Source organism: Triticum aestivum, chromosome 4A (genome assembly GCF_018294505.1).
Source record: "Triticum aestivum cultivar Chinese Spring chromosome 4A, IWGSC CS RefSeq v2.1, whole genome shotgun sequence".
In the NCBI taxonomy this organism is placed as follows: domain Eukaryota; kingdom Viridiplantae; phylum Streptophyta; class Magnoliopsida; order Poales; family Poaceae; genus Triticum; species Triticum aestivum.
The window spans coordinates 85,924,222-85,996,310 of record NC_057803.1 but is presented as its reverse complement, the minus strand read 5'-3'; the positions used below and the strand labels follow the sequence as shown (position 1 = coordinate 85,996,310).

Genomic DNA, 72,089 nt, shown 5'->3' with positions numbered 1-72,089 from the left:
CTTCAAAATCCGAGAATGACGAGGAGAAACAACACCAAGAATTGTTGAGATACTCCGAGAGAATGAAAAGCAAAGAGGTAGAGCCAACAATGAAAAGAATTTGAAAACGATCTTGGAGAAGGCATTTGACTGATGATAACTCATTCTTACGTCAAACTTCAAAAAGAATTTAGGATAGCTCCGGGAAAATAAGAAGAGTCAGGTAAGATCCTAGAAAAAGACCTGTGGGTTAGGGCCCACTGAAAAGATACACCGTTGAAATGATTTACAAGATAGATTGCGCCGGTTGAATTAAATGGCTTGAATGAGATAACATCCTCGAAAGATCTTGACCGAAAGCAGAGTAGAGACATGAATCTTCGTAATATCTTGAGCACTACGGAACAAAAGAATAGCAAGAAGTGGACGGTTAAGAGGTGCACTGGCATGAGAAGGTATTTGAAACGAGGAAAAAGGGGTATGATCAACAAAGCTTGACTTGGATCCACCGGAGAAGAAAAGAATGAATAATGGTGAACTAGAAGAACACCTTCAAGGGAACCACTGGGTAAGAATAATGATAGAAAAGAATGGAGAGACTTCGCATCAATAAGATGGATACTTGATTAAGAAATCTTAGTCCTCGAATAAAAAGGGAGGGTGGGCGGGAAAACAAAGGCGGCTTGGAGACGAATGAAACAAACACCGTTGAGAAGACTTGAGTTGATCTTGCGGATGTTGAAATGATCGGATTCACTTGAAGAGAAACACGCCGGTTGAAAAGGATTGACATGACACTCTCGATTATCATGAAGGATTTGTATTCACATCGGAGTATGAGAACACCGTTTAGGAAAGGTATGGAATCAACACTTGACTTTGAAGCAACTCGAATACCACAACTCAAAACAACACAAAGGATTGGCTTGCAAAATAAGCCGGAACAAACATATGATAGAGATTTCGTCCGAAGTTTTCGTGGTGGGGCCTACAGGGGCTCGATCGTACAACACCATCATGTACAAGGCAGTGCACATGACATACGAAGCGTCCCCGAGTCGCCATAGCCAAGGACTCTTTAAGACACAACAAGACCACTGTAAAACCAATCGTGGATAGGCGGACCACTAGACGTCGAACCCCAATTTCATATCATACATCTGTCGGAAAGATATCCTAAGAGCTACTTGAATTCCCACTTATAAACTCCCGAAATTTTCCGGTTATGCAATTAGGTGTTGGGGATACAGGGGAAGCATAATATCTCACCCAAAACTAGCAAATCCTACATCCAGCTGTATCCATCCTTCAACACATAACCAAGAAACCTTCGGAAATCGTCTAACTCAACCTTCGAAAAGCATCTGTTATACAAGTTATGGCAATACTCCCGAACTCCCGCCCCGGTACTGGGTGGCGTTGAGGTTATCTCACCAACAACTGCATAAAAGAGACTTTCGATGTCGGCGAAACTAATCTCAGGTATTCCAGAACTGCAACGATAAATTTGTGACGGCAACACCTCGAAGCTCAACTCCCTGGGACACTGCCACAACCCCTAAATGTCAGGAGGCACCAAGAACAATGTTCTCGTCACAAATCGATCGGAACGATTCCAAGATACCCGCGTGATCCTAATTTTTTTTAGTGAAATTTGAGAAGAGAAGAGTCAAAACTCTACGTCAGGATGCCTTACCAGAGCGATGAAGGGACTGGGGAGTAAAAAGAATTCCTAACTCTCTGATATATATAATTCCTAAATGACTCAAAACATTTTTCTAGACTCAACTCGTCCGCTAATTCGATCAAGCAATGGGGCTCCTCAGGTCGGGGAAGGCTCTGATACCAACTTGTAACGCCCTCAATGCGGCTATACCTCCCACGTGTCGAAGCACGACTTAGAGGCATAACCGCATTGAAAGCAATGTCGCAAGTGAGGTAATCTTCACACAACCCATGTAATACATAAGGGAAAGAGATACATAGTTGGCTTACAATCGCCACTTCACACAATTACATGAATAAAGCATTACAACATCCAAATACAATCAAGGTCCGACTACGGAAACAATGTTGGAAATATGCCCTAGAGGCAATAATAAATTAGTTATTATTATATTTCCTTGTTCATGATAATCATTTATTATCCATGCTAGAATTGTATTGATAGGAAACTCAGATACATGTGTGGATACATAGACAACACCATGTCCCTAGTAAGCCTCTAGTTGACTAGCTCGTTGATCAATAGATGGTTATGGTTTCCTGACCATGGACATTGAATGTCATTGATAACGGGATCACATCATTAGAAGAATGATGTGATGGACAAGACCCAATCCTAAGCCTAGCACAAGATCATGTAGTTCGTATGCCAAAGCTTTTCTAATGTCAAGTATCATTTCCTTAGACCATGAGATTGTGCAACTCCCGGATACCGTAGGAGTGCTTTGGGTGTGCCAAACGTCACAACGTAACTGGGTGGCTATAAAGGTACACTACAGGTATCTCTGAAAGTGTCTATTGGGTTGGCACGAATCGATACTGGGATTTGTCACTCCGTGTAAACGGAGAGGTATCTCTGGGCCCACTCGGTAGGACATCATCATAATGTGCACAATGTGACCAAGGAGTTGATCACGGGATGATGTGTTATGAAACGAGTAAAGATACTTGCCGATAACGAGATTGAACAAGGTATCGGGATACCGACGATCTAATCTCGGGCAAGTATCGTACCGCTAGACAAAGGGAATTGTATACGGGATTGATTAAGTCCTTGACATCGTGGTTCATCCGATGAGATCATCGTGGAACATGTGGGAGCCAACATGGGTATCCAGATCCCGCTGATGGTTATTGACCGGAGAGTCATCTCGGTCATGTCTGCATGTCTCCCGAACCCGTAGGGTCTACACACTTAAGGTTCGGTGACGCTAGGGTTATAGAGATATTAGTATGCGGTAACCCGAAAGTTGTTCGGAGTCCCGGATGAGATCCCGGACGTCACGAGGAGTTCCGGAATGGTCCGGAGGTAAAGATTTATATATGGTAAATCTTGTTTTGGTCGCCGGAAAAGTTTCGCGCATTATCGGTATTGTACCGGGAGTGCCGAAAGGGGTCCGGGGGTCCACCAAGGGGGTCCACCTGCCCCGGGGGGCCACATGGGCTGTAGGGGTGTGCGCGTTGGCCTATATGGGCCAAGGGCACCAGCCCCAAGAGGCCCATGCGCCAAGAGATAAGGGAAAGGAAGAGTCCTAAAGGGGGAAGGCACCTCCTAGGTGCCTTGGGGAGGATGGACTCCTCCCTGGCCGCACCCTTCCTTGGAGGAAGGGCCAAGGCTGCGCCCCCCCCCTCTCTCCCTTGGCCCTATATATAGTGGGGGGAAGGGAGGGCAGCCTCACCCAAGCCGTGGCACCTCCCTCTCCCTCCCATGACACATCTCCCTCCTCCCGCAGCGCTTGGCGAAGCCCTGTTGGAATCCCGCTACTTCCACCACCACGTCGTCGTGCTGCTGGATCTCCATCAACCTCTCCTTCCCCCTTGTTGGATCAAGAAGGAGGAGACGTCGCTGCTCCGTACGTGTGTTGAACGCGGAGGTGCCGTCCGTTCGGCACTAGGATCATCGATGATTTGGATCACGACGAGTACGACTCCATCAACCCCGTTCTCTTGAACGCTTCCGCGCGCGATCTACAAGGGTATGTAGATCCACTCCTCCCTCATTGCTAGATGACTCCATAGATTGATCTTGGTGATACGTAGAAAATTTTGAATTATTGCTACGTTCCCCAACAGTGGCATCATGAGCTAGGTCTATGCGTAGTTACTATGCACGAGTAGAACACAAAGTAGTTGTGGGCGTTGATTTTGTTCAATATGCTTACCGTTACTAGTCCAATCTTGATTCGGTGGCATTGTGGGATGAAGCGGCCCGGACCGACCTTACACGTACTCTTACGTGAGACTGGTTCCACCGACTGACATGCACTAGTTGCATAAGGTGGCTAGCGGGTGTCTGTCTCTCCCACTTTAGTCGGATCGGATTTGATGAAAAGGGTCCTTATGAAGGTTAAATAGCAATTGGCATATCACGTTGTGGTTTTTGCGTAGGTAAGAAACGTTCTTGCTAGAAACCCATAGCAGCCACGTAAAACATGCAAACAACAATTAGAGGACGTCTAACTTGTTTTTGCAGGGTATGCTATGTGATGTGATATGGCCAAGAAGAATGTGATGAATGATATGTGATGTATGAGATTGATCATGTTCTTGTAATAGGAATCACGACTTGCATGTCGATGAGTATGACAACCGGCAGGAGCCATAGGAGTTGTCTTTATTTATTATATGACCTGCGTGTCATTGAACAACGCCATGTAATTACTTTACTTTATTGCTAACCGTTAGCTGTAGTAGTAGAAGTAATAGTTGGCGAGACAACTTCATGAAGACACGATGATGGAGATCATGATGATGGAGATCATGGTGTCATGCCGGTGATGATGATGATCATGGAGCCCCGAAGATGGAGATCAAAAGGAGCAAAGTGATGATGGCCATATCATGTCACTATTTGATTGCATGTGATGTTTATCATGTTTATACATCTTATTTGCTTAGAACGACGGTAGTAAATAAGATGATCCCTCATTAAAATTTCAAGAAAGTGTTCCCCCTAACTGTGCACCGTTGCGAAAGTTCGTCGTTTCGAAGCACCACATGATGATCGAGTGTGATAGATTCTTACGTTAGAATACAACGGGTGTTGACGAGCCTAGCATGTATAGACATGGCCTCGGAACACATGCAAAACACTTAGGTTGACTTGACGAGCCTAGCATGTACAGACATGGCCTCGGAACACAAGAGACCGAAAGGTCGAGCATGAGTCGTATGGTAGATACGATCAACATGAAGATGTTCATCGATGTTGACTAGTCCGTCTCACGTGATGATCGGACACGGCCTAGTTGACTCGGATCATGTAATCACTTAGATGACTAGAGGGATGTCTATCTGAGTGGGAGTTCATAAGATGAACTTAATTATCCTGAACATAGTCAAAAGGTCTTCGCAAATTATGTCGTAGCTCGCGCTTCAGTTCTACTGTTTAGTTATGTTCCTAGAGAAAATTTAGTTGAAAGTTGATAGTAGCAATTATGCGGACTAGGTCCGTAAACTGAGGATTGTCCTCATTGCTTCATAGAAGGCTTATCTCCTTAATGCACCGCTCAGTGTGCTGAACCTCGAACGTTGTCTGTGGATGTTGCGAACATCTGACATACACATTTTGATAACTACGTGATAGTTCAGTTAAACAGTTTAGAGTTGAGGCACCGAAGACGTTTTGAAACGTCGCGAAACATATGAGATGTTTTGAGGTCTGAAATTGGGATTTCAGGCTCGTGCCCACGTCAAGAGGTATAAGACCTCCGACGATTTTCTTAGCCTACAAACTAAGGGAGAAAAGCTCAATTGTTGAGTTTGTGCTCAGATTGTCTGAGTACAACAATCATTTGAATCGAGTGGGAGTTGATCTTCCAGATGAGAAAGTGATGTTTCTCCGAAGTCATTACCACCAAGCTGCTAGAGCTTCGTGATGAACTATAATATATCAGGGACATATATGATGATCCTTGAGATATTCGCGATGTTTGACACCACAAAAGTAGAAATCAAGGAGCATCAATTGTTGATGGTTGGTGAAACCACTAGTTTCAAGAAGGGCAAGGGCACGAAGGGATACTTCATGAAACGGCAATTCAGTTGCTGCCCTAGTGAAGAAACCCAAGGTTGAACCCAAACCCGAGACTAAGTGCTTCTGTAATAAGGGGAACAGCCACTGGAGCAGAATTACCCTAGATACTTGGTAGATGAGAAGGCTGGCAAGGTCGATAGAAGTATATTGGATATACATTGTGTTGATGTGTACTTTACTAGTACTCCTAGTAGCACCAGGGTATTAGATACCGGTTCGGTTGCTAAGTGTTAGTAACTCAAAATAAAAGCTACGGAATAAACGGAGACTAGCTAAAGGTGAGCTGACGATATGTGTTGGAAGTGTTTCCAATGTTGATATGATCAAGCATCGCACGCTCCCTCTACCATCGAGATTGGTGTTTGCGTTGAGCATAGACATGATTGGATTATGTCTATCGCAATACGGTTATTCATTTAAGGAGAATAATGGTTACTCTGTTTATTTGAATAATACCTTCAATGGTCTTGCACCTAAAATGAATGGTTCATTGAAGCTCGATCATAGTGATACACATGTTCATGCCAAAAGATATAAGATAGTAATGATAGTACCACCTACTTGTGGCACTACCACTTAAGTCATATCGGTATAAAACGCATGAAGAGGCTCCATGTTGATGGATCTTTGGACTCACTCATTTTTGAAAAATTTGAGACATGCGAACCATGTCTATTGGTGTATATGCATGAAGAAACTCCATGCAAATGGACCGTTTTGACTCACTTGATTTTGAATCACTTGAGACATGCAAATCATACCACATGGGCAAGATGACTGAAAGCCTCTTTTTCAGTAAAATGGAACTAGAAAGCAACTTGTTGGAAGTAATACATTTTGATGTGTGCAGTCCAATGAGTGCTGAGGCATGTAGTGGATATCGTTATGTTCTTACTTCACAGATGATTTGAGTAGATGTTGGGTATATTTACTTGATGAATCATGAGTCTGAATTATTGAAAGGTTCAAGTAATTTCAGGGTGAAGTTGAAAGATCGTCGTGACAAGAGGATAAAATATCTATGATATGATCATAGAGATGAATATCTGAATTACGAGTTTGGCATAGAATTAAGACATTGTGGAAATTGTTTCACAACTAATACAGCCTGGAACACCATAGTGTGATGGTGTGTCCGAACATCATAACTGCACCCTATTGGATATGATGCATACCATGATGTCTCTTATCGAATTACCACGATAGTTTATGGGTTAGGCATTAGAGACAACCACATTCACTTTAAAAGGGGCACCACGTAATTCCGATGAGATGACACTGTATGAACTATGGTTTAGAGAAACCTAAGCTGTCATTTCTTAAAAATTTGGGGCTGCGACGCTTATGCGAAAAAGTTTCAGGCTGATAAGCTCGAACCCAAAGCGGATAAATGCATCTTCATAGGACACCCAAAACAGTTGGGTATACCTCCTGTCTCAGAACCGAAAGCAATAAGGGATTGTTTCTAGAATCGGGTCATTTCTCGAGGAAAAGTTTCTCTCGAAAGAATTGAGTGGGAGGATGGTGGAGACTTGATGAGGTTGTTGAACCGTCTCTTCAACTAGTGTGTGGCAGGGCACAGGAAGTTGTTCCTGTGGCGCCTACATCAATTGAAGTGGAAGCTTATGATAGTGATCATGAAACTTCAGATCAAGTCACTACCAAACCTCGTGGGATGACAAGGATGCGTACTACTTCAGAGTGGTACGTGATCCTGTCTTGGAAGTCATGTTGCTAGACAACAATGAACCTACGAGCCATGGAGAAGCGATGGTGGGCCCGGATTCCGATAAATGGCTCGAGGCCATAAAATCCGAGAGAGGATCCATGTATGAAAACAAAGTGTAGACTTTGGCAGAACGGCTCGATGGTCATAAGGCTATTGAGTACAGATGGATTTTAAAAGGAAGACAGACAATGATGGTAAGTGTCACCATTGAGAAAGCTCGACTTGTCGTTAAGATGTTTCCCGACAAGTTCAAGGAGTTGACTACGATGAGACTTTCTCACACGTAGCGATGCTAAAAGTCTGTTGGAATTATATTAGCGATTACTGCATTATTTATGAAATCTTGCAGATAGGATGTCAAAAACATTGTTTCCTCGACGATTTTCTTGAGGAAAGGTTGTATGTGATAAAACCGGAAGGTTTTGTCAATCCTGAAAGATGCTAATAAGTATGCAAAGCTCCAGCAATCCTTCTAAGGACTGGAGTAAGCATCTCGGAGTTGGAATGTATGCTTTGATGATGATCAAAGATTTTGGGTTTATACAAAGTTTATGAGAAACTTGTATTTCCAAATAAGTGAGTGGGAGCACTATAGAATTTCCGATGAGTATGTGTTGTTAACATGTTGTTGATCGGAAATGATGTAGAATTTCTAGAAAGCATGCAGAGTTATTTGAAAAGTGTTTTTCAATGGAAAACCTGGATTAAGCTACTTGAATGTTGAGCATCAAGATCTATAAGGATAGATCAAAACGCTTAATAGTACTTTCAAATGAATACATACCGTGACAAGATTTTTAAGGAGTTCAAAATGGATCGGCAAAGAAGGAGTTCTTGGCTGTGTTATAAGGTGTGAACATTGAGTAAGACTCGAAACCTGACCGCGGCAGAATAGAGAGAAAGGACGAAGGTCGTCCCCTATGTTTTAGACATAGGCTCTAAAGTATGCTATGCTGTGTACCGCACCTGAAGTGTGCCTTGCCATGAGTCAGTCAAGGGGTACAAGAGTGATCCAAGAATGGATCACAGGATAGCGGTCAAAGTTATCCTTAGTGACTAGTGGACTAAGGAATTTTCTCGATTATGGAGGTGATAAAAGAGTTCGTCGTAAAGGGTTACGCCGATGCAAACTTTGACACTAATCCAGATTATTCTGAGTAGAAAACTGTATTTGTATAGTAGAACAGTTATTTGGAATAGCTCCAAATAGAACGTGGTAGCTGCATCAGGAGATGACATAGAGATTTGTAAAGCACACACGGATCTGAAAGGTTCGGACCCGTTGACTATAACCTCTCTCACAAGCATAACATGATCAAACCCAGAACTCTTTGGGTGTTAGTCACATGGGGATGTGACCTTGAGTGTTAATCACATATCGATGTGAACTGGATTATTGACTCTAGTGCAAGTGGGAGACTGTTGGAAATATGCCCTAGAGGCAATAATAAATTAGTTATTATTATATTTCCTTGTTCATGATAATCGTTTATTATCCATGCTAGAATTGTATTGATAGGAAACTCAGATACATGTGTGGATACATAGACAACACCATGTCCCTAGTAAGCCTCTAGTTGACTAGCTCGTTGATCAATAGATGGTTATGGTTTCCTGACCATGGACATTGAATGTCATTGATAACGGGATCACATCATTAGAAGAATGATGTGATGGACAAGACCCAATCCTAAGCCTAGCACAAGATCATGTAGTTCGTATGCTAAAGCTTTTCTAATGTCAAGTATCATTTCCTTAGACCATGAGATTGTGCAACTCCCGGATACCGTAGGAGTGCTTTGGGTGTGCCAAACGTCACAACGTAACTGGGTGGCTATAAAGGTACACTACAGGTATCTCTGAAAGTGTCTGTTGGGTTGGCACGAATCGAGACTGGGATTTGTCACTCCATGTAAACGGAGAGGTATCTCTGGGCCCACTCGGTAGGACATCATCATAATGTGCACAATGTGATCAAGGAGTTGATCACGAGATGATGTGTTATGAAACGAGTAAAGATACTTGCCGGTAACGAGATTGAACAAGGTATCGGGATACCGACGATCGAATCTCGGGCAAGTATCGTACCGCTAGACAAAGGGAATTGTATACGGGATTGATTAAGTCCTTGACATCGTGGTTCATCCGATGAGATCATCGTGGAACATGTGGGAGCCAACATGGGTATCCAGATCCCGCTGATGGTTATTGACCGGAGAGTCATCTCGGTCATGTCTGCATGTCTCCCGAACCCGTAGGGTCTACACACTTAAGGTTCGGTGACGCTAGGGTTATAGAGATATTAGTATGCGGTAACCCGAAAGTTGTTCGGAGTCCCGGAATGGTCCGGAGGTAAAGATTTATATATGGGAAGTCTTGTTTTGGTCGCCGGAAAAGTTTCGCGCATTATCGGTATTGTACCGGGAGTGCCGAAAGGGGTCCGGGGGTCCACCAAGGGGGTCCACCTGCCCCGGGGGGCCACATGGGCTGTAGGGGTGTGCGCCTTGGCCTATATGGGCCAAGGGCACCAGCCCCAAAAGGCCCATGCGCCAAGAGATAAGGGAAAGGAAGAGTCATAAAGGGGGAAGGCACCTCCTAGGTGCCTTGGGGAGGATGGACTCCTCCCTGGCCACACCCTTCCTTGGAGGAAGGGCCAAGGCTGCCCCCCCCCTCTCTCCCTTGGCCCTATATATAGTGGGGGGGAGGGAGGGCAGCCTCACCCAAGCCCTGGCGCCTTCTTCTCCCTCCCATGACACATCTCCCTCCTCCCGCAGCGCTTGGCGAAGCCCTGTTGGAATCCCGCTACTTCCACCACCACGCCGTCGTGCTGCTGGATCTCCATCAACCTCTTCTTCCCCTTGCTGGATCAAGAAGGAGGAGACGTCGCTGCTCCGTACGTGTGTTGAACGCGGAGGTGCCGTCCGTTCGGCGCTTGGATCATCGGTGATTTGGATCACAACGAGTACGACTCCATCAACCCCGTTCTCTTGAACGCTTCCGCGCGCGATCTACAAGGGTATGTAGATCCACTCCTCCCTCGTTGCTAGATGACTCCATAGATTGATCTTGGTGATATGTAGAAAATTTTGAATTATTGCTACGTTCCCCAACAACCAAAATAAAAGAAGAACCCCAAATGCGACAAGGTCCCCGATCGACCCCAACTGGGCTCCACTACTGATCAACTAGAACGAAACAACACAAAGGACAAGATCTTCATCGAGCTCCTCCTGAGCTTGGTTGCGTCATCTGCACGGACTCATCGGCACCTGCAAGCTGGTTTTGGAAGTATCTGTGAGTCACGGGGACTCAGCAATCTCACACCCTGGCGATCAAGACTATTTAAGCTTATAGGTAGGGTAAAGGTATGATGGTGGAGCTGCAGCAAGCGACTAGCATATATGGTGGCTAACATATTCGCAAAAGAGAGCGAGAAGAGAAAGCAAAAGCACGGTCAAACAACTATGATCAAGAAGTGATCCTAGAACAATCTACGTCAAGCATTACTCCAACACCGTGTTCACTTCCCGGACTCCGCCGAGAAGAGACCATCACGGTTACACACGCGGTTGACGTATTTTAATTAAGGTCAACTTCAGGTTTTCTACAACCAGACATTAACAAATTCCCATCTGCCCATAACCACGGGCACAGCTTTCGAAAGTTCAAATCCCTGCAGGGGTGTCCCAACTTAGCCCATCACAAGCTCTCACGGTCAATGAAGGATAAACCTTCTCCCGAGACATTCCGATCAGACTCGGCATCCCGGTTCTACAAGACAACTTCGACAAAGATAAAACAAGTCCAGCAACACCGCCCGAATGTGCCGACAAATCCCGATAGGAGCTGCACATATCTCGTTCTCAGGGCACACTCAGATGAGCTCTCCATACAACTAAAACCAAACCTCGAGTTTCCCTGAGGGGGCGCTGCACAAGACTCTAGTTGGACCAACACTCGGAGGAGCACTGGCCCGGGGGGGGGTAAAATAATAATGACCCTCAGGAGCGCGACTCCCAAGGGAAAAGAAAAGGCTAGGTGGCGAATGGTAAAACCAATGTTGGGCATTGCTGGAAGAGTCTTATTCAAGGCGAACTGTCAAGGGGTTCCCATTATTACCCAACCACGTAAGGAACGTAAAATCCGGGAACATAACACCGATATGACAGAAACTAGGGCGGCAAGAGTGGAACAAAACACCAGGCATAAGGCCGAGCCTTCCACCCTTTACCAAGTATATAGATGCATTAATTAAATAAGATATATTGTGATATCCCAACAAGTAAACATGTTCCAAACAAGGAACAACATCTTCATGTTCCAACAAGGAACAAACTTCAATCTTCACCTGCAACTAACAACGCTATAAGAGGGGCTGAGCAAAGCGGTAACATAGCCAAACAACAGTTTGCTAAGACAAGGTGGGTTAGAGGCTTGGTTCAACAATATGAGAGGCATGATAAGCAAGTGGTAGGTATCGCAGCATAGGCATAGCAAAACAGCGAACAACTAGCAAGCAAAGATAGAAGTGATTTCAATGGTATGGTCATCTTGCCTGAGATCCCGCAAGGAAGAAGAACGAGTCCATGAAGAAGACAAACGGACATAGTCGAACGGATCCTCACAAACGTGACGTTAATGGAACTAACCCGAAGAAGCAACACCGAAAAGAAGCAAACAACATGGTAAACAACCAACACAAGCATGGCATGATGCACAACCAAGTATGATGCATGCCCGGTTTAAAGAAGCATGGCATTGCAAAGTGCAACAAACAGCACTACAAATTAAGTGGAGCTCAATATGCAACGGGTTGCACATTGACGGAACACCACATCAATTATTTAGTTCTCTCTCGGTTATGTACTCACCAATATTAAATGTTGTTAAGCATGTTAAGAGATGATACATAACAAAACTATACCATCTAAACAATTTAAATGGGGCCGGGTATAATAAACAACAAACCCGGTAAAACCCCATATGCCTTAGTAATTTAAAGCAACAACAATTTAAACATTTTAATTATTGTTATCATGATGCAGATGACATGAACAAGTTTTATGCAATTTTTATTAAAAGTTGACAAGAGCATTATGAAGCATTTGTCATCGTGGCGGAAATGAAAAGGGGTGCCACGGCAATGATAACGAAACGGTGCCACGACAACGTCCCGGTTTCCGGTAACTCGGTTGAGATGCGGGTGCAAAAGGAAAAGTGACGGTGGCGTGTCATGCAAGGATGGTGGGGTGCTCCCGGATACCGGGTCCCCACGGGTTAGCGGCAAAGAGGAGGACCGAGCAAGTGACAACTCGGACACGGTGCAGACAACGGGTGCATCTCAAACATCGCAAGCATTCGTTCACTGACGTCGTCTCGGGGTTATACCTTCGGAGCGTGCAAAGGGGACAACTCTCATTCGTAGAGGGAAGTAGGCATTCTCGCGACGGCGGTAGTGGAAGTAGTCGTTCTCGCTTCGTAGATGTTCACACTCCGTAGGTGTTCGGGGTCAACAAGGAACTTGTCGTCCACGGGTCTTCGAGGGTTGACGGTACATGTTCTGCAAACGTTCGAGCGACGGTAGTGGTACACATTCACGGAGTAGGTCGTACACGTCGACGGTCTTATCGGAACCTCGTCAACGTTCGCGATCCACCTTGGCGATCCGAAGGGGTACTTGGCGTCATGGTACTTGGGTCTTCGGACTTGCCGGACTCGGTTCTTGCGACGGTAGTTGTACAAGGTCGTCGTGGGAGGTAGTGGTACTCGCAAACTTGTGGGATCCACAACGGCGGTTGTGGAACCTCACGGATTCGTGGTCTTCGGGCGGTCCCGGTCTTGACGGTGGGGTACTTGACGCATCCCGGATATGTAGTCGTACACGGTGTTACATGTAGCCGAACTTGAGGTGGTCTTGGCGTCGGACTTGCGGCGTTGGACAGAACCATGGCGAGGTTCAACAGCTACCCCACGTCCATGATGAAAAACGGAGCTCGGGCAGAGAGTCGAAGCAGCTAGCAGGGACGTGTGTGGAGCAACAACATAACACCAGCAAAGGCCATGGCGACATGGAGCCTTGGGCGCCATCGGGGTGGAAGGATGCGGTTCCTGCCAAGCTCTGGAGAGGCCGGCCATGGAGGCAGGAAGGTGACGACACTGGGGATCGATGCTGGGGCTCCGGCGAACTCCAGCAACGCAGACGACGAAGGGAGCGAGCGGCGCGAGGCTCCTGCTGGGCGCTCGAGGTGGCGCAGGCACGCTGGAGCCACCGGACAAGATGCAGGTCACCGGAAGGTTCAGCAGGGGCGCGATGGCCATGGAGGTGGGGCGCAACACGGCGGCAGAGCGGCGGCGGCTGCAGGGCGCCGGCGGCGGGGCGCCATGGCCGCTTGAAGAGGAAGGAGGGCGGCGCGGGTTGGTAGAGGAGGGCGGCTCGCGTCCTCGGGGTTCCCTGCTCGCGAGCACAAGGGCGCAGGAGGATGGTCGGGGTGCGCGAGGGCATCGGGTGCAGGCGGGAGATCGAGAGGAGAGGGAGGGGATCGTGGGAGAAGGGTGGCTGCGGAAGGGAAGCGAGGAGGAGATGGGATCGGGAGAGGAGTCGGGCAGCGGTCTCCCTGGCGGCGCTGGGAGAGATCGAGAGGGAGAGGGATGGGCATCGAGGGAACGGGCTCAGGAAGGCTAGGGTTAGGAAAGGATACTGGGCCTTAGGAAAATGGGCCGAAGCGGTGGAGGGCGCTGGTTGCGGGCCTGGTAGAGCTGGCAGGGACGCTGGGCTCTTCACTCCCTCTCTCATCTCTTAAACTCTCCTTTTCCATTTAAAAACAAAACAGAATAGAGAAAGAAAAGAAAGAGGAGGAAGGGGTGGAATCTGGGCATGGGGATAATATTCCCGGACTCGCAAAAATGTGTATGATCCAAAAAAAATGGAGTGGCCATTTTTCAAAGTTTAAAATTCACACTCATTTGATTTGAATTCAAATGGTTCGAATAGAAAGTGAGGGTTAGGAAGGTCCAAAAATGTTCGGATTTTTGGTGGAGCTCCGGAAAATGATGAGAGAATATATGGCAAGGTTTGATGAGCAACTCGAAGCAGAAAAGACTTGAGAGTTACATTGCAAGTGCGTCACGGTAACTCCACAAGAATGGAAATATTTATAATAGCTCCCTAATATCGGGAGGATATGTTATAAAGAGAATCACCATGTGAATTCCCTCGATTTAAATGGACCGAAAATCCATGCAATTTATTTAGTGAGATGCAAAAGACTTATGACATGATGACATGATGCAAAGCACAAATAAAAGGGCGGGCACAAAAGAAACACACGGCGAAACTCGGAACACATGGAAGTCTTCTCGAGCATCGGTCTCGGGGCGTCATAGAAGGGGGATGTAAAGAGCTTCAAAACGAGCTAAAGAACGACAAAAACGGACTCCGGATGAATTAGTTATGGACAAAACGGTGAAACGGGGATGGCTGAGATGTCAGGGGCCGGAAATCCGGAACTTGATGTCCAGAAACACGTGCAAATTGCGCTCCAGGAGCCGGATGTCCGGCTTGGGGCCCGGATGTCCGGCCAGGTGGCCCGGATGCCTGGCCTGAGGCCTCGATGTCCGGCCCGACGATTCCAGATCGGGATTTGGACTTCGAAACTCGATTTGGGGGTGGAAATAGATGATTTTAGGGGCAAAATTGCGGAGATTTCGTGGATGGAAAGTGTGGAAACTTGGGGATATGTTAGATCCACTTGAAACCAAGCAAATCCATGGATCAAATCCAACAAAACTTCATCAAACCAACAAATCACAAAAAAAATTGGGGCTATTTTTGGTGGAGATTTTCGAATTTGGGGAAGAAATAACAAAATTAGGCTAGAAAACAGAGAGGGGAGGCTCCGAAATCGTGATAAACGTGGCTCATGATACCAAGATGATGTAGGTTGGAACCCTAATCGGCCGATCTTTCACGAAAGGAGCGGATCCCGCGAAGAACACGAGGAACACGAGGGGGGAAAGAGGGAAACACAAGGGGAAACACAAGAGGAAACACTAAACCAACACGAATAAGACACACATGTGCTAGATCCTAGAGTACATAAGGAAAGATACACAATCCACGGACAACTAAGGATGATACAAGGGTAGCCGGTCTTCTCCATGAGGAGGTCTTGAGTTCTTCCCTAAAAGGGGTCTTGAATCTGCTTGGGGGATCTTCTCCGGTGGAGGCTCGAATCTCCGAGGAGAAGGTATCCAAGTGGATGAGCAAAGCTCTCACACAAAATATGAGCTAATCCTTTGCTAACCCTAAAACGTAGGTGGAGGGGGAGTATATATAGTCTAAGGGTCGAAGGGGTACATGGGCCTTGGCCCAGATGCACTGCACGTAGGCAGGGGAGGCCGGACGTCTGTGTTGGAAATATGCCCTAGAGGCAATAATAAAAGCATTATTATTATATTTCCTTGTTCATGATAATTATCTTTATTCATGCTATAATTGTCTTATCCGGAAATCGTAATACATGTGTGAATGATAGACACCAACATGCCTCTAGTGAGCCTCTAGTTGACTAGCTCGTTGATCAACAGATAGTCATGGTTTCCTGACTATGGACATTGGATGTCATTGATAACGAGATCACATCATTAGGAGAATGATGTGATGGACAAGACCCAATCCTAAACATAGCATAAGATCGTATAGTTCGTTTGCTAGAGTTTTCCAATGTCAAGTATCTTTTCCTTAGACCATGAGATCGTGTAACTCCCGGATACCGTAGGAGTGCTTTGGGTGTGCCAAACGTCACAACGTAACTGGGTGACTATAAAGGTATACTACGGGTATCTCCGAAAGTGTCTGTTGGGTTGACATGGATCAAGACTGGGATTTGTCACTCTGTATGACGGAGAGGTATCACTGGGCCCACTCAGTAATGCATCATCATAATGAGCTCAAAGTGACCAAGTGTCTGGTCACGGGATCATGCATTACGGTACGAGTAAAGTGACTTGCCGGTAACGACATTGAACGAGGTATTGGGATACCAACGATCAGATCTCGGGCAAGTAACATACCGATTGACAAAGGGAATTGTATACGGGGTTGCTTGAATCCTCGACATCGTGGTTCATCCGACGAGATCATCGAGGAGCATGTGGGAGCCAACATGGGTATCGAGATCCCGCTGTTGGTTATTGGCCGGAGAGCGATCTCGGTCATGTCTACATGTCTCCCGAACCCGTAGGGTCTACACACTTAAGGTTCGGTGACGCTAGGGTTGTAGGGATATGTATATGCAGTAACCCGAATGTTGTTCGGAGTCCCGGATGAGATCCCGGACGTCACGAGGAGTTCCAGAATGGTCCGGAGGTAAAGAATTATATATAGGAAGTGCTATTTCGGGCATCGGGACAAGTTTCGGGGTCACCGGTATTGTACCGGGACCACCGAAAGGGTCCTGGGGGTCCACCGGGTGGGGCCACCTATCCCGGAGGGCCCCATGGGCTGAAGTGGGAAGGGACCCAGCCCAAAGTGGGCTGGGGCGCCACTTCCCCCTAGGGCCCATGCGCCTAGGGTGGGGGAAACCCTAAAGGAAGAGTCCTAGGAGGGGAAGGCACCTCCTAGGTGCCTTGGGGAGGAGGGATTCCTCCCCTTGGCCGCACTCCTAGGGCCGGCGCCCCCCACCCCTTGGCCCTTCTATATATAGTGGGGAGATGGAGGACTTCTTACCTTGATCTTTGGTGCCTCCCTCTCCCTCTCCAACACATCCTCCTCCTCCATAGTGCTTGGCGAAGCCCTGCCGGAGTACTGCAGCTCCATCATCACCACGCCGTCGTGCTGCTGCTGGAGCCATCTTCCTCAAACTCTCCTCCCCCCTTGCTGGATCAAGAAGGAGGAGACGTGGCTGTTCCGTATGTGTGTTGAACGCGGAGGTGCCGTCCATTTGGTGCTAGGATCTTCGGTGATTCGAATCACGACGAGTACGACTCCCTCATCCCCGTTCTTTGAATGCTTCCGCTTGCGATCTACAAGGTACGTAGATGCATCTAATCACTCATTGCTAGATGAACTCCTAGATGGATCTTGGTGAAACCGTACAAATTTTTTTGTTTTCTGCAACGTTCCCCAATAGTGCATCATGAGCTAGGTCTATGCGTAGTTCTCTTGCACGAGTAGAACACAATTTGTTGTGGGCATTGATGTTGTCAACTTTCTTGCCGCTACTAGTCTTATCTTGCTTCAACGGTATTGTGGGATGAAGCGGCCCGGACCAACCTTACACGTACGCTTACGTGAGACCGGTTCCACCGACTAACATGCACAAGTTGCATAAGGTGGCTGGCGGGTGTCTGTCTCTCCTACTTTAGTTGGAGCGGATTCGATGAAAAGGGTCCTTATGAAGGGTAAATAGAAGTTGACAAATCACGTTGTGGCTTTCACGTAGGTAAGAAAACGTTCTTGCTAGAACCCTACTTCAGCCACGTAAAACTTGCAACAACAATTAGAGGACGTCTAACTTGTTTTTGCAGCAAGTGCTTTGTGATATGATATGGCCAAAGTTGTGATGAATGATGAATGATCTATATGTGATGTATGAGATGTTCATGCTATTGTAATAGGAATCACGACTTGCATGTCGATGAGTATGACAACCGGCAGGAGCCATAGGAGCTGTCTATATTTTTTTGTATGACCTGCGTGTCATTGAGAAACGCCATGTAAATTACTTTCCTTTATTGCTAAACGCGTTAGCCATAGTAGTAGAAGTAATAGTTGGCGAGCAACTTCATGGAGATACAATGATGGAGATCATGATGATGGAGATCATGGTTTCATGCCGGTGACAAGATGATCATGGAGCCCCAAGATGGAGATCAAAGGAGCTATGTGATATTGGCCATATCATGTCACTGTTATTATTTGATTGCATGTGATGTTTATCATGTTTTGCATCTTGTTTACTTAGAACAACGGTAGTGAATAAGATGATCCCTCATAATAATTTCAAGAAAGTGTTCCCCCTAACCGTGCACCGTTGCGACAGTTCGTTGTTTCGAAGCACCACGTGATGATCGGGTGTGATAGATTCTAACGTTCACATACAACGGGTGTAAGACAGATTTACACATGCAAAACACTTAGGTTGACTTGACGAGCCTAGCATGTGTATAGACATGGCCTCGGAACACAGAAGACCGAAAGGTCGAGCATGAGTCGTATAGAAGATACGATCAACATGAAGATGTTCACCGATGTTGACTAGTCCGTCTCACGTGATGATCGGACACGGCCTAGTTAAATCGGATCATGTTATACTTAGATGACTAGAAGAGGGATGTCTATCTAAGTGGGAGTTCATTGAATAATTTGATTAGATGAACTTAATTATCATGAACTTAGTCTAAATTTTTTACAATATGTCTTGTAGATCAAATGGCCAACGTAGTCCTCAACTTCAACACGTTCCTAGAGAAAACCAAGCTGAAAGACGATGGCAGCAACTATACGGACTGGGTCCGGAACCTGAGGATCATCCTCATAGCTGCCAAGAAAGATTATGTCCTACAAGCACCGCTGGGTGACGCACCTGTTCTCCCTGCAGAACAAGACATTATGAACGCTTGGCAGGCACGTACCGATGACTACTCCCTCGTTCAGTGCGGCATGCTTTACAGCTTAGAGCCGGGGCTCCAAAAGCGTTTTGAGAGACATGGAGCATATGAGATGTTCGAAGAGCTGAAAATGGTTTTTCAAGCTCATGCCCGGGTCGAGATATATGAAGTCTCCGACAAATTCTTCAGATGTAAGATGGAGGAAAACAGTTCTGTCAGTGAGCACATACTCACTATGTCTGGGTTACATAACCGCTTGACTCAGCTGGGAGTTAATCTCCCGGACGACGCGGTCATTGACAGAATCCTTCAGTCACTTCCACCGAGCTACAAGAGCTTTGTGATGAACTTCAATATGCAGGGGATGGAAAAGACATTCCTGAAGTATTTGCAATGCTGAAATCAGCAGAGGTAGAAGTCAAAAAGGAACATCAAGTGTTGATGGTGAATAAAACCACTAAGTTCAAGAAGGGCAAGGGTAAGAAAGCCTTCAAGAAAGACGGCAAGGGAGTTGTCGCGCCCGGCAAGCAAGCTGCCAGGAAGAAGCCAAAGAATGGACCCAAGCCCGAGACTCAGTGCTTTTATTGCAAGGAAAGTGGTCACTGGAAGCGGAACTGCGCCAAATACTTAGCGGACAAGAAGGCCGGCAAAACGAAAGGTATATGTGATATACATGTAATTGATGTGTACCTTACCAGTACTCGTAGTAGCTCCTGGGTATTTGATACCGGTGCAGTTGCTCACATCTGTAACTCAAAGCAGGAGCTACGGAATAAGCGGAGACTGGCGAAGGACGAGGTGACGATGCGCGTTGGGAATGGTTCCAAGGTCGATGTGATCGCCGTCGGCACGCTACCTCTACATCTACGGGATTAGTTTTGAACCTCAATAATTGTTATTTAGTGCCAAGTTTGAGCATGAACATTGTATCAGGATCTCGTTTAATACGAGATGGCTACTCATTTAAATCCGAGAATAATGGTTGTTCTATTTATATGAGAGATATGTTTTATGGTCATGCTCCGATGGTGAATGGTTTATTCTTAATGAATCTCGAACGTAATGCTACACATATTCATAGTGTGAGTACCAAAAGAAGTAAGGTTGATAATGATAGTCCCACATACTTGTGGCACTGCCGCCTTGGTCACATAGGTGTCAAACGCATGAAGAAGCTCCATGCTGATGGACTTTTAGAGTCTCTTGATTACGAATCATTTGACACGTGCGAACCATGCCTTATGGGTAAAATGACCAAGACTCCGTTCTCAGGAACAATGGAGCGAGCAACCAACTTATTGGAAATCATACATACTAATGTGTGCGGTCCAATGAGTGTTGAGGATCGGGGTGGCTATCGTTATGTTCTCACCCTCACTGATGACTTGAGTAGATATGGGTATGTCTACTTAATGAAACACAAGTCTGAGACCTTTGAAAAGTTCAAGGAATTTCAGAGTGAGGTTGAAAATCAACGTGACAGGAAAATCAAGTTCCTGCGATCAGATCGTGGAGAAGAATACTTGAGTCATGAGTTTGGCACACACTTAAGAAAATGTGGAATAGTTTCACAACTAACGCCGCCTGGAACACCTCAGCGTAATGGTGTGTCCGAACGTCGTAATTGCACTCTATTAGATATGGTGCGATCTATGATGTCTCTTACCGATTTACCACTATCTTTTTGGGGCTATGCTTTAGAGACTGCCGCATTCACTTTAAATAGGGCTCCGTCGAAATCCGTTGAGACGACACCATTTGAATTATGGTTTGGGAAGAAACCTAAGCTGTCGTTTCTAAAAGTTTGGGGGTGCGATGCTTATGTCAGGAAACTTCAACCTGAAAAGCTCGAACCCAAATCGGAAAAATGCGTCTTCATAGGATACCCTAAAGAAACTGTTGGGTATACCTTCTACCTCAGATCCGAAGGCAAGATCTTTGTTGCCAAGAATGGGTCCTTTCTAGAGAAAGAGTTTCTCTCGAAAGAAGTAAGTGGGAGGAAAGTAGAACTTGATGAAGTATTACCTCTTGAACCGGAAAATGGCGCAACTCAAGAAAATGTTCCTGAGGTGCCTGCACCGACTAGAGAGGAAGTTAATGATGATGATCAAGATACTTCTGATCAAGCTCCTACTGAAATTCGAAGGTCCACAAGGACACGTTCCGCACCAGAGTGGTACGGCAACCCTGTCTTGGAAATCATGTTGTTAGACAACGGTGAACCTTCAAACTATGAAGAAGCAATGGAGGGCCCGGATTCTGACAAATGGCTAGAAGCCATGAAATCCGAGATAGGATCCATGTATGAAAACGAAGTATGGACTTTGACTGACTTGCCCGTTGAGCGGCGAGCCATAGAAAATAAATGGATCTTTAAGAAGAAGACAGACGCAGATGGTAATGTGACCATCTATAAAGCTCGGCTTGTCGCTAAGGGTTATCGACAAGTTCAAGGGGTTGACTACGATGAGACTTTCTCACCAGTAGCGAAGCTGAAGTCCGTCCGAATCATGTTAGCAATTGCCGCATTCTATGATTATGAGATATGGCAAATGGACGTCAAAACGACATTTCTTAATGGTTTCCTTAAGGAAGAATTGTATATGATGCAGCTTGAAGGTTTTGTCGATCCTAAGAATGCTGACAAGGTGTGCAAGCTCCAACACTCGATTTATGGGCTGGTGCAAGCATCTCGGAGTTGGAACATTCGCTTTGATGAGATGATCAAAGCGTTTGGGTTTACGCAGACTTATGGAGAAGCCTGCATTTACAAGAAAGTGAGTGGGAGCTCTGTAGCATTTCTCATATTATATGTAGATGACATACTTTTGATGGGAAATGATATAGAACTCTTGGACAACATTAAGGCCTACTTGAATAAGAGTTTTTCAATGAAGGACCTTGGAGAAGCTGCTTATATATTAGGCATCAAGATCTATAGAGACAGATCAAGACGCCTCATAGGTCTTTCACAAAGCACATACCTTGATAAGATATTGAAGAAGTTCAATATGGATCAGTCTAAGAAGGGGTTCTTGCCTGTGTTACAAGGTGTGAAATTGAGCTCAGCTCAATGTCCGACCACGGCAGAAGATATAGAAGAGATGAGTGTCATCCCCTATGCCTCAGCCATAGGTTCTATTATGTATGCCATGCTGTGTACCAGACCTGATGTAAACCTTGCCGTAAGTTTGGTAGGAAGGTACCAAAGTAATCCCGGCAAGGAACACTGGACAATGGTCAAGAATATCCTGAAGTACCTGAAAAGGACTAAGGAAATGTTTCTCGTTTATGGAGGTGACGAAGAGCTTGTCGTAAAAGGTTACGTCGACGCTAGCTTCGACACAGATCTGGATGACTCTAAAGTCACAAACCGGATACGTGTATATTTTGAATGGTGGGGCAGTAAGCTGGTGCAGTTGTAAGCAGAGCGTCGTGGCGGGATCTACATATGAAGCGGAATACATGGCAGCCTCGGAGGTAGGCATGAAGCAATTTGGGTGAAGGAGTTCATCACTAACCTAGGAGTCATACCCAATGCGTCGGGGCCGATCAAGCTCTTCTGTGACAACACTGGAGCTATTGCACTTGCCAAGGAGCCCAGGTTTCACAAGAAGACAAGGCACATCAAGCGTCGCTTCAACTCCATTCGTTAAAATGTTCAAGATGGAGACATAGATATTTGTAAAGTACATACGGACCTGAATGTAGTAGATCCGTTGACTAAACCTCTCCCTAGAGCAAAACATGATCAACACCAGAATTCCATGGGTGTTCGATTCATCACAATGTAACTAGATTATTGACTCTAGTGCAAGTGGGAGACTGTTGGAAATATGCCCTAGAGGCAATAATAAAAGCATTATTATTATATTTCCTTGTTCATGATAATTGTCTTTATTCATGCTATAATTGTGTTATCCGGAAATTGTAATACATGTGTGAATGATAGACACCAGCATGTCCCTAGTGAGCCTCTAGTTGACTAGCTCGTTGATCAACAGATAGTCATGGTTTCCTGACTATGGACATTGGATGTCATTGATAACGAGATCACATCATTAGGAGAATGATGTGATGGACAAGACCCAATCCTAAACATAGCATAAGATCTTATAGTTCGTTTGCTAGAGTTTTCCAATGTCAAGTATCTTTTCCTTAGACCATGAGATCGTGTAACTCCCGGATACCGTAGGAGTGCTTTGGGTGTGCCAAACGTCACAACGTAACTAGGTGACTATAAAGGTATACTACGGGTATCTCCGAAAGTGTCTGTTGGGTTGACATGGATCAAGACTGGGATTTGTCACTCCGTATGACGGAGAGGTATCACTGGGCCCACTCGGTAATGCATCATCATAATGAGCTCAAAGTGACCAAGTGTCTGGTCACGGGATCATGCATTACGGTACGAGTAAAGTGACTTGCCGGTAACGAGATTGAACGAGGTATTGGGATACCGACGATCAGATCTCGGGCAAGTAACATACCGATTGACAAAGGGAATTGTATACGGGGTTGCTTGAATCCTCGACATCGTGGTTCATCCGATGAGATCATCGAGGAGCATGTGGGAGCCAACATGGGTATCCAGATCCCGCTGTTGGTTATTGGCCGGAGAGCGATCTCGGTCATGTCTACATGTCCCCCGAACCCGTAGGGTCTACACACTTAAGGTTCGGTGACGCTAGGGTTGTAGGGATATGTATATGCAGTAACCCGAATGTTGTTCGGAGTCCCGGATGAGATCTCGGACGTCACGAGGAGTTCCGGAATGGTCCGGAGGTAAAGAATTATATATAGGAAGTGCTATTTCGGGCATCGGGACAAGTTTCGGGGTCACCGGTATTGTACCGGGACCACGAGAAGGGTCCCGGGGGTCCACCGGGTGGGGCCACCTATCCCGGAGGGACCCATGGGCTGAAGTGGGAAGGGACCCAGCCCAAAGTGGGCTGGGGCGCCACTTCCCCCTAGGGCCCATGCGCCTAGGGTGGGGGAAACCCTAAAGGAAGAGTCCTAGGAGGGGAAGGCACCTCCTAGGTGCCTTGGGGAGGAGGGATTCCTCCCCTTGGCCGCACCCCCCTAGGAGATTGGATCTCCTAGGGCCGGCGCCCCCTCCCCCCCTTGGCCCTTCTATATATAGTGGGGAGATGGAGGACTTCTTACCTTGATCTTTGGTGCCTCCCTCTCCCTCTCCAACACATCCTCCTCCTCCATAGTGCTTGGCGAAGCCCTGCCGGAGTACTGCAGCTCCATCATCACCACGCTGTCGTGCTGCTGTTGGAGCCATCTTCCTCAAACTCTCCTCCCCCTTGCTGGATCAAGAAGGAGGAGACGTGGCTGTTCCGTACGTGTGTTGAACGCGGAGGTGTCGTCCGTTCGATGCTAGGATCTTCGGTGATTCGAATCACGACGAGTACGACTCCCTCATCCCCGTTCTTTGAACGCTTCCGCTCGCGATCTACAAGGTACGTAGATGCATCTAATCACTCGTTGCTAGATGAACTCCTAGATGGATCTTGGTGAAACCGTAGGAAATTTTTTGTTTTCTGCAACGTTCCCCAACAGTCCGGCCGACGGGCCGGATGTTCGGGGCTTCACAGTGAGTCGGATGTCTGGGATGGCAGGCCGGATGTCTGGGCTGGAGGAGCTCACTTTGTTGCTCTCTGTTTGGAGGATGCCGGATTTCCGGGGGCGAGGCCGGATGTCTGGGACTTGGCGAGGCGCCGGATGCCCGGGGTTGACGTTGGATGTTCGGGGCCTGTAGCACTTGGCGGTTGGGCGGCTGTTGCTGTAGTGGTCGTCTCCAGCGGCCGGATGTCCGGGCCTGGGGCCGGATGTCCGGGTCCCTGGAGCTGCCTTCTTCTCCTTTCAGCGTTTCTCGTCATCCGTGGACTTGGCAGTTTGTCTGACTTCACGTGCAACTTCGGGAGGGTACTCTTGATACCTAATCATGCATAACATTCCAGACTTAGGTAGTAGCCATGCCTCGAGAGGATCAAATGGGATATCACTAAGGAAAGAAGTCACCTTGTTCTCGAGAGCTCTAGCTCGTGCTCGTGTCATGGGGATGATCGTAGGATGCTCCGCATCATATTAGATAATGGGTTGTGAGAGTGACAGAAGTTTAAACCCTAGTTTATGCACTATTCCATAAGGGACTGATTTGGATCCAAAAGTTTAATGCTATGGTTAGAATTTATTCTTAATACTTTTCTCGTAGTTGCGGATGCTTGCGAGGGGGTTAATCATAAGTAGGATGTTTGTTCAAGTAAGAACAACACCTAAACACCGGTCCACCCACATATCAAATTATCAAAGTATGAACACAAATCGAACCAACATGATGAAAGTGACTAGATGAAATTCCTGTGTACCCTCAATAACGCTTTGCTTATCATTAGAGACCATTTGGCATGTCCTTTGCCTCAAAAGGATTGGGCTACCTTGCTACACTTTTGTTACTACTATCGTTACTTGCTCGTTACAAATTATCTTGCTATCAAACTACTCGTTACTTATAATTTCAGTGCTTCCAGAGAATACCTTGCTGAAAACCACTTGTCATTTCCTTCAGCTCCTCGTTTGGTTCGACACTCTTACTTATCGAAAGGACTATGATTGATCCCATATACTTGTTGTCATCAAGCATCAAGGTCTAGAGCATCCAAGAGGAATTATGGATCGTGGCCAAGTTTGTGAAGGTTTGGAAGTCACCTTGAAGACTTACCACGAGTGATTGGGCGAAGTCCGTGTGACCTTAGCTCAAGGAGAATACAGTAAGGACTGTGTGTCCTGGGACTGCGTGTCCATTGGTTTAAATACCAAGCCGCTCCAACCAGACGAACAACTGTCACAATAGTTGGAACTGGTCTACCAAATCACTGTCTTCACCGAGCTACTGGTTTTATTTCCTCAACTCTTTAAATTCCTCGCTTACTTATTGTTGAACTTGATCGTTACTGTTTGAAGACTTTGACTGAAGAATTTCTCAATTTTCTCAATCCTATTTCTTCAGTCACCTTGTCTTCTGCTTGCTTATCCTGTTTACACGCTACTTGTGCTCTGTGCTTGTTTTTATCTCATCACGATGAATGTGTTACTGCCATGTTATGCTTGCACCGGAGTACTTTTTCCGCTGCTTGTATTTCGTCACTTAGCAAATTCCTCAAGTAGTAATTCCTTAGTGACGATTTTGTAAAAATTTCCTATTCATCCCCTCTAGTCGATATAATGCATTTTCATTACCTATCTTTGTTGTGGCGAGTGTAGGCCAACTTAAATGCTCATATTCTCATCTATGCTTGTATGGTATTTTGTGATGTTCGCCTTGTTTCTGACATGTGACAATTGTTTGTATGATTAGTCACATGTTGGGGCGTACCCAATATGCGCTTCTATCCTTAGCGGAGACTGCAAAGTCTTTGTTCGGGCTACAACTACATGTTGAGCGTTACACATACTTACCACCTCCGTTTTGAAAAGTGCTACAATACTTCCTGCGTCTGGGGATTACCAGGGTCTAGATGATCTCGTTGTCATGGATTCATTGGCTTCTTAGGGTTTGTGCCAAAGGCAATACCATGCCATATACGTTGGTTTAGATAATGGGTTGTAGTAGCCTCTATGTATAGTTGGGTATTGTATATATGCCATGTTAGGAGATAGAGACTTAGCGTTGCCGCGATGCCCCATTAAAGCTCTGACAGCTGGTCGATGACAAGATGATGTATCGATGTTGCAGCTAGAACCTAAATGCCTAAGAAAGCACCACATGATTACATTGTAGATTAATAGCTGGTAAACGAACGAATACAAACATAACCCACCAATGTAGAGCCACTTGAGATTAAAGCTTGCTCGACATAAAACGATTCCGATAAGGAAGATCGGTAGTGCAATAACGAGCACGCTCGCCATTAGCTTCGTGATAGGTATCATGAGATTAAGCTTTAACATATTAGACATAAGGAATGGTGAGCCAGTAGACGTTGGTAGAGGAGCACCACTATGAGCCTGACTAATGATGGCTGCTGGAGCAATAGCCGGACGGGTTGGGAGCAACCACACATGTAGCATTAGCAAGGATTGTTGCATATGTGTATTGTCACTCGTAGAAGTGCACTTCCCAGACCGCAAGATGAAGATTTATATGAGTCGACAAGAAAGAAATAAATAGATTAAAACTGTGTCGGATGTGGTGGGGGTTTGATGGTAAGTATCTTATATGAAGGAGTCAACACTTGTAAAGTCGATCCCTGGGCCTGGATCCGCAATGGCAGCAGGGACACATGCTGAGGGGAAGAGCTTCTGGTACCTTGGCTATAGACCAAAAAGCAATGGATCATGCTCTTTATGCTTGTGCGGTATTATGGTGGGAAAGAGTCCGAGTGGTAGTTTTGTTTTTAATGAGGCCTAGCCTATAGAAGCGATGGTACATAACAAAATGCGGTGACATAGAAGTGATCCCCGACGTATATACATTTGATGGTTAAACAGATATACTCCATCTATTTCAAAATAACTGAATCTCTAGGACTGTTTTATGTTAAACAAACATCAACCATTTCAAATGTATCTATTATGAAAATATGTTTCATAATGAATCTATCGAAGCAAATTTGATGCTGTAGATGTTGACATATTTTTATATAGACTTGATCAAACTTATTAAAGTTTGACTTAAAACGGACTAGAACCTCAATTAGTCTGCAACAAAGGGAGTACACTATTAAACGTGTTTCAGAAGTGGATCATTTCACCTTGCAAAAAGTATGATGACATGATAAACACATGAGATAAGCAACACACACAAAACTATGTGAATGGGCGGATCATCTGAACCTAGAGTCAAATTCAGAACCCATGGGTCCAAGCATGTACTCTCTTTAAAAACAAGTGATCTAAACAATCTTATATTTCTTTCGGATCTAGCAAATTTATTTTCTTTTACAATTTTATATATTAAGGGTTACATTTTAATAAATGTCGGATGACGTCTATCCCAGGCGTGAAAATCAGTTAGCATCTGCAAAAATGTCCCTCACCGTCGGATTCATAATCGAACATTGGATGGAACGGCTCCAAAATAAAGACACCCAACCGCAGTCCATACTCCTATTTTCCCCCATCTCGCCTGTTCTTCTTCTTCCCCTCCCCCAAGCAAAGGAGAAGGATCAATGGCCGCTCGGATCATGAGGCTGCTCCACCACCACAACCGCCGCCTCCTCGCCACCGCGGCGGAGGCCACCGCTCGTCGCCTGCCGCGCGCTCCCCTTGGCGGCGCCATCTACAAGGTAAACCAGTGACGGGAGTAGATAGCCCTATACCCCACTCAAGGTGTTCGACGCAATGCCGACGTCGGTCTCGACGCCATTGTCGTTGCCTCCTGATTTCTTCGGTTCAAGTGGGACTTGTTCTATACCGCAATATCTTCTTTGGTCTCATAAGGCAACCCAATGCATGACCCGTGTCAGATTTGAAGTAGCAATCGGTCCTCGGTGTGTTGCTGCTCACACCATCTACTTGTAGTCTTGAGCAATGCATGTGCTTGTAATTTATCTAATAAGTGAATGATTCCTGTGAAATTTTGTTTCTAAACTAGCAGCACTCCTCTCGTACCCGCGCCCCCCCCTCCCCCCCCCCCCCCCCCCCCCCCCCCCGCGCGATTTTTTTTTTCATCTAAGCGCATATATTCTTCAGGACATTATAGCATTTTTTTACATACCATAATTTTTTCTGAGATAGTTTAGGGTTTCTTCTTTGGCAATGTACACAAAGACTGATTTTGTTTTTACTCTTACCTACATTTTCACCAGGATGTTGCAAAGGCTGAAGGTTCTCACCTCTGATCTTGAAGCTTGCTGTATGATGTTGTATTATGAAAATTCAATTATTCTTATGTGCCTGCATTCCATTTCTTTTGGTCTTCTGGCTACCGTTTCATCTGTGATATTCTTTTTGTTCCTGGTGGTCGGTGCTGTGTGAGAAGGAATTTAAAACGCTTGGTTTGCTTTAGTTGGAATGAAATTATGTTCACAAATAAGTGTATTTTACAATGCAGTTATAATAGAGTGTTCGTATATTTGATGCTTAAACGGAGTCCTGGTCTTGTGAAAGGGCCATCCAGCCTTTTGTACGTTGCATGAACTAACTTTGTCCAACGACGTTTTGTAAACTGAGATTGGATAGTACAAGAGAAGAGCATCATGAACAGTCAAATATCCGCAGCATACTCCATAAGGCTACAACTTATACTGTTTCTCAGCATTATCTACTATTGGTTCTGGCTGCAGAACTGCTGTTACCGAAATATACCAGATTAGTATAATTCATATGTGTACAATTTAAATACTATCAGTTTTTAGACCCCAGCTACAGGTAATGGTGTTACAAAGCATAGCTGTCCAGTAGTTCCCTTGTTGAGGACAGTTCTACTTAGTGTCTCATTGGGCTTGAACACCTGCACGTGCACCTGGATGCCCTACATGCACTACTTACATGATGGCTGATGTAGTAACCACCCAGAAATGTCATCAGCCAGTGGTACTCAGGATTTTGTCTATTTTCTGTTAACATCTTTTATAAGGGATTGTTTGGATAGAATTGTGTGCCCTGCTATTATATCCACTTCTCGCCAAGAATTATCCCACTTTTATAAGTCCTGTCAGGATTTTTTTGGTAACATCTCTTATCTATGTTCAAACATAGAATTACATATCCTGCTATTATTATATCTACTGTCATCGTCTTTAATTTTTAATCTTAATTTTACTAGAAAACGTACTGAAAAAAACTTCCTTAAACTTCTTTATGGAACCTTTCTTTGAGAGCATTCTGCCATTGCTATAATACAAATCTGAGATACTCGTTTTTACTTTGTACATAAAACTTAATTGATCAAATTTATCATATGTTTGGTACCCAATAAAGGTATTAAATAACTATTTGACTCTTCCGTTCTTTGTTGTCGAAAATCTGGACCAACAGTCATTTACTGTACCATGCCCACTTTTGCTGTGGACCCTATTTAATGCAGACATGGTTTTCTTTTGGCAAACATTCCAGCATCCTCTTTAAAAAATTCAAGGTGGTACATGACCAAGTCAAGCCCTTCTAGTCCTCTGACAATGCAGGAGTACCGCAAAACATTTCCTTCTTTAATAAGGTCATCTGCATCTTACTCCTCACAAGCTTCAGACCAAAATCCCAAAGAGGTACATGATGCTAGCTAGTTCTGTTCGTGTTTGATTATTAAAATTATTCAATGTCGTGTTGTACATTTTCCTGCTTGTTTTAGTCTTCTCTTGGTATAGTTTTGAGCAGTGCTGTCCATATTTTGAACATGCTACTATAAATTGTACAAGGACAATATATGAAATTATTAGTTGTGTCACCTTGTAACCATCTGCACTCTGCAGTACTGCTAAGCACCTGTGCATACATCATCAGCTTCTGTGAGCTTCTTTCCATTTTCATAAGATTAAATTATGTAGGTGTCAGTGCATCAGGAAGTGGCTGTATCACTATTGATGAATGTGTATACATTAGCCTCTGTAATGGGGTTGTTTTAAACAATATTTGAAGATTAGTATGTACTATTTTAAATGCTGTCGGAACGGGACAATCACGCTGAAAAGGTTCTGCCTCATTGGTTGTATCAGTATACATAAATTTCTAGGTGCTTCTTTGGTCTTGAATCCTAGATGTTCTCGCATGAGATAACCCAATTAGGATCTTCATTTTGTTTAACCCAGATTCCATGGCTGATGGCAAGGTAGGAATTAATGGTCCGATTCTGTTGTTTAGAGTTTATTTATTGAAAAAGAGTCGAGTATGTCTGTTCTCTTCTTGTGTATTTAGTTTCCCTTAGAAATATTAATCACCTAATGTCTTGTTTATTTTTTATTTTTAGTTTTTGAGGTTCCCTGTTCATGTATATATCTTGACCCAAATTGAAAATTATTAGCAAAGTACTCTTTGTATGGTTTAATAGTTGTTCATGTTTCCTATTTAATAACTAATATTTTGCCTTACGGTGCAAGCCGATGCTGAATCATATTTCATTTTTATATTGCTTATAGATCACTGCCCTCTTTATCCTCAGGGGAAAAAAGACTTGTCAACTGTTGGAGATCCCTTCGATGCCCCTACGTATAATATACCCGAGAAGCCAGTGACTTTTGCTGAGGGGGCTTCTTACAGTGTTGTAATACTCGCGGGGCTTGGAGTTGCAGCATTAGCTGGATATTCTGTTTTCAAGGAGCTTATTTTTGAACCAAAAGAGTAAGCCTTTTGCATTCTTCTGATTGAACTTAAGGCATTAAATAACAAAATTCTGTATGTAACTGTATTTTTTGCTTAGGAAACTTGTTGGTTATATCTCATTATGGTATTTTGAGAACACCTACTTGTTACTACCTCTGTTCCTAAATGTAAGACATGTTGGCAGTTCAAATTGAACTGCCAAAACGTATTACATTTTGGAACAGAGGGTGTACTTTCCAAGGGCGTATAGGGAGTATGTACTGCCACTAAGAAATACCACGTCAGGCATGTGCGAAGTTTTCTTTTCCTCTCCAGTGTTAAGCATCATCCTCTCTCCTCGGTGGTAGCCACAACTAAATAAATGGATCTCATTCTGTTCTCTCCCTTCCCCATTTCACTGATGATTGGGCCCATGATTTTTCGTGAGTTGGTGACGGAGTAAGTTATGGCACTGTTTTTTTGGCTTGGCTCTCCTAGCCTTCATGTATCACCAAGCCACCTCACCTGGTACTGGCTTCAAAGGCACATTGCACATCACCTTGGTAGTAACAAATACTGTCCCATTTTTACAAATTATGTAGTAATATTTCTTATCTCAAAATGCTCCCTCCGTCCCATATAATGTCAAAAAACGTCTTACATTATGGGATGGAGGGAGTACTTGCAATGTCTATCTGAACTGCAGGAATTCACTGTCGTTAATATTGTATACTTTGTTAGCGAAAAAGTCTGCTAATTTTACTACTATATATATTTAAAATCTGGAGGACCTTGTGGTATATATATTTTTAAAAGTATGCTATTTCCCCTTTTCATTGTGTGCCACTACCTATCACCTGGTTGATGTTCTAGCTGTTCCAACTTGCAGAAAATCATGCTGTCGTTCATTAGTAATCTACACACTTTTCGTATTACGCTGTATTACAGTGTCACAATCAGCTTTGTGCCTGCATTTCTTGGCATCTTTTACTCTTACTAATGACACTTCTCCTTGAAGCTGCTTACACAATAGAATTCATGCTCATTATAGCCTGGATGTTAAGTTTTTGTTTAGCATGTTGTCAGTTTTCGTATATGGATTGATACTCTCCTGCCAGATTTACTGAATTTCTTTTGTGCATCAAATGATATGTTTTGTCAGCTTGAATGCCTCAATCTCTTTTTTACATCACATAGTTTTTCACATTGCTTTTGGCTACGTATTATCTGTGGTTTTTTTCGGGAAGATGCCTGTGGTATTTGCGTGCAACCTGAAAGTGAGATTGCTTAACGCGTGTTGTTGTTACCATCCTACAGGTACAAGATCTTTGGGAAAGCTCTAGCAAGAGTTCAGAGTGATAGTCAGGTTTGTGGGTGTTAGTGTTTTTTCTGTTCATCCTGACATAGTATTGTAGTTTTCCTCTCTTATTATATTTCGTATTTCACATGTTTTGTCAGGTTACAGCGAGAATTGGGTACCCTATTACTGGTTATGGTAATGAAAGCAGAAACCGTGCAGCTCGACAGCGTATTCCAAACAGGGTTTGGACAGATGAGGATGGTGTTGAACATGTGGAGGTACTATATTATTCCTGTCTCTGCTGTTCTGCTGCTGTGACTTCTATGTTGTCTTGTACATCAAGATTAGTGTATCAAATTCAATAAAAAAAAATACAAGTTCACTGTAGGGGGCTGCAACTTGAACTTTGACTGTTTCTTAGCGGTATATGGCAATGAGCCAGCAACTTCCTTAACCAGGATCAAGCTTGCGAATGATAACACAGCGACAGAAATTAAGATGAAATCCAACATGCTTCTTTTTTTGTTGTCGTGTAATGGCTTCTTGCAAGTTTTATATATGCCTTTTAGAATTCAGATGATGCTTTGCTACAGTGGAAAGGAACACTAGGATGCCATTTTATAAGAGTTTCCATAGTTGCATTGCAAGCCTTCAAACTTGATTATTGGTCACTTGAATCGACATACATGTATCATTTCAGGTCAACTTTTACATCCGAGGTCCGCATGGAGCTGGAAAGGTATATTCAGAGATGTTCAAAGATAACTCTGACAGGACATGGAAGTTCATGTACCTTCTTGTTGAGTTTACAGCACCGCTACAGGGACAAGTAATGTTAGAATCTTACATACCAGCGTAAGGATGCATGAGACAATAGTTGCTAGGAACCTTGGTAATATGGGTCGAGGAACTGGGTAGCAGGACGCGGGTCGCCACCTCTTCAGGTAGAGCTGTGGCGAACCTCTTTGGGTTAGGTGTGACAGAGTACACATTTTTGGGACATGGGCCATGACCCCCAAAAAAATTTGGTTGATGGCCCGGGTCTCTTCTATACATTTTTATTACTAGTGCAGTACAATTTTTTTAGAACAATGATGCCTGATCACTGGACGTTCTTGTGGATGTTTTCCTTGCGTGTACTCACCCGACGTCATGTTATATTGTCTAGACTTGCATGTGCTACCTACTGTAAAAGGGTTTATAGCACATGATGTCCAATGCTCTTTCTATGATTGGAGTAGTTGTAGAATTAAATTATTCTGGAAAGAAATGTTTCGAAGCATGACCCTAATTGTATGGATAGATTCTTCTTTGACTAATTTAGAACATGTCATTGCATTTTCTTCGGGGATGGCGATGGTACTTGCAACTACTTCTAGTTAGTTATAAACATGATTTCCTTTGTGAATTTTCGTCAACAATAATTTTAGTTATCACTATCAAACGTTGGGATCAATTAGGTGAGGTGATTGTTCTTTGTTTGTGGTTCCTGATAGATAATCTTGTTCATCAGATATTCTATAGTTCGATGCCTTTTTACCAAAATGTTTGGTTGCTGGGTTTGAATTCATCACTTTGCCCCCTCCCACGCCTTCTCGATCCATCTCGTTAGCGGCTGCTACGGCCGATGAGGAGGATGAGCTTGGAAGGATGCGAGGGGAGCCACACTGTCATACTAGTAGTATTTTATTAGCAACAAAAAGGGGTGATGGATCAGGGGAGCAACGGGCATTATCCTAGAGCACCTCCAACGGGGAACATATAATCAGTCCCCGAAAGTGGCATGCTACACTTTGTTTCCCTTAAAATAACGGCGTGCAGTACTTTGCAGAGCCTTTCCTGCGAGTATCAAACCCTGCATGATCATGCCTATTACTCTCTCCCAACCATGAGTCCACTCGTGGCCCTCGACACCCCATATCTATATCTTACGTGCCATCAACCATCCACAGTGAGATCACATAAATCCTGGCGCAGATCACCCACCCCTTTAGGACTTTTTGGCGCAGGGATGTCAAGACTTTTGGAGGTTCAGTCACCTCATGATTCCACCCTACCTACACATGGACCAGAGCCATTCTCAAACCAAACTCATTGCCCCGGGCGTCCTCGCCCCGCCCTCCCTCTTGTCCTCCTGCTCCTACGTCCTACCAGACAAATCTCTCTCACCGGTCACCGTAGGGGCCTCCGGTTGCTTCAACGGTGCAAGCCTCTGCCGATGTTGCTGTTGCCGGCGTTGCTTTCATCTGTTGGATCAGCGTCCCTCCCCTGATTTGGTGCAAAAGCTGTACCACGTACATGCATGGTAGTGGTAGGCCCTTGAGATTCACCTGCCCCCAATAAAGCATCAAGTGGACGTATCTTTCAGGCCTCATATCTTCCCTGTAGATGCATGATCGTGTTGTCGATTCCCTCCCGTCGCCGACCCGGAAAGGGCACGCACTTTCACCATGCGTGGAGAGGCAATTGCGTTTCCTACCTGGTGCAGGAGTAGCAAAGTTTTTTTTTTTTTTTGAAACAGGTAGCAAAGAAAATATTCGTGTCAGGGATAAGGTTGATGCCGCGGGTGTCTGACAAGAATCGAGCGGCTTTTATAAGAATATATAAAAATAAATCTGGCTAAAATGCGCCCTTGCTAGCAAAAATCCAGAGAGAAACGTTCAAAAATATAAAATATGATGCCTTTTTATTTTGGTGTACAAAATTATACTGTAGAAGTTTAATAAACCATAATCTAGGCTGGTCATGTTGTATCCTTCTCTCTCTTTAATACAGTATAATATAGTACTCCCTTCATTCCTTTTTTTTTTGCGGGTAGAAATTTGTATTACTCAAAGCATCAAGTCCTTACAATCCATCGCTGCCAACTCCAAAGCATCTGGAGGTCCCGAATCAAGCCAAGTCATGGTTCTACCCTCGCTACGAGCAAAATATGCTAAACTATCACTAACTTTATTTTGGCTACGATTAACATGAGTAATACAAAAATCACGAAGGGACAAAAGATATCTAATCTCCTTGATGATGGATGAGTAGACCGATCTATCAATATCTAAAGCTTGAATCAATTTTACTGCCATTAGGGAGTCCATCTCAACCTGCACAGGCAAGTCGCTTCTCTGGATAGAAAATGATAAACCTTCCATGCATGCACATAGCTCAGCTTCGAGTGCGTCCCGACAGTGAAACAATTGCCTACGGGAAGAGAAGATGATGGCACCCCTCTCATCCCTTAACACCATACCTGCACCAGCCGAGCCATCCTCAGCAAAGGAACCGTCAGTGTTTAACTTGACAAATCCAACGCTAGGAGCAGCCCACTTAGGGTCTGCACTTTTGTCCATAAGAGGCCGAGTTGCTCCATATAATATCAGGGATTTTCCTTTGAACGATTCAGCACCAAGATTAGACTTTATGCCAATGATAGAGTCCAGGTAGCTCGTCAAAAATCTGCGTGAAACTTCCATGGGTGGCGGGGCTTTGTTGTGAACAATCTCATTGCGTATATGCCACGCCCTCCACAGAGTCATTAGCAGCATGGACCGTTCAATGTCCTGCAATTTAGAGAGCATTTGCAGCAGCCATTCATGACCGGAGGACTGGAAGGAAGATAGGTTTGGTAAAGGCCAGACTTCCGACATGATATCATAGAGCACACATGATAATGTACAGCGACAAAGAGCATGAAATGAGTCCTCAGTTTCCACAGAACATACCGGACACAAGTCATTTACCTCAAGCCCTCTTTTGTGCTTATTATTCCACGTAGGAAATGATTCAGTAGCAGCTCGCCATGCAAAGTTACGAACTGAGGGAGGAACATCGGCGGACCAAATGAGTTTCCAACAATCACGACGTCCATCCGGCCTCGAGCTAGAACCCGTGGCGCTGTCCATGAAGGCCTCCTCAAAGCCGAAATGATATGCACTTTTAACAGAGAATAAGCCAAATTTTCCTGAACCCCAAGCCAAGGTATTCTCCTCCAATCTCGGCGAGGCCCTAATCTTTAAGATTTCAAACACATCCGCGGGCACAAAAAATTGCTGCAGTAAATCGGTCTTCCAGGAACCATTATCATTAAGCAAATCTGAGACAAAGTGATACCTGCATCTTCCTCTTGCAGAAATAGGTTTGTAGGAGTATGGTCTAGGGATCCAATTGTCACGCCATACACGAATACTCCTTCCATTCCCAACTCTCCAAACCAGACCTTTCTTCAAGAGTTCAAGACCATAACTAATTGCTTGCCAGGAGGACGAAGCGTTACCCGTGAAAACCGTGTCCACAAGATTACTGTCCGGGTAGTATCTCGCTTTTAGAATTTGAGCACATAGACTATTAGGCTTGGAAATCAGTCTCCAAGCCTGCCTTGCTAATAAGGCTTGATTGAAAATTCTGAAATCTCTGAAACCAACCCCTCCTTTGCACTTTGGTTGCATTAGATCATCCCAAGCTCTCCAGTGCACTTTTCTCTTGCCCTTTTCTGCTCCCCAATAATATGCTCGCACCATCCTTGTGAGTTCATCGCACACCGAAAAAAGGTAGTTTGAAGACTCCCATCATATATGTGGGGAGGGCCTGGGCTACAGATTTGATCAATACCTCCCTCCCAGGCTGGCCTAGGAGCCCATCCCCCCATTGGATCAGTCTCTTTGTCAAGCTCATGTCGAGGTTTTGAAACTTTCCCTTGGACATACGCCCATCCGGCGTTGGAAGCCCAAGGTACTTTTCCTCAAAAACCAAGCTAGTGACGTGAAGAACGTCTCTGACCTCCTCCTGAACAGCAAAAGGGCAGGCTTCGCCGAACATAATCGAGCATTTATCGAAGTTCAAGCACTGCCCCGTTGCCTTACCATACTGATCCAAAATGTAGTGTTTATCGAGCATTTATCGAAGTTCAAGCATTTATCCAAGTTCAAGCATTTATCGAAGTTCAAGTACTCCCTCCATTTCACAATGTAGTGTTTCCTCTATCCTCGCGCTTCAACTTTGATCGTAAATTTAACTACCAAGACCGATTGGCGGGAGCAAAAATTATATCAGTGAATTCGTATTCGAAAGAAGTTTTTAATTATTAACTTTTTCTCCCGCCGCAGTCGGTCTCGTACGTTAAATTTATGGTTAAAGTTCGACCTCGGAAAGCGCGAGCGCACTATATTTTAGAATGGAGGGAGTACATGCAGCTCTCTCACATGGTTCGAAAAATCTTTCCTTAATAATAAAGTACGGATTGACTCCGTGGGTTCACCGTCACAATACGCTTTTCCCGTGATTTTACGTTTTTAGTTTGAATTTAAAACATATTCGAGGTGGCACTAAAGATCTCTGTGGTTTTTTACAATTGACTGTTTTGAAGTGGCGAAGAGATAAAACGTTTCGTTCCGGTAGAAAAAAAAAGGTCATGGAATCGAACCCACCGACCAGAACACGAGATGACACATGCCATACCAACACACCAAGAGTCCACGTTAACAAAATGACTAGAATATTTCCATATGAGGTACAAATTCTGTTCCGAGGCCCAGCTTTTAGGTTGTTCCGTTTTTAAATCTCCTCTCGTGGGCCTCGGGCCGAGTTGAAGTGGCAGCCCGGCAATAGGAGAGTGGGCTTAGGAAAAAATTATTGCGCCGGCAAGGTATCAAACTCACAACCTCTCCGTCCTTTCTAAGAAGGCAACCAGCGAGCTAGCTTTTCCTTGTGTTAAAAAATGTTCTTTTTTGAATCAATAGTCCCACCTCGCTATAGTATATCAGAACGCACCAATTTATATACGTCGGTATGTAGACAATTAACAAGCCCTAAGATGAGGTCTGGGATTAGACGGTCGGAACGGACAATTAAAAGGAAAATGAGGTGCATGACGTTGCATACGTGCATTGTAAAAAAAAGGAATTGCGGGCTATGAAAGGAAGGATGGATTTGAGGATTATTTATGGGATGCAATGATATTGCCATACATGAAAGGATGGAAGGAATTGGATGATTAGAAGGAATGAGATGCATGACGTCTACATGCATCCTAAAAAGGAATTGTGGGCTATTAATGGGGGAAGGATCTATATGAGGATTATTATGGGATGCAAGGATGGAAGGAATTGTGCATGAAAAAAGATGGAAGGACGTGTGCATGTTGCAAGACAACTTATATGAAAAGGACGCATTCCAGGATTTCGGGGCTGCAAACGGTAGAATTTAAATTGACTTGGATTGCCAAAAAAAAACTATTTTTCCTAAGAGGTCCTCTAACACATAATCCTTATTTTTTGGATAATGTGGGCTGACAGTGGAATACCGAGATGAGAAAACATGGTCTAACCGCAAGCCAAGCGGACAAATAAGGGATATCATGAGAGTCCTAAAATGTCTGAGGCATTTCGGTCGAACGTGTGCGTTACGGTCCAAAACTATATAAGGGCAAAGTATGTATTACCTCGCATTGGAGATGTCCTTACCATCGGCACCAGAACTCATTTTGTGATCATTGTGCAACTGAGACCAAGTGGTCCACCAGTCTAATAACACCTTGCAAAGAGAGTATAACATGACCCCACACTTTTTCTAAACCACGATTCGTGTGCCTACCTGCCGGTGGTGGCACCGTCCGGATGTCATACCGCGTGGGTGGGTGTTTTCAAGGATCGGGCAATTAGTATTTTCTCCGTACCGAAGCACGAGGTGTTGTGCTTGCAGATGGACGCCAATTTATCCTTCCCCTTGCAACGCACGGGCATATGTCCTAGTAAAAATAAACCATGATCTAACATGTCCAACAAAATACACCAACTCTTCGACCCCCTTGAGCATCTCGTGTTTTGAATATATGGCCTAACTGCAAGGTACTCGCACCTTACGGTTGTTAGCCAGGCAGACATCCTAATGAATCCTGTCTGTCAGTACTGAAATTTAAAAGTTTTTCGCGGTACCAGAATGTCGTGATCCCGGACATGTAAATTCCCAGGGTTACTCGCTCCGTCGCTCAAAAGGGCGTCTTTCCCGTAGCAGATATTGACTCGCGCGGGCTGCTGCATCTCTGCACCTACGTGGATTGACGTGCGCAGATGGCTCTCGTGTCACAGATTGCTTGCCACTGCAGCATGATGCAGAGCAGACTCGGCCAATTAATGATAGACTAGAAGAAGAAGCTGGCCTAGCCGACTCTTCTTCTGATGTTGAAACATTCTCGGTTTGGCTCCACGGCCTCCACAAGCAACATGTTTCACAATATAACATATGGAGTCCTTCTCAGAGACGGGGTCCAATGTCTTTCCCAATATTTCTGGGCTTGCACCAAGTTTGAGATCACTGTTGTTTGAAGCCTGGATGGACGCAGAGATTATTATTATTATCATCTAAAAGATTTACCCAACATCCTGAGCAGCTGCCATTCCCAGCCTATATCCATCCATTTCCGTGGCGCATCAGCACATGTTTGGCAAGAGGATGAGGAACGAAGCTGTCCTGTAGCCTGTAGGGGAGTGAATATGAAACGAGCAGCGGCACCTTTCCACATGATGCATGCCCACACGACTATATCCAATTGAGGAGTTGGTGACCTATTCTATATGGTCATGTGGAGATATCAATATTGTAGCCTTCGTTCAGCGTTCAGCGCTGCCTCACATGACCGCTTTCAGAAAAGTTTTTCACCAGCAGCGGTCGTTTTACCAGAGAGAGACAGACATGCGGAGCACAAACGTTAGACTGGGACGCCACGACCCTCCTCCTTCCTCCAGTCTAGGGAAAGATAGGGGAGGATCATGGCCTACCTGGCTGTCTGAGTTGTGGACACCTACCACCAAATAATTCCAGCAGAGACAAATAAGTCGTCCTGCACACCGGTGGATAAAAGATATAGATATTATCCTCATGATGCCTTTCTTTTTAGATACAATGATCCTGATCGATGATGCCATGGAGCCCTGAATGATAGCACCATCATTTCTCTGCCGTGTAATGTAAAAAAAGAAAAGAAAAGAAAAAAAAACTCTTCTAACACGAAGAAGCAGAGCATCCATACCATGATACCAACTCACCTTTTATAAGCTGATGAACAACTACAAGGTCAAAAAGAAAAAAAAAACACTAACGTGTGCATGCAAGACGAAGTAGCTAGCTAGATGCTGAATCGATCCATCGCTAATCATGCATGCCCAATGATGCATGTAAACTACTCCCTCCGTTTTTAAATATTTATCTTTCTAAAGATTTTAACAAATAACTACATACAAAACAAAATGAGTGAATTTACACTTTAAAATATGTTTATATACATCCGTATGTGATAGTCTATTTTAAATCTTTAAAAAGATAAATATTTAGTAACGGAGGGACTAGTATTGCTGAACCAGCCAGCCCCATATTCTCACCAAACACCCCAACAAACTGCGTACTTTGACAAAACTCAAACCAAATACGAGCCCCCAACAAACTTGAACTACCGCTAACAGACAGCTGGTACTGCAACGTGTACACCAAATTATACAATCGTATGGTGCTAGTACTGCTTATTACTACTGACCCGGGAGACCCCCGCCCGACCCCCGTGTCGCCTAGCTCTGGCGACACGGGGGTAGAAACCCTAGCGCCGCCACAGTCCCCGCCCCCTCCCCCACCTCTCTCGTCGTCGCCAGAGGGCGCCCGCCGGCGAAGCCCGGGCCGGCCCCGAGGAAGGCGGCGGCGGGGCGCTATCCCTGTCTAGTCTGGCGCGTCGAGAGGGGTTGCATCTGCGCGTCCATCGAGATCCGCCGGCGCTTGCTGGAGCCTGGGATCTGTGGTTGCGCGCCCGGATCCGCGCGTTTCGCGTCCGTGGCTGCGCGGTGGAGGCGCCTGGCTACGTGCTTGTCCAACGCCCGCGCGCCCTTGGCTGCGTGTCGATGGGGTTGGGCGCGGTCACTGCTGCGGGGATGCCCAGGGGCAGCGCGGACGTGCGCGTCGTCGTCGCAGGGTGATGCTGGGGGACGCGGGCTCCCCTAGCTGGTGGCCTCTGGCCTGAGCGGCCGGATCTGACGGGCCCTATAGGTCAGATCTGGCGCTATGGCGGCCGGAGGTGGCTCGGACGGCGACTGACTCCAAGCGGACTGTGGTAGCTCCATGTCGGGATGGTGGTCTGGGGTGGCGTGGTCTGGGCTGTGCCTTCGGGACGCTCTAGGCTTGTGTCGCCGGCAGTGCTCCGGCTAGTTTTGTGCGGTGCAGCAAGTGGCGCAGCTCCGGTTTGGTGGTGGTGTGTTTGCGAAGTCGTCGCAGCATAGGTGCTCGGTTTCCCTGACGAAAGTCATGCTCGACTCTGGTTTGAGCTGATGGCAAATGACGCCTTCGGGTGTGATTTCCCTTGTTGGAGGTGCCATCAAGGGGGTCCGACACCTCTCCCTGCTCCGTGTTCTTGTCTCCCGGTGAAAACCGTGTGCAATGGTGGCGTCTTTGGCGTCATTACTTTGTTGGAAGCATTGCCTTGGAGTCAAGTCTGGTGTTGGAAGCATCTGGTTGGTGGTGGTGTGGTGGATCTGGAGCGGGCAGCGTCTTGGTGAGCATGGAGCATTGGTGGTGCGTCCGTTTGGAGTGGATCGTCGGTCGACGGTGAGAGGAGCAAGAGCACCCTTTGTATGCAAGTAGCGCCAGGCGAGCTATGTCAGCTAGCCTCGTGGGATCGGAGCGGCATATGTCTCGCTCTTTCGGATGTATCGTTCCTCTCCGGTGTCCTCGATGTTTGCGGATATGCTCGTAGCAGCCCGGTACAATACGACGGTTGTCGGTGTGCACTCTGGTAGCAGCGTAGGCGCTCGAGTGCCCGCCCGGTGTGTTGTGGGGTTTTGGCTTTCCGGCGTTTTTGTATATGTTGTGGTGCTTTAGTCTTAGTTTATCTAGGCGCTGCTTTGGTTTTAGCCCGGTTTCTCTCAATTAACTGAGCAGCCCTATTTTCCTTTTTTTTAGCACTTGCCTTTATGCGATGCATTCCTCCTTTGGGGGTGTTCTTGTAATACCTTCTTCTGATCAACGAATTTGGCAGCTTGCCAACATTTAAAAAAAATAAAATTATACAATCGTACTTACGTACCAGATGTCTGTCTTCGTCCTCGCTCGCCTACCAACCAATGCAGCAGTACAAACGAAGTCAAACAATCCTTCCCTCCATCAGCCTCGCCTACTCTCCCTTTCTCTTCTCTCTTCTCCCCCGGCCCAACCACCATGACAGCAAACCATCGCCGCCACATGACCAAAACGCCCCCGCCACAAAAGCCTCCGCTAATGATATCAGCAGCCCATATATCTCTCTCTATCTTGAGAACCCAGGATCATTTAATAATGGCGATGGCGAGGTGCGTGCCGTTTCAAAGTTTCAGATCAGGGGCAGGCATGTCAAGTTCCCCCCGAGCCTCCAGTTAAACCTTCCCTATCCGATTCCAACTCCCTCATTTCTTACAACTCCAGCACACAAAAATCCATCCATCCATCCACCCAAGGAGGAGAGAAAAAGAGTGTAGGAGGAGGAGGAGGTGCCTCTGAAAGCAAGCCATCATTCGGCCACCAAATGCGGGAATGCGTATCGGCTAACAGGACAAGAGGCCGAGCACCAAGGAGCAGGAGCTGCGTCGGCGTCGGCGTCGGCCGGGGGACGGACGCCGAGAGAGCAAGCTAGGTAGACGCCGGCCATGTCGTATGATCAGATGCTGTCGCCGCTGCTGGGAGGCGCCGGGCGGTCGGCGTGGACGCCGCGGCTGCAGCAGCTGGGCGGCGATGCGGTGACGAGGCAGATACTCAAGTGCACGCGGTGGCAGCTGGAGGAGACCACGGACTTCGTCACCTGCCCCTACCACTACTACTGCGACAGCTCCTACCCGGGCGACTACCACTCCGCCGTCGGCGCGCTCGTCGCCGCCTTCGCGGCCTACTGCTTCGTCGCCGCGCTGGCCTTCGCCGTGCTCGACCTCGTCCGGAGCGGCGCCGCTGGCGTGAGGGGCGTCAAGCGGAAGTACCTGGTCCCCTCGGGCCCGTTCCTGCTCCCGCTGGTGCTGCTGGCGCTGGCCAAGGGGCAGCGCGTCAACGCCGTGTTCCCGCTGGCCCAGCTCGGCCCGGCATTGCTGCTGCTGCTGCAGGCGTCGGCGCTGGCGTTCCGGAACGAGGCCGACGGCGACATCCGGTACGCGGTGCTGGAGGCCTCCACGGTCTCCGGCGTGCTGCACGCCAGCCTCTACCTGGACGCCGTGGTGCTGCCCTACTACACGGGGCTGGAGGCGCTCCGCTGGTCGCGCTTCTCCGGGGAGTGCGCGTCCTGCCTCTGCCGCATGGAGCCGCTGGTCGTCGGCGGCACGGCGATGCGGTACCGGGGCCTGTCCAAGACGGCGCTGGCCATCATCTTCGCGCTCTGCTCCAGGATGGTGTGCCGGATCTACGGCGAGGAGCGGCTGAGCGCGTGGACGCGGTCGGCGCTTGAGGGCGTCGGGTGGGTGTTCGTGGCGGCCGACGCCGTGTACCTCGTCGGCTGGGTGGCGGCGGAGGGCGGCGCCGTGGGCGTGGCGGCATACAGCCTGGTGGCCGGGCTCGTCTTCCTCTGCGTCTTCGGCAAGGTGTACAGATTCTTGGCGTGGGTGGAGTCGTGGCAGTCGCAGTGGAAATCCAGCCTCTGCCACGCCGTCGTCTGATCGCCGTAAAATCTTCTCCCGTCCGTCTGTATGTAGAGAAAAAAAACAAGAAATTAAGAGAAACAAATCTCCTCCTCCTCCATTTCTTAGTTCACCTTTTGTTTCTTCATTTTGATGTACAAATTTACAATGCATGACACAATGGGAAGAAAGGCAAGAAATTCTGCAAAAATTTCCCCTGAAGCAAGCCACTCCTCTGTTTTCTGTCGGTCACATTGCAGTTTTTTGTTATTTTTCGAAATCAGAAAAAGAAAAGGCTGTGCTGCGCTTTAGTTGGTGGTAATTTCAACCTCGCCGCACGCATTAGTGCGTCGACGGTGGATCGGCTCGTCGGCCGGAGTTAATAGCGTGAGCATTCGGCAGATGGGGCCGGGTTCAGAAAAGCGAAGAGGACAAGCCAGCAGCAACAATGTCGCCTGCTGGCTTGTTCAGGGGGCTTGTCCGTGGCGATCGGGCGATGACCTAACCGCTGGCGGCTTCTGGAAGCCAGTGCTTGGAGGCTTCCTGCGATCTCTGACACTTGTTCCACTCGAGCTCTCTCTCTTGTCATCATCAGTTAATAAGTTTGAGAGCAAGTGGTCTCACCCAGTTGGGAATGAACCCAAAATTTGCCGCACCCGCCCGCGGAGTCACCGAGGACTGCTGTTTATCACAGTAGAGAATTTGTCAATGGGTGGAAATAAAATGACAGTAAATGTAGTGCTACTGCTTGTCACATAGTATGTGGCCATATGCATATAGTCTCCGTGAACCAGAGCGTTTGACCTGGCTGCGTACACTCCATATTTTCTTCGAATCTCTCTTGAGCAAGTTCCTTTCACCCTCATCATCACCGTGCGATTGCTGGGAAGAAAAGGCCAGTTGCATTCATAATTTTAAATAGCCGGCTAAGCTCCACTATAACTGTTTGAGGGTGTTGCCGCTAAATGATTTCATGTACAATTTGCCGCTATAGTTCAAAAATAGCTGTTTTTAAGGGTCGCCGCTAAATGCCATAGCCCACTATTTAAAACATTGGTTGCATTGCATGCGGATGCGGCCATCCTTCCTCCTTCCTCTGGTCTGGAGGATGATTTGGTAGGGGCGATCGGGCCGGGCCACCGGCAGCCCGGAACGGGTCCTGGGTCTAAGTTTGTTGCACAAACCAATCAGTATAATGGTTTTTTCGTGCGTTGGAAGCAAGCAAGCTTAGGGAAGGATAACACAACGCATCCCCGTCACTTTCCGTCCAGTCCAGTCGTGCGGGGCGGCTCGTGCTCGTGCGTGTCATTTCCTTGTCTTCCAGCCCAACCCCCGCCCCATGGCCATGCATGCCGCTTTTCGGCATGTGCACCTAAAGATCGCAGCTGTTGGGCGCTGATCAATTTGTCTTGTAAAGTACTCCAAGTGGGAGGTGCGTAATGCTCACATGGGCGAGTAATTTGGCCTCTGCGTCGATGCAGCGAGCTGGCCGAGTCGGGTTTCTCGCGTTCTTCAGATTTTCTCAGGCGATCGAGAAGGGGTGCTCGGCTGGCTTACAGGCTTCCATAACTATGCTGAGGGCTGAGCCATCCTACGTTTGGACCGTGGATTGGTGGCGAGCTTGGGTCGGTCCATTGCAGTGCACGTGAATGCAATAAGAATGTGCAGAGAGCCACAGCGGAGCCTGTCGCTGTCTCTGACCTGCGTGTACGCCATAGATAGTTTATTTATGAATCACGTACGTACTCACTGTCTATCCACCAGTTCTTTGCCCTTTTCTGTCGCTATTCCTGGCTGGCCGCATGCGTACACATAACCTTATTGTTCGAATTAAGACGCGCGCATATGATATGATATTCGGGAAGCGCGTTTTGACCGGCTCCTCGCGCGCGGTACACGGACGGACGACGACGACGGTCGGCCGTGAGCCGTAGCTGGAGACGGGGAGGCGATGTTATCTACATTTTGCTACCTGGTCAACGGGAAAAACTCAGTCCCTGAACTCTGGGACTTGGAGGACACGCTGCGCCTGTAATGTTTTTCCTAGATCGAAACTGGCGGATGGTACGCAAAGCAGCGCATGCAGATGCAGCAGGGGACAAGCAACCAACGTGCCAACTGCGACACCGATGGAACTCCTGTAGCTCGCGGAGCCGACGGTGGGTACTGCCTAGTGCCTACTGGGGTAGTACGACGATGACCCCCCCCGGTGGTCCAAAACTGATGATGCAGCGCTACCACTCAACTGCTCCGAATCCATCATCTTCCCAGACTCCAAATGGCTTCCTTGATCAAGCCATGCCTTGAATTGATACCACCTACTTACCGGGGTGTTACCGGTAAAGTAGCAAGGGCGTCTCCAACGCCAACCCCGTACACCGCCCGTATCCCTCTGGCCGCAGTTGTCTGGATCCCGCAGGTGATCAAACGACGACCGGCCCATCGATCCGCAGAACAATCTGGACCGCAATTTTCACGTAAACGGGAACCAAATGAGAGGTGCTTTGCGGGAGACTGAACACGAACCACGTAGGACTCCGACACCCCATGTCCACCCTAAACTAAGGCGGAGCCCACACTTTTTGTAGCTGGTTGCATTGTTTCCGCGGTAAAATCCTCCACTTTCCTCATCCATCCTGCCGCTCTTCATCTAATTCTCGCCCTTTTTCGCTGCCACCGACTCATGGACCCGCAGGAGAAGCTGTCGGAGATGGCAGTGTTGGAGGATCCGAGGCTCATGCTCGTCTGGAAGATCAACTCGGAGACAAGGCAAAATCGCCGCCTTAAAGCGTAGGCCGCAAAGACGAGCCGCTCAAGAAGCAGAAGGCTGGCGGAGGTGGCGGTCATGCAGTGGCGGGTGTGGTGGAGGGCGGAGCCTGGGACGCGAGCCCCCGCTGTTGTAGCCGATCGTGCAAATGCCGCCATGTCCGGAGCATTACAATGCCCCATACTACTACTACGCCAAGCAACTCGGTAGGCAATCCCCGGCATTCACCGCCGTGTCCGGAGCATTACAATGCCCCATACTACTACGCCGCCAAGCAGCTCGGTAGGCAATCCCCGACATCCACCGCCATGTCCGGAGCATTACAATGCCCCGTACTACTACGCCGCCAAGCAGCTCGGCAGGCAATCCCCGACATCCGTCGTTGGGCAAGTGCCCTTCATCGTTGATGTCAACGCGGTGCCGCCACTTTTATCGAAGTGTTCATCACCGCAGCTTGACAGGACATCGGGCGTGGAGCAGCTGGGTGCCCGCACGCTGTTTACTGGTATGCCCAAAGCGGGCGAGCCGGCATACGACTATGTAGACATGAAGATGTTTGAGATGATCCACAACGTAAGAAAGAACTCACAGAGCCGGGATCAGTAACTAATAGTACTACTAACTAATACTAATATATCAAAATAGAAATGAACTAATATATAGATAATCGAAATTGAAAAGAACTATCTTTTCTGTATATTCTCTTTTCTATTGCTACCGCGGGACTTATGCAATCCTTCAGATCATATAGATATCCCTTCAACACAACACAATGAAGGAAATATGCCCTAGAGGCAATAATAAAATTGTTATTTATATTTTCTTACATCATGATAAATGTTTATTATTCATGCTAGAATTGTATTAACCGGAAACTTAGTACATGTGTGAATACATAAACAAACAGAGTGTCCCTAGTATGCCTCTACTAGACTAGCTCGTTAATAAAAAATGATTAAGTTTCCTGACCATAGACATGTGTTGTCATTTGATGAACGGGATCACATCATTAGAGAATGGTGTGATGGACAAGACCCATCCGTTAGCTTAGCATAATGATCATTTAGTTTTATTGCTATTGCTTTCTTCATGACTTATACATGTTTCTCTCACTATGAGATTATGCAACTCCCGAATACCAGAGGAACACCTTGTGTGCTATCAAACATCACAACATAACTGGATGATTATAAAGATGCTCTACAGGTGTCTCCGATGGTGTTTGTTAAGTTGGTATAGATTGAGATTAGGATTTGTCACTCTGTGTATCAGAGAGGTATCTCTGGGCCCTCTCGGTAATGCACATCACTATAAGCCTTGCAAACAATGTGATTAATGAGTTAGTTACGGGATGATGCATTACGGAACGAGTAAAGAGACTTGCTGGTAACAAGATTAAACTAGGTATGAGGATACCGACGATCGAATCTCGGGCAAGTGACATACCGATGACAAAGGGAATGACGTATGTTGTTATGCGGTTTGACCGATAAAGATCTTCATAGAATATGTAGGAGCCAATATGAGCATCCAGGTTTTGGTATTGGTTATTGACCGGAGATGTGTCTTGGTCATGTCTACATAGTTCTCAAACCCGTAGGGTCCGCACGCTTAATGTTCGATGACGATTTGTATTATGAGTTATGTGATTTGATGACCGAAGTTTGTTCGGAGTCCCGGATGAGATCACGGACATGGCGAGGAGTCTCGAAATGGTCGAGAGGTAAAGATTCATATATTGGAAGGTTGCATTTGGACATCGGAATGGTTCCGAGTGGTTCGGTGATGACCCACAAGTGTAGGGGGTCTACCGTAGTCCTTTCGATAAGTAAGAGTGTCGAATCCAACGAGGAGCAGAAGGAAATGACAAGTGGTTTTCATTAAGGTATTCTCTGCAAGCATTGAAATTATCGGTAACAGATAATTTTGTGATAAGGTAATTCGTAACGGGTAACAAGTAACAAAAGTAAACAAAGTGCAGCAAGGTGGCCCAATCCTTTTTGTAGCAAAGGACAAGCATGGACAAACTCTTATATAAAGGAAAGCGCTCCCGAGGACACATGGGAATTATCGTCAAGCTAGTTTTCATCATGCTCATATGATTCGCGTTCGTTACTTCGATAATTTGATATGTGGGTGGACTGGTGCTTGGGTACTGCCCTTCCTTGGACAAGCATCCCACTTATGATTAACCCCCTCCGCAAGCATCCGCAACTACGAAATAAGAATTAAGGTAAACCTAACCATAGCATGAAACATATGGATCCAAATCAGCCCCTTACGAAGCAACGCATAAACTAGGGTTTAAGCTTCGGTCACTCTAGCAACCCATCATCTACTTATTACTTCCCAATGCCTCCCCCTAGGCCCAAACAATGGTGAAGTGTCATGTAGTCGACGTTCACATAACACCACTAGAGGAAAGACAACATACATCTTATCAAAATATCAAACGAATACCAAATTCACATGACTACTTATAGCAAGACTTCTCCCATGTCCTCAGGAACAACATAACTACTCACAAATCATATTCATGTTCATAATCAGAGGGGTATTAATATGCATAAAGGATCTGAACATATAATCTTCCACCGAATAAACCAACTAGCATCAACTACAAGGAGTAATCAACTCTACTAGCAACCCACAGGTACCAATATGAGGTTTTGAGACAAAGATCGGATACAAGAGATGAACTAGGGTTTGAGAGGAGATGGTGCTGGTGAAGATGTTGATGGAGTTTGACCCCCTCCCGTTGAGAGGATCGATGGTGATGATTTCCCCCTCCCGGAGGGATGTTTCCTCGGCAGAACAGCTCCGCCGTTCCCTAGATTGGTTCCGCCAAGGTTTCGCCTCGAGACGGCGGCGCTTCATCCCCGAAAGATTCCTTCTGATTTTTTCCAGGGCAAAAGACACCTTATACCAGAAGATGGGCATTGGGGGGGGGGGGCTTCCAGGTGTCCCACGAGGCAGGGGGCGCCCAGGGGGTAGGGCACACCCTCCACCCTCGTGGACGGTGGGTAGCCCCCTGGTGCTTCCTTGGCCCAATATTTTTTTATATATTCCAAAACTGACTTTCGTGGAGTTTCAGGACTTTTGGAGTTGTGCAGAATAGGTCTCTAATATTTGCTCCTTTTCCAGCCCAGAATTCCAGCTGCCAGCATTCCCCCTCTTCATGTAAACCTTGTAAAATAAGAGAGAAAAGGCATAAGTATTGTGACATAATGTGTAATAAAGCCCATAATGCAATAAATATCGATATAAAAGCATGATGCAAAATGGACGTATCAACTCCCCCAAGCTTAGACCTCGCTTGTCCTCGAGCGGAAGCCGATATCGAAAAATATGTCCACAAGTTTAGAGATAGAGGTGTCGATAAAATAAAATACGGACATGAGGGCATCATGATCATTCTTAGATAGCAACACACACACACACATATTGTCATATGATTTCTTATGCTAAAGTAACAATCTATTCACAATGTAAAGTATGAATCTGAAACTTCATTGAAAAACTAGCAAACTATAATCTTAGTCATTGAGGCAATTGCAATTTATCATAACATTGGAAAGAGTCAATATAAGAGCTTTTCAGCAAGTCCACATACCCAACTATCATTTAGTATTTCACAATTGCTAACACTCACGCAATACTTATGGGTATGAAGTTTTAATCAGACACAGAGAAAGATAGGGGCTTATAGTTTTGCCTCCCAACCTTTTACCTCAGGGGTAACGTCAACAATAATGCTTTATGGAAACCCACATCCAATTGGATATATATCAGGATCTTTCCAACGCATAGTGCTTGCCAAAGGATAAAGTGTAAAAAGAAAAGGTGAAGATCACCATGACTCTTGTATAAGGTATAAGAAAAAAAATAAAAGATAGGCCCTTCGCAGAGGGAAGCAGAGGTTGTCATGTGCTTTTATGGTTGGATGCACAAAATCTTAATGCAAAAGAACGTAACTTTATATTGCCACTTGTGATAGGGACCTTTATTATGCAGTCCGTCGCTTTTATTTCTTCCATATCACAAGCTCGTATAAAGCTTATTTTCTCCACACTAATAGATCATACATATTTAGAGAGCAATTTTCATTGCTTGCAATAATGGCAACTTACTTGAAGGATCTTATTCAATCCATAGGTAGATACGGTAGACTCTCATGGCAAAACTGGGTTTAAGGATATTTGGAAGCACAAGTAGTATCTCTACTTGGTGCAAAGAATTTGGCTAGCATGAGGGGGAAAGGCAAGCTCAACATGTTGGATGATCCATGACAATATAATTTATTTCGGCTATAAGAAAACATAACCCATTACGTTGTCTTCTTTGTCCAACATCAACTTTTTAGCATGTCATATTTTAATGAGTGCTCACAATCATAAAAGATGTCCAAGATAGTATATTTATATGTGAAAACCTCTCTTTCTTTATTACTTCCTATTAATTACAACGATGACCAAAACTATGTTTGTCAACTCTCAACAACTTTTATTCATCATACTCTTTATATGTGAAGTCATTACTCTCCATAAGATCAATATGATCTCTTTATTTCTTTTTATTCTTTCTCTTTTATTTTATTCCCTCAAGATCATAGCAAGATAACCAAGCCCTCAACTAAAGACTAATCTTTATTATATATAGCTCATGGACTCGATTACATAGATAAGGATCAACACAAAAACCCAAAGCTAGATCATACTGAACTTTATTCTACTAGATCAAGATATAACCAAAAGGATCGAACTAAGAAAAACGGTAAAGATAGAAGTGTGATGGTGATACGATACCGGGGCACCTCCCCCAAGCTTGGTAGTTGCCAAGGGGAGTGCCCATACCCATGTATTTATGTCTCTTTCTTCGGAGGTGGTGATGATGGAGTTTTTGATGATGTAGGCTTGTCGTCCATCTTTCCAGGCATAGGCTCACCATCATAAAAGGATGATCGAGTCTCCGGGATCCTCAAATCTATAGCCAAACTTATCCTCTTGAATCTATATTCATACTCACAGTTTTGGTTTTGCAGGTCATAAATCTGGGCTTGGAGGTGCTTGATTTTCTCGTGAAGCTTGAAGATGGTCTCCCTAATGTTCTTGGCATCCAGCTTGTGATTTTTGGTGAACTCCGCGATCATCATGTGGTTGGCGTTGAGTCAGCGTTCCACCATACCCTGACACTTGAAAACTTGTTGATCCATTGCTTTGAGTCTTATCTCCATGCTTCCGGTCCTCCTTGGTCCCTCAACATCGTGGATGTGCAGCACCCCTCACGCATCTCAATGGTTTGAGGGTGTTGCATCACCTCCGTGAGGTAGGCGTTGATGACCTTCTCAAAAAACTTGTCCTTGGGGGCGCTTGAAGACGTCATGGTGATCTAGATCTGTCAGAAAAATAGCTCGAAACAAAAGCAGGAGATATTTGCATGGTACGGTGGTCAAAACCTTCGGGAGATCATATAATGAATTTTTACTAACCAAAAGAAGTATCGTGCAAGAAAACGGAGTCCGGAGGGCACACGAGGTGCCCACGAGGCAGGGGTCGCGCCCAGGGGGGTAGGACGCGCCCTCCACCCTAGTGGATGCCTCGTGTCCATTCGGGACTACTTCTTATTTTCCTATTTTTTCTTAAATATTCCAAAATGGAGAAAAAATGCCATTAGAACTGTTTTGGAGTTGGTTTACTTACCGTACCACATACCTATTCCTTTTCGGAGTCTGAAACATTCTGGAAAGTGTCCCTTATGTACTCTCTGGGGTTACGGTATCAATAACATTGGTTTCAACATTTATGGGATTACCTGAGATATAATGTTTGATTCTTTGACCGTTCACCACCTTTGGATTTGTGCCTTTAAAGTTGTTGATTTTTATGGCACCGGAACGATAGAGCTCCTCGATAACGTAAGGACCTACCATTTAGAGAGGAGTTTTCCTGCAAAAAATCTTAAACGAGAGTTGTATAACAAAACATAATCACCTACATTAAACTCACGCTTTTGTATCCTTTTGTCATGCCATCTTTTAACTTTTTCTTTAAACAGTTTGGCATTCTCATAGGCCTGGGTTCTCCACTCATCGAGTGAGCTAATGTAAAATAGTCTCTTCTCACCGGCAAGTTTGAAATCATAATTGAGCTCTTTAATGGCCCAATATGCCTTGTGTTCTAGTTCGAGAGGTAAGTGACATGCTTTTCCATAAACCATTTTATACGGAGACATACCCGTATGATTTTTATATGCAGTTCTATAGGCCCATAATGCATCATCAAGTTTCTTGGACCAATTCTTTCTAGATCTATTAACAGTCTTTTGCAAAATTAATTTAATTTCTCTATTACTCAGTTCTACTTGACCACTAGACTGTGGGTGGTATGGAGATGCAATTCTATGATTGACATCATACTTAGCAAGAGTTTTACGAAAAGCACCATGAATAAAATGTGAACCACCATCAATCATTAAGTATCTAGGGACTCAAACCTCGGAAAAATAACTTCTTTAAGCATCTTAATAGAGGTGTTATGATCAACACTACTAGTTGGAATAGCTTCTACCCACTTAGTAACGTAGTCAACAGCAACTAAAATATGTGTATACCCATTAGAGGAAGGAAACGGTCCCATATAATCAAAGCCCCAAACATCAAATGGTTCAATAACAAGTGAAAGTTCATAGGCATTTCTTGACGTCTACTAATATTACCAATTATTTGACATTCATCACAAGACAAGACAAACTTACGGGCATCTTTGAAAAGAGTAGGCCAATAAAAAACCGGATTGCAATAATTTATGTGCAGTTCTATCTCTAGCGTGGTGTCCTCCATAAGCCTCGGAGTGACACTTGTGTAGGATCTGTTCCTGTTCATGCTTAGGTACACAACATCTAATAACACCATCTACTCCTTCCTTATAAAGGTGTGCGTCATCCCAGAAGTAATGTCTTAAATCATAGAAAAACTTTTTCTTTTATTGGTATGTGAAACTAGGTGGTATAAATTTAGCAACAATGTAATAGCATAATCAGCATACCATGGAGCAGTACGAGAAGCATTTATGTCAGCTAATTGTTCATCAGGAAAGCTATCATCTATAGGTAGTGGGTCATCAAGAACATTCTCTAACCTAGACAAGTTGTCTGCAACGGGGTTCTCAGCTCCCTTTCTATCAATAATATGCAAATCAAATTCTTGTAGCAAGAGAACCCATCTAATAAGTCTAGGTTTAGCATCTTTCTTTTCCATAAGATATTTAATAGCAGCATGATCAGTGTGAACAGTTACTTTGGAATCAACAACATAAGTGAAGGAAATATGCCCTAGAGGCAATAATAAAGTTGTTATTTATATTTCCTTATATCATGATAAATGTTTATTATTCATGCTAGAATTGTATTAACCAGAACTTAGTACATGTGTGAATACATAGACAAACAGAGTGTCCCCAGTATGCCTCTACTTGACTAGCTCGTTAATCAAAGATGGTCAACTTTCCTAGCCATGGACATGTGTTGTCATTCGATGAACGGGATCACATCATTAGAGAATGTTGTGATGGACTAGACCCATCCGCTAGCTTAGCACTATGATCTTTTAGTTTATTGCTATTGCTTTCTTCATGACTTATACATGTTCCTATGACTATGAGATTATGCAACTCTCGAATATCGGAGGAACACTTAGTGTGCTATCAAATGTCACAACGTAACTGGGTGATTATAAAGATGCTCTAGAGGTGTCTCCGATGGTGTTTGTTGAGTTGGCATAGATCGAGATTAGGATTTGTCACTCCGATTGTCGGAGAGGTATCTCTGGACCCTCTCGGTAATGCACATCACTATAAGCCTTGCAAGCAGTGTGATTAATGAGTTAGTTGCAGTATGCTGCATTATGGAACGAGTAAAGAGACTTGTTGGTGACGAGATTGAACTAGGTATGATGATACCGACGATCAAATCTTGGGCAAGTAACATACCGATGACAAAGGGAACAACGTATGTTGTTGTCTAGTTTGACCGATAAAGATCTTCATAGAATATGTAGCCAATATGATCATCCAGGTTCCGCTATTGGTTATTGACCAGAGATGTGTGTCGGTCATGTCTACATAGTTCTCAAACCCGTAGGGTCCGCACGCTTAACGTTCGATGATGATTTGTATTATGAGTTATGTGATTTGATGACCGAAGTTTGTTCGGAGTCCCTGATGAGATCACGGACATGACAAGGAGTCTCGAAATGGCCGAGAGGTAAAGATTCTTATATTGGAAGGCTATATTCGGACATCGGAAAGGTTCCGAGTGATTCGGGTATTTTTCAGAGAACCGAGGAGTTACGGGAATTCACCGGGGGAGGTATTGGGCCTTATTGGGCTTTAGTGGAAAGGAGAGAAGGGCCACAAGGGGAGGCAGCGCGCCCCCCATGGGCTGGTCCTAATTGGACTAGGAGGGGGTGGCGCCCCCTCTTTCCTTCTCCCTCTCCCTCTCCTTCCTTCTTCTCCTACTTGGACAAGGAAAGGGGGAAACCTACTCCTAGGAGTAGGAATCCCCCCTTTGGGCGCGCCCCTTGAGACCGACCCTCCTCCTCCTCCCCTCCTTTATATACGGGGGAGGGGGGCACCCCATAGACACACAAGTTGATCTTTAGCCGTGTGCGGTGCCCCCTCCACAGTTTTCCACCTCGGTCATATTGTCGTAGTGCTTTGGCGAAGCCCTGCGTTGGTAACTTCATCATCACCATCAACACGCCATCGTGCTGACGAAACTCACCCTCGGCCTCAGCTGGAATAAGAGTACGAGGGACGTCACTGAGTTGAACATGTGCAGATTGCGGAGGTGTCGTGCGTTCGGTACTTGATCAGTTGGATCACGAAGATGTTCGACTACATCAACCGCGTTACTAAACGCTTCCGCTTTCGGTCTACGAGGGTACATAGACACACTCTCCCCTCTTGTTTCTATGCATCTCCTAGATAGATCTTGTGTGATCGTAGGAAAATTTTGAAATACTGCATTCCCCAACAGTGGCATCCGAGCCAGGTCTATGCGTAGATGTTATATGCATGAGTAGAACACAAAGAGATGTGGGCGATAATAGTCATACTACTTACCAACATGTCATACTTTGATTCGGCGGTATTGTTGGATGAAGCGGTCCAGACCGACATTACATGGCTGCGTTAATGAGACTGGTTCTACCGACGTGCTTCGCACACAGGTGGCTAGTGGGTGTCTGTTTCTCCAACTTTAGTTGAATCGAGTGTGACTACGCCCGGTCCTTGTTGAAGGTTAAAACAACACACTTGATGAAAAATCGTTGTGGTTTTGATGCTTAGGTAAGAACGGTTCCTGCTAGAAGCCCGTTGCAGCCACATAAAACTTGCAACAACAAAGTAGAAGACGTCTAACTTGTTTTTGCAGGGCATGTTGTGATGTTATATGGTCAAGACGTGATTAGATATAAATTGTTGTATGAGATGATCATGTTTTGTTAAAGTTATCGGCAACTGGCAGGAGCCTTATGGTTGTTTCTTTATTGCATAAGCGCTATATAATTACTTTACTTTATCGCTATGTGATAGCAATAGTTGCAAAAGCAATAGTTGGCGAGACGACCATGTGACGACACGTTGATAGAGATCAAGATGATGGAGATCATGGTGTCATGCCGGTGATGATGGAGATCATGACGGTACTTTGGAGATGGAGATCAAAGGCACAAGATGATGATGGCCATATCATGTCACATATTTTGATTGCATGTGATGTTTATCTTCTATGCATCTTATTTTGCTTAGTACGATGGTAGCATTATGAGATGATCCCTTACTAAAATTTCAAGTTATAAGTGTTCTCCCTGAGTATGCACCGTTGCGACAGTTCTTCGTGCTGAGACACCATGTGATGATCGGGTGTGATAAGCTCTACGTTCACATACAACGGGTGCAAGCCGGTTTTGCACAAGTAGAATACTCAGGTTAAACTTGATGAGCCTAGCATATGCAGATATGGCCTTGGGACACTGAGACCGAAAGGTCGAGCGTGAATCATATAGTAGATATGATTAACATAGTGTTGTTCACCATTGAAAAGTTCTCCATCTCACCTGATGATCGGACATGGTTTAGTTGATATGGATCACATGATCATTTAGATGACTAGAGGGATGTCTATCTAAGTGGGAGTTCTTAAGTAATATGATTAATTGAACTTAAATTTATCATGAACTTAGTCCTGATAGTATTTGCATATCTATGTTGTAGATTAATTGTTCGCGTATAGCTTCCCCATTTTATTTATGATATGTTCCTAGAGAATATGTTGAAAGATGTTAGTAGCAATGGTGCGGACTAGCTCCGTGATCTGAGGATTATCTTCATTGCTGTACAGAAAAATTATGTCCTTGATGCACCGCTAGGTGACGGACCTATTGCAGGAGCAGAGGCAGACGTTATGAACGTTTCGCAAGCTCGGTATGATGACTACTTGATAGTTTAGTGCGCCATGCTTTACGGCTTAGAACCAGGACTTCAAAAACATTTTGAACGCCACGGAGCATATAAGATGTTCCAAGAGTTAAAATTAGTATTTCAGACTCATGCCTATGTCGAGAGGTATGAGACCTCTGAAAGTACTTTGCCTACAAGATGGAGGAGAATAGCTCAACCAGTGAGCATGTGCTCAGATTGTCTGGGTACTATAATTTCTTGAATCAAGTGGGAGTTAATCTTCCAGATAAGATAGTGATCGACAGAGTTCTCTAGTAACTATCACCAAGTTACTGGAACTTAGTGATGAACTATAATATGCAAGGGATGACGTAAAACGATTCCCGGGCTCTTCGCGATACTGAAATCGGTGAAGGTAGAAATCAATAAAAGCATCAAGTGTTGATGGTTGACAAGACCACTAGTTTCAAGTAAAAGGGCAAGGGAAAGACATGGAACTTCAAGAAGAATGGCAAGCAAGTTTCCACTCCCATGAAGAAGCCCAAAGCTAGACCCAAGCCTGAAATTGAGTGCTTCTACTACAAAGGAAATGGTCACTAGAAGCGGAACTGCCCTAAATACTTGGCGGATAAGAAGGATGGCAAAGTGAACAAAAGTATATATGATATACATGTTATTGATTTGTACTTTACTAGTGTTCATAGTAGCCCCTAGGTATTTGATACTGGTTCAGTTGCTATGATTAGTAACTTGAAATAGGAGTTACAAAATGAACAGAGACTAGTTGAGGGCGAGGTGACGATGTGTGTTGGAAGTAAAGGTTGGTAAGATCACCATCACACACTCCCTTTACCATCAGGATTAGTGTTGAACCTAAAATAAATATTATTTGGTTTTTGCGTTGAGCATAATATGATTGGATCATGTTTATTGCAATACGGTTATTCATTTTAAGTCAAAGAATAATTGTTATTCTGTTTACATGAATAAAACCTTCTGTGGTCATACACCCAAGGTGAATGGTTTATTGAATCTCGATCGTAGTAATACACATATTCATAATATTGATGCCAAAAAATGCAAAGTTGATAATGATAGTGCAACATACTAGTGACACTGCCGTTTAGGTCATATTGGTGTAAAGTGCATGAAGAAACTCCATGCAGTTGGACTTTTGGGATCACTTGATTATGAATCATCTGATGCTTGCGAACCATGCCTCATGGGCAAGATGACTAAGACTCCGTTCTCCCGAACAATGGAGTGAACCACTGACTTGGAAATAATACATACTGATGTATGCGATCTGATGAGTGTTTAGGCTCGTGGCAGGTATCGTTATTTTATGACCTTCACAGATGATTTAAGCACATATGGGTATATATACTTAATGAAACACAAGTCTGAAACATTTGAAAAGTTCAAAGAATTTCAGAGCGAAGTGGAGAATCATTGTAACAAGAAAATAAAGTTTCTATGATCTGATCACGGAGACAAAATATTTGAGTTACGAGTTTGGCCTTCAGTTGAAACAATGTCAAATAGTTTCGCAACTCACGCCACCTGGAACACCACCGTGTAATGGTGTGTCCGAATGTCATAACCATACTTTATTAGATATGGTGCGATCTATGATGTCTCTTACCGATTTACCACTATCATTTTGGGGTTATGCATTAGAGATAGCTCCATTCACGTTAAATATGGCACCGTCTAAAAATCTGTTGAGATGACACTGTATGAACTGTGGTTTAGCAAGAAACCCAAGCTGTCATTTCTTAAAGTTTGGGGTTGCGATGCTTATGTGAAAAAGTTTCAGCCTGATAAGCTCGAACCCAAATCGCAGAAGTGCGTCTTCATAGGATACCCAAAAGAAACTATTGGGTACACCTTCTATCACAGATCTGAAGGCAAGATCTTTGTTGCTAAGAGTGGATCCTTTCTAGAGAAGGAGTTTCTCTTGAAAGAAGTGAGTGGAAGGAAAGTAGAACTTGATGAGGTAATTGTACCTTCTCCCGAATTGGAAAGTAGTTCATCACAGAAATCAGTTCCAGTGATGCCTACACCAATTAGTGAGGAAGTTAATGATGATGATCATGAAACTTCAGATCAAGTTACTACCAAACCTCGTAGGTCAACCAGAGTATGTTCCGCACCAGAGTGGTACGGTAATCCTGTTCTGAAAGTGATGTTACTAGACCATGACGAACCTACAAACTATGAGGAAGTGATTATGAGCCCAGATTCTGCAAAATGGCTTAAGGCCATGAAATATGAGATGGGATCCATGTATGAGAACAAAGTATGGACTTTGATTGACTTGCCCGATGATCGGTGAGCCATTCATAATAAATGGATCTTCAAGAGGAAGACAAACGCTGATAGTAGTGTTACTATCTACAAAGCTCGAATTATCGCAAAAGGTTTTCGACAAGTTCAAGGTGTTGACTACGATGAGATTTTCTCACTCGTATCGATGCTTAAAATCTGTCCGAATCATGTTAGCAGTTGCCGCATTTTATGAAATCTGGCAAATGGATATCAAAACTACATTCCTTAATGGATTTATTAAAAAAAAGAGTTGTATATGATGCAACCAAAAGGTTTTGTCAATCCTAAAGGTGTTAACAAAGTGTGCAAGCTCCAGCGATCCATCTATGGACTGGTGCAAGCATCTCGGAGTTGGAATATATGCTTTGATGAGTTGATCAAAGCATATAGTTTTATACAGACTTGCGGTGAAGCCTGTATTTACAAGAAAGTGAGTGGGGGCACTATAGACTTTCTGATAAGTACATGTGAATGACATATTGTTGATCGGAAATGATGTAGGATTTTCAGGAAAGCATAAAGGAGAATTTTAAAGGAGTTTTTCAAAGAAAGAATTACCTGTAAAGTTACTTGCATATTGGACATGAAGATCTATAAAGATAGATCAAGACGCTTGATAAGACTTTCGATGAGTACATACCTTGATAAGATTTTGAACGAGTTCAAAATGGATTAGTCAAAGGAGTTCTTGCCTGAGTTGTAAGGTGTGAAATTGAGTAAAGACTCAAAACCCGTCCACGGCAGAAAATAGAAAGAGAATGAAAAGTCATTCCCTATGCCTCAGTCATAGGTTCTATAAAGTATGCTATGCTTTGTACCAGCCCTATTGTATACCTTAGCATGATTTTGGCAAGGGAGTACAATAGTGATCTAGGAGTCGATCATTGGACAGCGGTCAAAATTATCCTTAGAGGACTAAGGAAATATTTCTCAGTTATGGAGGTGATAAAAGAGTTCGTTGTAAAGAGTTACATTGATGCAAGCTTTTTACACTGATCTAGATGACTCTAAGCCTTGATATAGATACATATTGAAAGTGGGAGCGATTAGCTAGAGTAGCTCCGTGCAGAGTATTGTAGACATAGACATTTGCAAAATACATACGGATCTGAATGTTGCAATCCCGTAGACTAAACTTCTTTCACAAGCAAAACATGATCACTCTTTGGGTGTTAATCACACAGTGATGTGAACTAGATTATTGACTCTAGTAAACCCTTTGGGTATTAGTCACATGAAGATGTGATCTATTGGTGTGAAATCACATGACAATGTGAACTAGATTATTGACTCTAGTGCAACTGGGAGACTAAAGGAAATATGCCCTAGAGGCAATAATAAAGTTGTTATTTATATTTCCTTATATCATGATAAATGTTTATTATTCATGCTAGAATTGTATTAACCGGAAACTTAGTACATGTGTGAATACATAGACAAACAGAGTGTCCCTAGTATGCCTCTACTTGACTAGCTCGTTAATCAAAGATGGTTAAGTTTCCTAGCCATGGACATGTGTTGTCATTTGATGAATGGGATCACATCATTAGAGAATGATGTGATGGACTAGACCCATCCACTAGCTTAGCACTATGATCGTTTAGTTTATTGCTATTGATTTCTTCATGACTTATACATGTTCCTATGACCATGAGATTATGCAACTCCAGAATACCGGAGGAACACTTAGTGTGCTATCAAATGTCACAACGTAACTGGGTGATTATAAATATGCTCTAGAGGTGTCTCCAATCGTGTTTGTTGAGTTGGCATAGATTGAGATTAGGATTTGTCACTCTGATTGTCGGAGAGGTATCTCTGGACCCTCTCGGTAATGCACATCACTATACGCCTTGCAAGCAATGTGACTAATGAGTTAGTTGTGGGATGATGCATTACATAACGAGTAAAGAGACTTTCCGATGACAAGATTGAACTAGGTATGATGATTCCGACGATCGAATCTCGGGAAAGTAACATACCGATGACAAAGGGAACAACGTACGTTGTTGTGCGGTTTGACCGATAAAGATCTTCATAGAATATGTAGGAACCAATATGAGCATCCAGGTTTCGCTATTGGTTATTGACCGGAGATGTGTCTCGGTCATGTATACATAGTTCTCGAACCCGTAGGGTCCGCACGCTTAACGTTCGATGACGATTTGTATTATGAGTTATGTGATTTGATGACCGAAGTTTGTAGGAGTCCCGGATGAGATCACGGACATGACGAGGAGTCTCAAAATGGTCGAGTGGTAAAGATTCATATATTGGAAGGCAATATTCGGACATCGGAAAGGTTCCGAGTGATTCGGGTATTTTTCAGAGAACCCGGGAGTTACGGGAATTCACTTGGAGAAGTATTGGGCCTTATTGGGATTTAGTGGAAAGGAGAGAAGGGCCACAAGGGGAGGTAGCGCGCCCCCCATGGGCTGGTCCGAATTGGACTAGGAGGGGGCGGCGCCCCCCTCTTTCCTTCTCCCTCTCCCTCTCCTTCCTTCTTCTCCTACTTGGACTAGGAAAGGGGGAAACCTACTCCTATTAGGAGTAGGAATCTCCCCTTTGGGCGCGTCCCTTGAGACCGGCCCTCCTCCTCCCCTCCTTTATATACGGGGAAGGGGGCACCCCATAGACACACAAGTTGATCTTTAGCTGTGTGCGGTGCCCCCCTCCACAGTTTTCCACCTCGGTCATATTGTCGTAGTGCTTTGGCGAAGCCATGCGTCGGTAACTTCATCATCACCGTCAACACGCCGTCGTGCTGAAGGAACACCCCCTCGGCCTCAACTGGATCAAGAGTACGAGGGACGTCACCGAGCTGAACGTGTGCAGATCGCGGAGGTGTCGTGCGTTCGGTACTTGATCAGTTGGATCGCGAAGACGTTCGACTACATCAACCATGTTACTAAACGCTTCCGCTTTCGGTCTACGAGGGTACATAGACACACTCTCCCCTCTCATTGCTATGCATCTCCTAGATAGATCTTGCGGGATAGTTGGAAAAATTTGAAACACTGCGTTCCCCAAGAATAAGGTCTGAACTTATCACCTGCAAATACAATTGTCAAAAATTATTTTTCAGTAGTAGCATAATTTCTCTGGGCACTGTCTAGAGTTTTACTAGCATATTGGATAACATTTAATTTCTTATCAACTCTTTGTCCTAGAACATAACCTGCAGCATAATCACTAGCATCACACATAATTTCAAAGGGTAAATACCAATCAGGTGGCTAAACAATAGGTGCAGAAATCAAGGCTTTCTTAATTATTTCAAATGCTTCTACACAATCATCATCAAAGACAAAAGGAACGTATTTTTGTAAGAGATTAGTCAGAGGCCTAGAAATTTTTGAGAAGTCTTTAATGAACCTCCTATAAAACCGACATGACCAAGGAAACTTCTTATACCTTTAATGTGCTTAGGACACGACATCTTTTCAGTAGCATCAACTTTAGCTTTATCAACTTCAATACCTCTTTCAGAAATTTTATGCCCCAAGACAATACCTTCATTAACCATAAAGTGGCACTTCTCCCAATTCAAAACAAGATTAGTTTCTTCACATCTGTGCAAAACTCGATCAAGGTTGCTTACACAATCATCAAAAGAAGTTCCATACATGGAGAAATCATCCATGAAATGCTCAACAATCTTTTCACAAAAGTCAGAGAATATAGTAGTCATACATCTTTGAAAGGTAGCAGGTGCATTACATAAACCAAAAGGCATACGTCTATAAGCAAAGGTACTGAAAGGGTAAGTAAAAGTGGTCTTTTCCTGATCCTCTTTTGACACAGTTATTTGGGAGAAACCAGAATAACCATCTAGAATGCAAAAATATGTACGTTTGGATGATCTTTCTAGCATTTGATCAATAAAAGGTAAAGGGTAATGATCCGTTCTAGTAGCTTTATTTAATTTGCGGAAGTCAATTATCATTCTATAACCTGTAACAATTCTTTGTGGGATCAATTCATTTTTATCATTAGGAACAACAGTAATACCTCCCTTCTTAGGTACACAATGGACAGGACTTACCCAGTGACTATCAGCAACAGGATAAATTATACCTGCCTCCAGAAGCTTTAGTATTTCATTTCTTACCACTTCTTTCATCTTAGGATCTAACCGTCGTTGGTGATCAACAACCGGTTTAGCATCTTTCTCCAATTTTATTTTGTGCTGGCATAGAGTGGGAGTAATGCCCTCAAGATCATCAAGAGTATATCCAATAGCAGCATGGTGCTTCTTCAGAGTTTTCAATAATTTCTCTTCTTCCTGCTCTGAAAGGTTAGCACTAATAATAACATGATATATCTTCTTTTCATCAAGATAAGCATAATTAAGAGTATCAGGTAATGGTTTAAGCTCAAACATGGGATCACCCTTGGGTGGAGGAGGATCCCCTAGAATTTCAACAAGCAAGTTGTGTTTCAAAATAGGTCCTTGTTTAAAGAATACTTCATCTGTTTCCCTTCTTTCATTCATAAATATATCGTTTTCATGGTCTAGCAAATATTGTTCTAAAGGATCATTAGGAGGCCCGACAATAGAAGCAAGACCAATAGTTTCATCTTTACTAGGCAATTCTTTATCATGGGGTTGTCTACGAAATTTAGTAACATTAAAATCATGAGACATATCCCCTAAGCCAATAGTAAAAATATCCTTTTTGCAGTCTATCTTAGCATCAACAGTATTCAGGAAGGGTCTACCAAATATAATGGGACAAAAGTCATCTTGTGGGGAACCAAGAACAAGAAAGTCAGTAGGATATTTAACTTACCCACACAAGACTTCAACATCTCTAACAATCCCAATTGGTGAAATAATATCTCTATTGGCAAGCTTAATTGTAACATCAATACCTCCTATCTCAGCAGGTGCAATATCATGCATAATTTCTTCGTATAAGGAATGAGGTATTGCACTCGCACTAGCACCCATGTCACATAAGCCATGATAGCAATGATCTCCTATTTAACAGAAACAACATGCATGCCTACAACAGGTCTATGTTTATTTTTAGTATCGGGTCTAGCAATTCTAGCAGCTTCATCACAAAAGTAAATAACATGCCCATCAATATTATCGACCAAGAGATCTTTAACCATAGCAATACTAGGTTCAACTTTAATTTGTTCAGGGGGTGTAGGTGTTCTAGCATTACTCTTACGAACCACAGTTGAAGCTTTAGCATGATCCTTTATTCTAACAGGGAAAGGTGGTTTCTCAATATAAGCGGTAGGAACAGAACAATAGGATCAACATTATAAGTGATAGTCTTTTCTTCCACTTTAATAGATTCGACTACTTTTACTTCAATGGGAGGATGATATTTAAACCACGTCTCCTTAGGGATATCAACATGAGTAGCAAATGATTCGCAGAAAGAAGCTACTATCTCAGAGTCAAGTCCATATTTAGTGCTAAATTCACGAAAAGTATCGATATCCATAAAAGATTTAACACAATTGAATTTAGGTGTTATACCTGACTCCTTACCTTCGTCGAGTTCCAAATCTTTAGAGTTGCGTTTAATTCTTTCCAATAAATCCCATCTGAATTCAATAGTCTTCATCATAAAAGAACCAGTACAAGAAGTATCGAGCATGGAGCGATTATTGAGAGAAAGCCGAGCATAATTTTTTTGAATAATAATTTCTCTTGAGAGCTCATGATTGGGGCATGAATATAACATTGACTTAAGTCTCCCCCAAGTACTTTCTTCTTCGTGAGGCCAAAAATTATATATATATATATATATATATATATATAATTACAATCACGATAAACCAGATGCATAGGATAAAACTTCTAATGAAATTCCAATTTCAATCGGTTGTAGTTCCACGATCCAATATCATCACATAGCCTAAACCATGTTAATGCCTTTCCCTTCAAAGATATAGGGAATACCTTCTTCTTGATAACATCCTCGAGCATACCTGCAAGTTTAAATAATCCACAAACTTCATCCATATAGATTAGGTGCATATCGGGATGTAATGTTCCATCTCCTGTAAAAGGATTAGCTAGCAGTTTCTGTATCATACCTGAAGGGATTTCAAAGTAAACATTTTCAGTAGGTTTAGTAGGTTGAGGAACAACTATTTTCTCTACTGGTCGGGGTGAAGATACCCCGAACAAGCCCCTCAAAGGATTATTTTCCATAGTAACAAGTGACAGTAAATATCAACACACTATATAAATTTTTCCTTACCAAATTCCACCTACCAAAGGCGCTTCACTCCCCGGGAACGGCGCCAGAAAAGAATCTTGATGACCCACAAGTATAGGGGATCTATCGTAGTCCTTTCGATAAGTAAGAGTGTCGAACCCAACGAGGAGCAGAAGGAAATGGCAAGTGGTTTTCAGTAAGGTATTCTCTGCAAGCACTGAAATTATCGGTAACAGATAGTTTTGTGATAAGGTAATTCGTAACGGGTAACAAGTAACAAAAGTAAACAAGGTGCAGCAAGGTGGCCCAATCCTTTTTGTAGCAAAGGACAAGCCTGGACAAACTCTTATATAAAGGAAAGCGCTCTCCAGGAGACATGGGAATTATCGTCAAGCTAATTTTCATCATGCTCATATGATTCACATTCGTTACTTTGATAATTTGATATGTGGGTGGACCGGTGCTTGGGTACTGCCCTTCCTTGGACAAGCATCCCACTTATGATTAACCCCCCTCGCAAGCATCCACAACTACAAAAGAAGAATTAAGGTAAACCTAACCATAGCATGAAACATATGGATCCAAATCAGCCCCTTACGAAGCAACACATAAACTAGGGTTTAAAATTCTGTCACTCGAACAACCCATCACCTACTTATTACTTCTCAATGCCTTCCCCTAGGCCCAAACAATGGTGAAGTTGTAGGGGAACCCAGTAGAAAACAAAAAAAATCTGACTTATGCACCAGCCCAGGACCACTGTGGAGAGTGCATACATGGTTTGATCTTTTAGTTACCGACTCGTAGCGCAACAGGAAGTAGAGTCGATGACGATTGGCGGTGCAGATCCCCGCAGCTAGGATTTACAACCTCCCAACCGCGAGGATGTGTACCCTCATCTGCCCCTCGGACAGCCCTCCGGGAGGTGGTTGGACAATCCCCCAGACGGTGTCGCGGACAACCCTTCGAGAGGACCTTCAAAACTCGGACAGTGTGACACCCCAAAAATTTGGCCTTGTTTTATTAAATTAAAATTTTTGCCAGGATTTAAAACTTTGGATTTCTGAGCTCCATTTTGATTTTTAAGTCATTTCCTTCCCTGTTATAATGAGTTTTCCAAAAAGAAAACTTTTCAAAAATGTTGTTGGACTTATTTAACCTCTCAAGAAAAACTTTCCTTTTATCAGTATAACTAATTAAATAACTAAGTTGCTTGATCTTTATTTTCTTGAAAATGGTTTTCAAGGTTAATTGACCATATTTGAACTACAACCATTTGATAGATTCACTTAAAATTTCCACAAAAATTTGGAGATGTCATGTGATGTTTTTAAATCACTTTTATGCAAAAATATATTTCATTCATGAAATATTTTGAGCCCTACTCTCAATTTTGTTCTCTGGTCCAGTGAGCAATTTTACACAGCAGCCTATTTAAATATTTCTTTAAAACTTCTACCAAAATTAAGGGAGGTCAGTAGGAGCCTGTTATCCCTCTTTGTGCAAAAACCTAAAATTGTTCTTTGAAAAATTTGAGTGTTTCAACCTCATTTCTATTCTGGACCAACTTGAGGATTTGTACAGCAGCCACCATTTTAGTTGCTCCTATAACCTTGATTATTTCTCCTACTTGTAATCCCCCATGTTAAACCCTTAAGTCCAGGAGCATGCACCATTTAGATCATTTTTGGTTCATGGATAATGTCATCTATTTCCTGTCCAGAATTGAAGTTTTGTAAAACTTGCACTAGCAAGTTTCCCCTTTTGTCCAACTAACATCACCACCCTCTCTTTCTTCCACAGAGACCCCCATCTGGAGTTTTTGGCCACCCCAAGACTTGCCTAAGTGCCATTGGCATTTTGTCAAACACCCTGTGGACATGTTCTGTTTTGTCATGAATTGTGGCATTGCACTGTGAGCTTGCACCGTTGAACAAACTAGCATGTCCACTAGACTCCCCGTTGCTCCTAACCTCGATCTGGTAAACACCATCCTCACCTGCGACCTGTAGCATGCCGCGGCATTGTGTCGAACATCTGGTGTGCGTGCACTGGGCGCGCCCAGAGCGCGCCGATTGCAGCCACGCGGCCGAGCCGACACGCTGGCCCCCACGGCCTTGGCCCGCTCTGCAGCACCACGCCACGCGCTCCCCTCCTCGCAGCAACATGCCAAGCAGCCCCCACCGCGCCCGGCAGGCCAAGAGCTAGCCGCCGCCGCCGCCCGATAGCCCCTGCTCCGTTCAGCACCGCCCAAGCCACCCCGGCTCGCCACCTGGCCCCGGCACAGCCCGAGCTCATCCACACGGGTGTCCGCTAGCGTTCGTCGCCGCCACGTCGCCCTAGCTACAGAGAGGCGGTTCGCCGGAGAGCTTATCCCCACCGCCGCGGAACCGACCTCGGCATGCTATAAATGGACACCCCGAGCCCCTCTGAGCACGGACGCGACCTCATGCTACCCCCATGGCGCTCCCCTGCCTCGCATTCGACCCGGGGAGGTCTTCTTCATCATCTCCGGCAACTCCTGCCGCCGCCACCGCCCCGGCCAGTCCGGCACCTCCAGCACCTCCCCCTCTCCGTTCTCTTCGCCAGGAACTTCCTCATCCCCCTGTGAACCCAACCCCCTACTTAATTTTGATCGGGAACCATCGCCGCCACAAAGTCACTTCGCCACCGAAGCTTCCCTCCGCCGCGGAGCTCGCCGCCGGCGATTTACTCCTTCCCCAGCAACCCCTCGACCACCGGGAGAACCGCCCCAGCCGTGCGGATCCATCCCCACCCTCTGGAGCCCGCGAGGAGCAGCCAAACGCCAGCGACGATCGCCGGAGCCCCGCTCCGCTCGGACAGAGGAGGGAGACGACGCGCGGCGACTGGTCAAACATGACCAGTTGGCCAGGCGGGCCCACTGTCAGCGACACCCCGCGCTGTCCACGTGAGATTAAGTGAAGGCGTATTATCCCTAGTACGCTTTCCCCGCTCTGAAAGCGTATTCCCCTCCGAAACGTTTTCTTTTTCTGTTTTATTTAAAAACAGATTTTTGACCAAAACTTTGACTAGCTCTAACTTTTTAAATATAAGTCCAAATGAGTTGATTCTTTTTCCTACCTTCTTCAAGTTTGATCTAGTTTATTTTAAGATTTATTTAAAAAAATTTAAACAACTTTTTGGTTCTGTTTTTGAAATGTGTGTTAATTCAAATATATTTTTAAATAGGATTTTTGGAAGAGAAGAAAACTTTCAAAAGTTTGGAGAGCACCTTGCCTTTCCACACATTGAAGGCAAGCATTCTGAACCCCGGCATAATAACTTTTGAAGTGATCATTGATGCATTTATAACACCACCGCATTTCGAAGGACTTGTTATTTCATGTGATATGATCATATGCATGGGTGCATGTTACCGATTTCCATGCTGTTGGTAATGGACACACTTGTGACGATAATCACCCTCATGAGCTTTACATGCATACCGACAGGAACCCGGGAAAACCTCTGCCTTGGGTAGGTATGAGTTTGTCGCTGGTCTCCGTCGGGACGGTTCTGTCTGGTATGGCATGGTAAGGTGACATGAGTGGTGACTCTGTTTGATGAAATATATTTGTTATACTAATCATGCAGGGAATACTTGGACCTCCTGAGTCGACCGTAGATCGAGTCTTGTTCCAGTAACCCCCATACTTGTTTCGTGCTACCACTCGTCTCTACAGCAAGTAGAGTACGGTTCAGTAAGTTGTCAACCTCTTTCTAGCACACACCGTACAGAGAGGCCATGGTGGAAGATACTGGTTGTAACTGGTAGGCAGGCCACCTGGTCCGGGAGCATGGGTGTTTCCGGTTGGGACCGAGAGGGGAGGCCACCCCTTAGAGCGCGCGATATAAATTTGATCCCATGCTACGCGAGGTTGTAGCCTCCCCACTTAGAGTTTGCTTAACAGGTGTCGTGGGTGATTCCAGACACGTGTGTGATAAGCTGGTGTGTGCAAGTTAGGTGTGTTTTCAACAAAAAGACCGTAGACGGAATTAGTCCCGATGGACTAAAGAAATCCGTTACTCGTGGGTAAAGAGTACACCCTCTGCAGAGAATAAACCTATTCGAATAGCCGTGTCCATGGTTAAGGATTACAGTCTGGGATGGGTCAAGTGTCGGTCTTAGTGTCGGTCTTCGGAGGTGAAACTGTTAACCAGAAATGGAATTACTACTTGTGACTGGTGATAACTATGATTATTATTATTGTTGACTAACCCGTGATATTATTGTTATTATCGGGTATCTCTGGGATGGTTCTACCTCCGGGATATCCACTATGATTGTTTATTTTTAAAGCCCTTTATGTGGTGTCGCTCAGACGCCCGACTGTGGCATTTCTTTTAAAGCCCTTTATGTGGTGTCGCTCAGACGCCCGACTGTGGCATTTCTTTAAAGCCCTTTATGTGGTGTCGCTCAGACGCCCGACTGTGGCATTTCTTTTAAAGCCCTTTATGTGGTGTCGCTCAGACGCCCGACTGTGGCATTTCTTTTAAAGCCCTTTATGTGGTGTCGCTCAGACGCCCGACTATGGCATTTCTTTTAAAGCCCTTTATGTGGTGTCGCTCAGACGCCCGACTATGGCATTTCTTTTAAAGCCCTTTATGTGGTGTCGCTCAGACGCCCGACTGTGGCATTTCTTTTAAAGCCCTTTATGTGGTGTCGCTCAGACGCCCGACTGTGGCATTGCTTGCTATTTGTTTCATAATTTTTTATACTACTATGTTATTGCAATTTTATAAATAACTTGCTTGCACGCATCCGAGATTTATTTATCTTTTGTGACTGACGTCATGAGCATAAAATATTTTTAGCACATCATTGTTATATTATACCTGTGTTCATAATGTTTGCGAGTACATTCAAAGTACTCACTGGCTTGTCCCTGGCTATTGTCTTGGCCAGATTTTTCTTGCACGGAGAGGAGCGACGCGATGCCAGCCCTGGAACCCACTCAATGGAGATAGCAGCCTCGCGAAGATAGGAATTAACCTGGTCAGCTGTTCCCGTGGGAAATGGAGTCCCATAGACACTGATGCTTCACAACCCGCTTCCGCCATCAACCACTAGCAACCATTTGTTGTACTCACAGGCCAGAATGGTCTTGTACTACATATTTTTGTATTTTGCTTGGAATTTCTGTATCAAGTTGGAGCCTCATCAGCTAACAGTAATCCTGGGGCTGATGAGAACGATAGTCTTTTCTGGAAATTTATTACCCAGAAAACCCGGTCGTGGCAGGCTTGGTATCAGAGCCAGGCTGACCATTGGCTAATCCTATCCTAGCCAGGTCAATAAACCTAGGCAAACCAACCCACCAGACCTTAACCAAACCCCAGCCAAGCTTCTCGTGCAAGATAGCCACACAGTGACCCAACACCTTTTGGCAGCCGGTGCCCAACCTATCAACCTAACCTGTCACTCATGTGCCAGTGACCGGCCCCTAAATAGTCCTTTCTCGCAAGCGTTCGAAGGAAGACTCCGTCCCCTTTTTCTTATAAAAAGGGGCACGCTAGCCTCAACCCAGCACAGCACAGCCGCTACCCCCAAACCGAGCCACAATGCCTGGACCTGTAGTGCACAACGAAACCACAGCAACCAACCTTGGAGGTTTTGTGACCATCCTCGCAAACCTCACCCGTCGTGCCTACGCGTTAGAGGAGCCACCAGAATATGTTGTGTATCAAGGACCCATGAGCGGTGAAGACCGCCAATTCTGGGCCACTGTGCACATTTACGGTAGGAGTCTAGCACCCGAGCGTCCCTACCGGTTCACCGGAAGAACAACTTCCTTTGAGCCACAAGCCATCCAGCTAGCCGCTCGAGAGGCTATAGTTCATCTCAGGCACTTGTCGCCCAGAGTTAACTGTCGCTCGTTCCACTACTACCCCAGACGAGAAGGGTATGGTAGACCACCCCAAGTCGCCAATGGAGACCACGAGACGGACCCCGCATTGTTGCACCTAGTGCGCTATGTAAGTGCACTAGAGGCACTGTTCGACCAGATCACCATTGATCTAATAGCAGCTCGTGGAGAGCTGGTTCGTCGAGCCCCGGCGAGAGAAGAAAACGAGCCCAACACCAACAACCCGGTCGTGCTGT

At 44.9% G+C, this 72,089-nt stretch overlaps 2 protein-coding genes across 2 annotated transcripts; both read left to right on the top strand.

Moving 5' to 3' along the window:
* Positions 1–28,141: 28,141 nt before the first annotated feature.
* Positions 28,142–33,831, top strand: LOC123085309 (probable mitochondrial import inner membrane translocase subunit TIM21). The gene is made up of 7 exons (XM_044506931.1): positions 28,142–28,375; positions 28,898–28,916; positions 30,147–30,295; positions 31,186–31,364; positions 32,643–32,691; positions 32,784–32,903; positions 33,326–33,831. The coding sequence occupies exons 1-7, from the start codon at positions 28,259–28,261 to the stop codon at positions 33,482–33,484; spliced, it is 792 nt and encodes a 263-aa protein (XP_044362866.1). The 5' UTR covers positions 28,142–28,258; the 3' UTR covers positions 33,485–33,831.
* A 9,030-nt stretch (positions 33,832–42,861) lies between these two features.
* On the top strand, positions 42,862–44,448 carry LOC123085308 (uncharacterized). The gene has a single exon (XM_044506929.1). The coding sequence runs from the start codon at positions 43,272–43,274 to the stop codon at positions 44,259–44,261; it is 990 nt and encodes a 329-aa protein (XP_044362864.1). The 5' UTR covers positions 42,862–43,271; the 3' UTR covers positions 44,262–44,448.
* Positions 44,449–72,089: the final 27,641 nt, after the last annotated feature.

What these genes read in the sequence shown, in the direction of transcription:
- LOC123085308 (XM_044506929.1), top strand. Translation starts at nt 43,272, where the DNA reads ATGTCGTATGATCAGATGCTGTCGCCGCTGCTGGGAGGCGCCGGGCGG.
- LOC123085309 (XM_044506931.1), top strand. Translation starts at nt 28,259, where the DNA reads ATGGCCGCTCGGATCATGAGGCTGCTCCACCACCACAACCGCCGCCTC. An exon ending in CAGACCAAAATCCCAAAGAG is followed by an intron (nt 30,296 to 31,185) that starts GTACATGATGCT and finishes CTTTATCCTCAG; the next exon opens with GGGAAAAAAGACTTGTCAAC. An exon ending in ATGGTGTTGAACATGTGGAG is followed by an intron (nt 32,904 to 33,325) that starts GTACTATATTAT and finishes GTATCATTTCAG; the next exon opens with GTCAACTTTTACATCCGAGG.